General features: G+C 45.4%; 1 protein-coding gene across 1 annotated transcript; it reads left to right on the plus strand.

Annotated features, from left to right (window-relative positions):
• Nucleotides 1–7,522: 7,522 nt before the first annotated feature.
• On the plus strand, nt 7,523–56,062 carry mthfd1 (methylenetetrahydrofolate dehydrogenase, cyclohydrolase and formyltetrahydrofolate synthetase 1). Its single transcript, XM_033027508.1, has 28 exons — nt 7,523–7,729; nt 7,825–7,909; nt 13,008–13,067; nt 13,847–13,900; nt 15,490–15,626; nt 16,432–16,532; nt 17,499–17,635; nt 25,374–25,485; nt 27,135–27,262; nt 28,184–28,281; nt 29,113–29,286; nt 30,842–30,978; nt 32,447–32,493; nt 33,319–33,426; nt 33,523–33,597; nt 34,257–34,359; nt 35,412–35,488; nt 39,128–39,268; nt 40,138–40,206; nt 41,513–41,624; nt 42,095–42,234; nt 44,030–44,071; nt 46,598–46,698; nt 47,641–47,818; nt 49,438–49,545; nt 50,259–50,411; nt 54,672–54,780; nt 55,828–56,062. Exons 1-27 carry the CDS (start codon nt 7,581–7,583, stop codon nt 54,759–54,761), a joined length of 2,916 nt encoding a protein of 971 aa, XP_032883399.1. The 5' UTR covers nt 7,523–7,580; the 3' UTR covers nt 54,762–54,780; nt 55,828–56,062.
• The last annotated feature ends 629 nt before the right edge of the window (nt 56,063–56,691 follow it).

The raw sequence follows: 56,691 nt of genomic DNA on the forward strand, positions 1-56,691 counted from the left end.
CCTTCTCTTCCCCCCTATCTCTCCTCCCCATTCTGGGGGGTGTGTGTGTGGGGGGGGGGGGGTTGTATAGAGTTGTGGACCAGCTGATGAGTGAGTGGAGCTTTCAGAAGGGAGGCAGCAGAAGGAAACTTTCAGAAGGGAGGCAGTAGTGGCAAGGAGCAGGCAATGGCAGTAGGGAAGGGCATAGGAGCATCAAAGAGGAGCAAGTGACAGCGGCAGAGCCACTGGGGGCATGGACATTTACCTGTGATTAGTTTAGTTGAGAGATATTTTATGGAAATAGGCCCTTTGGCCCACTGAGCTTGCAGCAATCAGAATCAGAATCGTTTATTGTCATTTGAACATAAGTTCAAACGAAATTACGTTTCTGCAGTCATAATACAAACAAACAAACAAAAACACTCAATTTACACACAAACATCCATCTTTGTGCACATTTCTCTCCCGCAGCCAAACTGCTGCATCGAGCCGATTGAGGCCCTGAGTTAGAGCCCCCCGGCGGGCGATGGCAAGTCCCGCGGCCGTTTAAGCCGCGCCGGGCAATGTAAGGGCCGTGGCGTGCCGAGAGTTTTGCCGTTGGTGGGAGCTCCGAAAAGCGGTCTCTCACCAGGGACCACGAGATCCGATGTTACAGTCCACAGGGCCTGCAGCTGGAGCCTCCGAAGTCGGGTCGCGCTCCGAAGTCGGCCAGCTCCGCGATGGTGATGTCCGCGACTGGAGCCCCAGGTCGATTCCGGTTGGAGGCCGCCGATGTTAGGCCCAACGACAATGGAGACTCAACAAGGAAAAAGTCGGGTCCCGTACAGGGAAGAGATTAATAAGTTTCCCCCGCCCCCCACATATACACAACTAAAATAATATAAAAACCAAAACCAAGACATCCACTTAACAGACAAAAAGAAAAAAAAAGACAGACGGACTGCAGAGGCCGCAGCTGACAGGCGCCGCCATCTTGCCAAACCTCCACATTAGAGAGAGTTAGGTTTAGCTCTTGGGGCTAAGGAATCAAGGGATATGGGGGGGAAAAGCAGGAGCAGGGCACTGATTCTGATGATCAGCCATGATCACATTGAATGGCGGTACTGGCTCGAAGGACCGAATAGCCTACTCCTGCATCTACTTTCTATGCTTCTATTAACACTATCCTCCACTAGGGCCAATTTTTACACATTTACCAAGCCAATTAACCTACAGACCTGTACGTCTTTGAGCGGGGAGGAAACCAAAGTTCTTGGGGTAAAAACCCATGCAGGTCACGGGGAGACCGTACAAACTCTGTACGGACAGCACCAGTAGCCAGTAACGAACCGGGTCTCTGGTGCTGTAAGGCAGCAATTCTCCCGCTGTGCCACTATGCCGCCCCTGATGGGCACATAAAAGGGAGAAACGCTGGGGGAATGGATGAGAGCGGGACTACACGGGGGTGGAGAGGACGGCCAGTAATGGGGAGTGCATTCCAGGTGAGGGATGTTACGTGATTAGGGAGTGTACGTATGAGGGGGGGGGGGGGTCACCTTTGGGGGAGGGGTGTGAGTAGTGGGTGCACTCATGTGGAAGGATGTGAGGGGATCTTATTTGAAACATATAAGATTATTAAGGGTTTGGACACGCTAGAGGCAGGAAACATGTTCCCCATGATGGAGGAGTCCAGAATCAGGGCCACAGTTTAAGAATAAGGGGTAAGCCATTTAGAACAGAGACGAGGAAAACTTTTCTCTCAGAGAGATGTGAGTCTGTGGAATTCTCTGCCTCAGAGGGAGGTGGAGGCCGGTTCTCTGGATACTTTCAAGAGAGAGCTCGATTGGGATCTAGAAGATAGCAGAGTCAGGGAATATTGGGGAGAAGGCAGGAACGGGTACTGATTGTGGATGATCAGCCATGATCACATTGAATGGCAGGGCCGAATGGCCTACTCCTGCACCTATTGTCTATTGGCAGGATTATGGGGTTATGCCAAAGGGAGGAGTATTCGGGGGTGCTATATGGGGAGGTATTAGGGGGGTGCTCTAGAATAGCTTACTCTAGCTTTTATGTTTTGTTTAGACATACCTCTTAGACACGGGCCCTTCAGCCCACCGGGTCCACAACAAACATACATTACCCATTCTCCTAGTATCTGTGTATCCCACTTTCTCATCCACTCCAAACACACTAGGGGCAATTTACACAGGACGATTAACCTACAAACCTGCACGTCTTTGGGATGTGGGAGGAACTGGAGCACCCGGAGGAAACCCACGCAGGTCACAGGGAGCACATGCAAACTCCACACAGACAGTGTCTGAGATCAGGATTGACCACAAAAATACTATACTGGAAAAGTTTGAGGCAGGGAGATCGAGGGATGCAGAAGGTTTATTTAAGTTATTAATCTGCACAATTGTGGAATTCTCTGCCACAGAAGGCAGTGGAGGCCAATTCACTGGATGTTTTCAAGAGAGTTAGATTTCGCTCTTGGGGTACAGATTTTAGATGATCAGCCATGATCATGTTGAATGGCGGTGCTGGCTCAAAGGGCTGAATGGCCTTCTCCTGCACCAATTCTTCTATGTTTCTACAAGGCTGAAGTCATTTGATACTTTAACATTTTGGGTTTTTTTGTTGTATCTTTGTCATCTTTATCTTTACGATCTTTATTTCATTGGTTTTTTGTTAAGCAGCTTACTTTTGAAGACTATAGTATTTATTTTTACTACTGGTCCTGTAGATTTGGTTTGATTTGGGTAATTATCTGTTTGTGATTTGAGAGAAGGTACAGCTTTCCAGAAAAGGAATTAGGAGAAGTCTTGGCCTTTCTGAAAACATTCTGCACAGAAGTATGCTTTGTAAGAGCAATGTTGCTCAATTAAATTATTAATTTTAATTCTGAGATTTAACTAAAGCTGTTAAGGCAGGTAAATGGAGTTAGATTAAAAAAAAAGCAAGGCCCTGTGTTCTGTGAATGGCACCAAGGGATTGATTCGTTGTCCAGTTTATTTGCTATGTTCGAGGGAGAGTAGTACCTTTGTTATTTAAAAGTACTCTGCCCTGCCCAGTTATGTCCTGAGGATCAGGCAGCTGTATTTTTCAGTACTTGCGTTAACTTAATATCTCCACTCTTGACCCTCTGTTCGGGTTGTTAATGTTCATCAAATGCAATGCTAACAAACTATTATGATACAGAGAGGGGCCATCAAAGATATCGAAGAACATGTAGATCAAAAGAGGGCAGAACCATGACTGTCTGCATTGGTCAATGTCATAAGATCATAAGAGATGGGAGCAGAATTAGGCCATTCGCCCCATCAAGTCTACTCCACTATACAATCATGGCTGATCTATCTCCTCCCTCCTAACCCCATTCTCCTTGCCTTCTCTTAACCTCTGACACCGTGGTAATCAGAATCTATCTATCTCTGCCTTAAATATATCCACTGACTTGGCCTCCACAGCCTTCTGTGGCAAACAATTTACAGATTCACCACCCTCTGATGAAATAAATTCCTCCTCATCTACTTCCTAAAAGAATGTCCTTTAATTCTGAGGGTATGACCTAGACCTTTAGTCCTAGACTCTCCCACTTGTGGAAACATCCTCTCCACATCCGCTCTATCCAAGCCTTTCACGATTCTGTATGTTTCTATTAGGTCCCCCCCTCATTCTTCTAAACTCCAGCGAGTACAGGCCCAGTGCTGTCAAACGCTCATCATATGTTAACCTACTCACACCGGGGATCATTCTTGTAAACCTCCTCTGGATCCTCTCCAGGGCCAGCACATCCTTCCTCAGATATGGGGCCCAAAATTGCTCGCAATATTCCAATGCAGCCTGACCAGCACTTTATAGAGCCGCAGCATTTATCCCTGTTTTTGTGTACAAGCCCTCTTAAAATAAATGCTAGCATTGCATTTGCTTTCTTTACTACCGGTTCGACATGCAGATAACTTTTTGGAAATCTTGCACCTCCACTCCCAAGTCCCTTTGCACTTGCAATTTCTCCGAAGTCATAGTCCTACAGGAAGGTAAAAGGCTCTTCAGCGCAACTTCTCTGTGCTGACCAAGATGCCCCCATCTAAACTAGTCCCGCCTGCCTGCTTGGCTCGTATACTTACCTATTCTTGTACCTGCCCAAGTGTCTTTTAAATGTTATCGAACCTGCCTCAACTACCGTCTCTGGCAGCTCATTCCTTCAATCCATCACCTTTTGAGTGAAAAAGTAACCTCATTAATCTTATTAAATCCTATTAAATCTTTCCCCACACCTTAAATCTTTGTCTTCTGGTCCTGCTGTAAATTTTGATGATCACCAACTTCAGTGTCATCTGCAAACTTATCTTACTAAAATCCATATAGACAACATCCATTGCCCTCCTTTCGATCTCCTTTGTTATCTGTTCAATGCAGCAATGTAGTGAGCCAGGACCTCCTGTCATAATGCTTGTTGAATATCCCTCACCAGCCCTTGCCTTCCCTGTCAGGGTCTTTGACCTGAAATGTTAACTCTGTTTCTCCCATCGGATGCAACTTCACCTGCTGAGAATTTCCAGCATTTCTGTTTTATTTCACATGGCTGCTAATATGTGCATTTAGCACATGATGTTTTACAAGGGACTGTCCAGTGAAGATTGCTGCGTGTGCATTCAACCCCCTGGGTCCGTTCCAGTGAGGGAGGTACAGATGTAAAGCCAGGACTAATACACAGCTAGTTTATACTCCTGGGGTTCCACCCTGCAAGAGAAGAGCCTGACAATAGTGAACTTATTAAGCTCACGGTTCAATAGTGGTTTATGTTTTAGATCAGCTGACTTGTAATCAAATCAGTGCGACTTAAATCTGTCTCAAAAGGCAGGGGGTCATTTCAACATTGCTCTGCTATGGCTGTGTGTTTTCAGATTGTTGGCGGTGGAAAGTCTACAGTGCACATTTTTTAAGGCTTTAAAAAAAATGCTTGTATTGTATTGACTCTGCTCCTAATGTCAATGCAACTTGATCAAAATTAAGATGTGGAATGTGAGGGAAGACTTGATCGAAGTACCAGTATATAAAATTATGAGAGGCATAGGTAGGGTAGTAGCCAGACATTTGTCCTGCCTCGAAATGTCAAAGGCCAGATGGTATAGCTTTAAGGAGAGAGGGGCAAAGCTTCGAAGGAGATGTCCGGGCAAGTTTATTTACACGGTAGGTGGTAGGTGTTTGGTACGTGCTGCCAGGAACGGTGGTGGAGGTAAATACGTTAGTGATGTTTGAGGCTTTTAAACAGACAGGCAGATAGATAGGAAAGGAATGGAGGGATATGGATCATGAGCGCTCTCATTGCTCACAGTTGGACCACTTTTCCGATTAGGTTTTTGTGCCCTGAAGGGACCTGTGTTTATTGCAAACTGTACAGTCATTCTTCAAATGTCAGCCTTTGATTTTCTCCTGTCTTGCATTTCTTGGATTTGTTTGGTGTGTTGCTCAAAGTTCCAGCCAGGTTTTTCATTGCTTGGATTCAACTAAAAATCTGTAATCTTGTTTGTCCTTCCCCAAAGTCCCCTTTAACTGCAAGATTGTTAATCCGTTCTAATTGTTTATAGTGCACTGCAGCCATCAGCTGTGGGTCTGCGAGTAACAATTTTATCTGAATTGGAGGCTGTGGTGGATTTAGTTTAGTTTAGAGACACAGCCTGAAAACAGGCACTATGGCCCATCAGGTCCGGGCCGACCAGCGATCCACCTTTACATTGGTTCCACCCTCACACTAGGGACAATTTACAGATGCCACTTAACCTACAAACCCGCACGACTTTGGAGTGTGGGAAGAAACCGGATTACCCAGAGAAAGCCCACGCAGTCACATGGAGAACATGTAAATTCTGTATAGACAGCACTCATGGTCAGCATTGAACCTGGGTTTGTGGTGCTGTAAGGCAGCAACTCTACTGCTGTACCACCCTAGTTCAAGACATGAACATTAATCCAGATGGAACGCTGAGTGATGCTTCCTAAATGAGGCGTTAAACTAGACCCTGCATGTAGATTCCTTGAAGCAATCTGCAACTTCAGTGCAACAATGTGCCTTTTCTGTGTGAGTTCACTCCCAGATAACCAGCTGCTTGCAAAAAAACAGATATACTAGGTCACATGATCCTTCAAAGGTTTATCAACAAATGTAATTACACAGTTAAGTTTATTTTCAGGTCACGAGCACACTTGGATTCCGTAAATGTTTCATTTTATTACAGCGCCTGTAGTCAGGATGAAACCCGGGTCACTGACACAGTAAAGTGGTAACTTTACCGCTGCGCCACCGTGCTGCCCTTCTAGTTGGATATTTCCATAGCCTTCTATACTGTGACGGCCAGAGGTTATGTGTAAGGAAGCAGACAGATATGTAGAATATCATATTAACATCATGACTGGGGAACATAGCTTTGTGTCCGTCATCCCGGAGGTAGAGGGAGTTCAGCATGAAATACATCTTCTTTTCTTCTGTCGTATGTCTTTTAGACCTGCAGCTCCGTTGAGGCGAGCCAGGCCAACGTGTCATCATCCAGGTCAATCAGACCTCGTTCACCATTTGGTGGCCGGTGTTTGGGGCAACTGGTGACGATGTGCTCCACTGCCTGTGTTGGGTCCCCACACTCGCAGGAGGCGCTGTCCACGAGGCCCCACCTCTTCATCGCTACTCCATAGCGTCCGATGCCTGTCCTCAAGCGGTTGAGGGTTGTCCACTGCTTTCGGGGCAGGTCCTGGCCAGGGACGTCCATGGGTCCATCGATGTACTGGTGTAGCCTAGATGGTTCCGCTGACTAAGACAAAGACAGCCTCTATGCGGCATCCTTCACGAGTAGCTTACAGGCTCATAAGCCCACAAAGCGAAACCAATGTCTTTACCGCGTCTGCAGACCGCTAAAAGTCATGCCTCCCTAGGCCAGGCGGCACCGTTAAATGCCGCCAACTGTCGAGGTTTAGCGCTACTGCAGCTCAATGTTGAAGGCCTTACCATCATGAAATACATAATCAACCTGTTTTTTAAACAACAACTGAATTCTGATCAGGACTATTCACAGAACGTCCAGAGTGATATGTAGAATACTCTTCCTCCCTGCTCCCCTCATGAGGTGAGGGGAATGGCAAGGTGAAGCATCAGTGTACTACACTACGACCATTTCCCCACCATCCCCCACTGTTTTTCCTCTCAATGTAGTATGTTCATTGCCATTCTGTTAAAGTTCAACCATAATTGGAACTGTACTAGAGGAATTTGGACCCAATCATGATTGGCTGGCCTTGACTATATAAAAACTGCATTAAAAGACAAAGTTATTCTCAAAAGCACAGGCTACTTAAATATTCCTTGTATGCTAAGCAGAGGTGTTGATTGTAGCCTGTAGGATTTCTGTGGGAGGCGTTGAGGTGGGGGAGCAAAGAGTGGAGGGAACACATCTGAAAATTGTAACTGAATTCTCAAGCAGCGACCGTGCAAACAAGTAACACTATCACTGTTCCAACAAGCATCACAGGCCAGTACACTCTAAAAAAAGTACACAGTGCAGGCTAAATCCTGGCACTTTTAGCTGTTTCACTGCCAGTGTCGGTCTCCGCTGTTCCCTTCAGTAATGCACGCGGTAACCCACTCTGTCTTCTTCCTCGGCCCCCTCCCACCCCTCGGCGGGGGCTCCAGGCTGGCCGCAATGCTCTTAAATGCACTGGGCTTGAGGGCAGTGACGACAATGGCGAGTGTGGTGTCTGGAGTGAAAACTTCCACGTGAGAATTTGTAGAGTTTTTGCAGCTTTCTGTTTTGGTTTGAATCCTGCCCGGCAGGTTCAGTGACTGTGTGGTCTCCTCTTCCTCCCCCACAGACAAGTCAGAGAACGATTGAAGAATGAAGTAAACCAGATGAAGGAACAAGCCCCAGGGTTTCGGCCCGGACTGGCTATTCTACAGGTGAGCGCTTGACGGCACTGGGTCTTAACTCGCTGCAGTTTTCGAGGAGGGATCTTATTGAAACCAACTGAAAAGTGAAAGGCCTGGATAGAGTGGATGTGGAGAGGGTGTTTCCACTAGTGGGAGAGTTTAGGGCCAGAGGGCACACCCTCAGAATAAAAGAATGTTCCTTTAGAAAGGAGATGAGGAGGAATTTGTAGATTTCTTGCCACAGCCGGTTGTGGAGGCCAAGTCATTGGGTATTTTTTAAAGCGGAGATTGACAGATTATTGATTAATATGGGTGTCAACGGTTACAGGGAGAAGAAAGGAGAATGGGGTTGAGAGGGAAAGATAGATCAGCCATGACTGAAAGACGGAGTAAACTTGATGGGCCGAATGGCCTAATTCTGCTCCCATGACGAATGGGTATCCCTGGGACTTGCTGACTGGCTCAAACATTCCAGATGTGACAAATGTCTGCTCCAACATTCCTGACAAAGTGGTTTCATGTACAAGGAAGAGTACAGTAATCCAAGGCTCGAAATTAACGGTTGCCCGGGTGCCAATTGCGACTTAAAGTCCCACTGTGCAACCTAAAAGCTGTGCCATTTTGCTTGGCTTGCCAAGCACCCGGGACACCAATCTTTCAACTCTGAGCGGGGCTCCCCTCTCTATCTCTCTCTCTTTCTGTCACTCTCCGTCTCCGCCCGCCATCCGTGTCCGGGCCGCCGGTTCTCCGCTCTCCGCCCACTCCTCATCCGCCAGCACAGCCGGCCGCCCTGCACATGCGCACTGCCATGGCCTGCACATCCTCCCCCAACACATGCGCACATCCACGACCAGCATATCATTGGCCGTGGTTGTGCGCATGTCCCGCCCTGCACATGCGCACTGCCTCGGCAATGGGTCGGCGCCGGGCACTTTCTACCTCCCTTTGTATTGGGAGCGATCTGGCCGCCATTGCTGTTCGGTCGCTGCCTCGCTGCAACTGCTGAAAACCAACGCAGAATCACTCCCTGGAGCTGGAGTAACTCTTGCTTCTTGGTTTCCTGGTCCTCCAAAAATATTCCAAATGGACTGGTGGACCCTCCACCACCAATCTCCAAACTCTGAAAAATAACAGCCTATTGCACTTTATCTGTTTTTATTGTGTATATATATATGGTCTATGGTATATAGACACACTGAACTTTTATCTCCTGTTCTGTATTATGTTTACATATTCTGTTGTGCTGCAGCAAGCAAGAATTTCATTGTCCTATCTGGAACACAGGACAATAAAACTCTCTTGACTTGGACTTAAGCAAAAAAGGGTTCTTGGGGAAAAAAGAGCTATCTTAAATTTAGTTGCGTCTGGTTGGGTAACTATGGTAGGGTGAGGACTATTCCATGCTTTAATTGTGCGGGGAACTCCATGGAGCATCCAGCATCTCTGGATAGAAGAAATTGGGTGACGTTTCAGGTAGAGACCCTTCTTTAGATTTCCTCTGGTTTTAGTGTTTTTAGTTTAATTTAAAGATGCAGCATGGAAACAGGCCCTTCGGCCCACCGGGTCCACGCCGACCACTGATCACCCGTACACTAGTTCTATCTCACACATTAGCGACGTAAGTCAAGAGTGTTTTATTCTCTCACGTCCCAGTTAGAACAATGAAATCCTTACTGACATCTTACTGAAATCTGAATGACAAATAAAGGATCTAATCTAATCTAATCTAAAACTTGTAGCAGCACAACAGAATAGGTAAACATAGTACTCTGTAAACAATATTATAAATGAGAAAACAAAACAGTGTATATGTATATATCAATATATAACTGTATAAATAAATATATATGTGTGTGTGTGTGTGTAATATATATATATATATATACACACACACACACACACACACACACAATTTCCTTCCTGGGATTAATAAACTTCTATCGTGTGTGTGTAGGAAGGAACTGCAGATACTGGTTTAAACTGAAGATAGACACAAAAAGCTGGAGTAACTCAACAGGTCAGACAGAATCTCTGGATAAAAGGAAAATATTACGTTTTGGGTTGGGTCTGAAAAAGGCTCCTGCACACCTTTGGAATGTAGAAGGAAACAAGAGCACCCGGAGAAAACCCATGTGATCAAAGGGAAAAGGAGCAAACTCCATACAGACAGCACCTATATTCAGGATCAATTCCAGGTCTCTGGCACTTTTAGACAGCAACTTTATGGCCAATGTACTGCCCCATAGTCTTGAACTGAATTAAAACATACAGTAGCTGTAAAGGAGGACATTGCGCCCCTTAGAGATTTAAGACTGAAAATGGATAGTTTCTTTTTTTTAGTAACCAAAGTTATCAATGTATAATTTTTTGTGTTGGAAAACAAAATATAGTGGCACAGCTGGTAGACTTGCTGCCTCATACGCCAGAGACCCGTGTTCGATCTTGTCCTCGGGCACTGTCTGTGTAGAATTTGCACATTCTCCCTGCAAGCGTGTGGGTTTCCTCCCACATCCCAAAGACACATTGCCTTGTAGGTTAACTTGTCTCTGTAAAATTGCCCCTAATGTATAGGGAGTGGGTGAGGAAAGTATGATAACAGAACTTGTGTGAATGGGTAGACAAAAATGCTGGAGAAACTCAGCGGGTGAGGCAGCATCTATGGAGCGAAGGAAATAGGCGATGTTCGGGTCGAGACCCTTCTTCAGACTGATGTGAGGGTGGGGGGGGGGCGGGAAAAAGAAAGGAAGAGGCGGAGACAGTAGGCTGTGAGAGAGCTGGGAATGGAAGGAGGGAGAAAGCAAGGACTACCTGAAATTAGAGAAGTCAATGTTCATACCGCTGGGGTGTAAACTGCCCAAGCGAAATATGAGGTGCTGTTCCCCAATTTGTGAGGTTGCCCGGCTGACAACAGAGAAAAAAAGTTAAGTGAGAGCCCAGTAACCAAGCTCTGGGATGCTCTGAAATTCAAGACAGCAACTACATCCGTTGTGAGTAAAACATTAAATTTTCATCCAATGATTCGTTGAAAGTAGTCAAAGTAGATTAGTGCTTATGAGACAAGAGTAGTATTGTATACATTGGGTATGCAAGCAAAGAATTTTGCTGTGCCTAGTTACATGTGACTACAGTATTCCTATTCCTATGTGTAGTTTTAGTTTAGTTTATTATTGTCATGTGTACAGAGGCACAGTGAAAAGCTTTGTCTGTGAACTATCCAGTCTAGAAGACTATACATGAATACAATCAAGCTGTGCACAGTGCAAAGATAAAGGATAAAGGATAAAACATTCGGTGCAAGATATAACATTGCAGTCCATGTCAAGAAAGTTCAAAGGCCTTCAAAGGTGGTTGGCAGGACAGGACTGCACTGTAGCTGATGAGGGGTGTCTGATAACAGTTGGGAAGAACCGATAAAACGAGATGTTGAGCTGGGGTGGTGCAGAGAACGGGTGTTAGCTGACCTCTCAGATCATGTACCCTTCTTCAGACTGATGTGAGGGTGGGGCGGGAAGAAGAAAGGAAGAGGCGGAGACAGTGGGATGTGGGAGAGCTGGGAATGGGAGGGGAAAGAGGGAGAAAGCAGGAGAAAGTCAATGTTCATACTGCTGGGGTGTAAACTACCCAAGCAAAATATGAGGTGCTGCTCCTCCAATTTATGGTGGGCCTCACTCTGATCATGGAGGAGGCCCAGGACAGAAAGGTCGGATTCGGAATGGGAGGGGGAGTTGAAGTGCTGAGCCACCGGGAGATCAGGTTGGTTATTACCAACCGAGCGGAGGTGTTGGGCGAAGCGATGGCCAAACCTACGCTTGGTCTCACCGATGTAGAGCAGCTGACACCTAGAGCAGCGGATGCAATAGATGAGGTTGGAGGAGGTGCAGGTGAACCTCTGTCGCACCTGGAAAGACTGCTTGGGTCCTTGGGTGGAGTTAAGGGGGGAGGTAAAGCGACAAGTGTAACATTTCCTGTGGTTGCGAGGGAAAGTGCCAGGAGAGTGGGTGGTTTGGGTGGGAAGGGACGAATTGACCGGGGAATTGCGGAGGGAGCGGTCTGCGGAAAGCCAAAAGGGGAGGAGATGGGAAGATGTGGCCAGTGGTGGGGTCCCGTTGGAGGTGGCAAAAGTGTCAGAGGATTATCTGTTGTATGTGACGGCTGGTTGGGTGGAAGGTGAGGACAAGGGGGACTCTGCCCTTGTTACGAGTGGGGAGATGGGGAGTGAGAGCAGAGTTACGGGGTATATAAGAGACCCTGGTGAGAGCCTCATCTATAGTAGAAGAGGGGAACCCCCTTTTCCTAAAGAATGAGGACATCTCCGATGCCCTGGTCTGGAACACCTCATCCTGGGTGCAGATGCGGCGTAGACGGAGGAATTGGGAGTAGGGAATGGAGTCCTTACAGGAAGCAGGGTAGGAAGAAGTGTAGCCCAGATAGCCATGGGAGTCAGTGGGTTTATAGCAGATGTCGGTCAGTAGTCTGTCACCTGCAATGGAGATAGTGAGGTCTAGAAACAGTAGGGAGATGTCGGAAATGGTCCAGGTGTATTTGATGGTGTATTTGAGTGCCGGATGGAAGTTAATGGTGAAATGGATGAAGTCAGTGAGTTGTGGAGGGATCTTACAGAAACATATTAAAATTCTTAAGGGATTCGACAGGCTAGATGCAGGTAAAATGTTTCCTATGTTGGGGGAGTCCAGACCCAGGGGTCACAGTTTAAGAATAAGGGGTACACCATTTAGGACTGAGATGAGGAAACACTTTTTAACCCAGAGTTGTGAATCCGTGGAATCCTCTGCCACAGAAGGCAGTGGAGGCCAATTCACTGTATGTTTTCAAGAGAGCGTTAGATATAGCTCTTAAGGCTAACAGAATCAAGGGATATGGGGGAAAAGCAGGAACACGGTACTGATTTTGGATAATCAGCCATGATCATATTGCTGGCCAAATGGCCTACTCCTGCGTCTATTTTCTATGTTTCTATTAACTGTACACTTTACATTTGTATGGGGGTGAAACTGCCTTAACAAGCACTTCTACTGGTGCATCATAGTTCTGTCCCTCTGTTCTATCATTGATGCACTCTTGTGCTCATTCTTCTCCTCTCACTCCCCCTCTTTAATTCCTACTCTAGGTTGGAGACCGGGATGATTCTAACCTGTACATCAGCATGAAACTGAAGGCAGCTGCTGAGGTAGGAAACATTTTAAATGTTTTGACTGATACACAAACCCAGTTAATTATAAATACAGTCAACAAGTCTGTCTGGTGTTTCTTCCCCCCCTCCCCCCCCTTCTCATGAACCTCCTGCATGTCGAAGTGTGTTTTACTGTGTTCAGTTTTCAGCCATAGGAAAGATAGGACTAAGTTGAATGAGCGCAGAAAAGATTTACGAGGATATTGCCAGGACTTCAGGGTCTGAGCTACAGGGAGGGGTTGGGTGGGCTAGGACTTTATTCCTTGGAGAGCGAGTACATGTAAAGTGATCTTATAGAGGTGTATAAAATCACGAGGAGAATAGACAGGGTGAATGCACATGAAGCATCCTTTATCCAGTAGAGGAATCAAGAAACTGGTTCAAGGGGAAAGATTTAATGGGAACCTGAGGGGCAACTTTTTTACACAGAGGGTGGTGGGTGTATGGAACAAGCTGCCAGAAGAGGTAATTGAGGCAAGCACTATAACAACATTTAAAAGACATTTGGACAGGTACATGGATAGGAAAGATTTTGAGGGATATTGGCCAAAGATGAGAAAATGGGACTAACTTGGATGGGCATCTTGGCCAAGGGCCTATTTCCATGCTGGGTGGATGCTGGTTATCTGAGAGAGCTTGAGTGCAAATCTGGACTCTGATTCTGCATGGCGCAGTGTGCCAGGATGATAAGGACATTGTTCAAGTTGCCTTGCAGTGAATCACAGGTAGGTCAATTGTTATTGTTGTTTATTGCTGATGTGTATCTCTCCCTGCAGATTGGAATGAATGCCAACCACATGAGGCTGCCAAAAACCATCACTGAAGATGAGGCAAGTATAATTCCTGCTTCCCCCCCACCAATCATTTGTACAATGAAATCTTTCTTCCCTCCCGCAAGGAAGCTGTCTGCGTTTCCACAAACAAGGTTCACTGCCCTCTCTCCACAGTACAATTAACCAAGTATATAATTTGATTTCGGATCCCAGAGGGGTTTAATCTGGGAATCCCCATTCTGTTCCCCTCTCAGCCCTAGTCCCTGGCACCCCTTCCTAATTGTGAATACATGACACTCCACTGCACCCTAGATGGGTAAGTTAATGTTGTACAAATTGAGTCTCCTGTTTTGTGGCCTTGTGCCAAGCTGCAAGGTTATTCAGTATAAACGCAACCCCAAGATCACATGAATATTCACATTCTTTCTTCCTTGGCTCAGAGGGTAATCAGATAAGTGTTCTACTCTGCCATTTGGCAGCTCTGTCTGTTTCCGCCCTGTGTTTTAGTTTGGCTCTGAATATTTACATCTCTCCCGTCCAATCACCAGAACTGAATTCCCTAACTCTTGCTTATCTTTAACAACATAAAAACGTGCTTGTCATATTTATTCAGCATGGAAACAGGCCCATTTGCCTGAGTATGGCAAATATATCCCTCTAAACCTTTTCTATCTATGTACCTGTCCGAGTGTCTTGTTGCTATAGAACCTATCTCAACTATCTCCTCTGGCAGCTCGTTCCATATACTCACCATCCTCTGTGTGGAAAAAGTTGCCCCTCAAATCTGTATTAAATCTTTCCCCACTCATCTTCAAGTTCAAGTTCAAGTGAGTTTATTGTCATGTGTCCCTGTATAGGACAATGAAATTCTTGCTTTGCTTAAGCACACAGAAAATAGTAGGCATTTACTACAAAACAGATAAATGTGCCCACATACCATGATATAAATATATACACACATGAATAAATAAACTGATAGTGCAATAACAGAAAGTGGTTGGTAATAATCAGAGTTTTGACCGAGCCAGGTTTAATAGCCTGATGGCTGAGGGGAAGTAACTATTCCTGAACCTGGTTGTTGCAGTCTTCAGGCTCCTGTACCTTCTACCTGAAGGTAGCAGGGAGATGAGTGTGTGGCCAGGATGGTGTGGGTCTTTGATGATACTGCCAGCCTTTTTGAGGCAGCGACTAAGATACTAAGTATCTTAAATGTATGACTACTAGTTTCTGATTTCCAGCATCTGCAGTTTAATTGATTTCCACAGCAAAATGACCTGGCCCAGCAGGTCAACATCATGGGGCATGGAAACAGGCCCTTCAGCCCAACTGTTCCTTGCCTACCAAGATGCCCCATCTGAGCTAGTCCCACTTGCCTGTGTTTGCCCATATCCTTTTACACCTTGCCTTTCCACAGACCCAAGTTCATGACTTCTGGGAGCAGAACTAGGCCATTCGGCCCATCAAACCTACTCCGCCATTCAATCGTGGCTGATCTATCTTTCCCTCGCAACACCATTCTCCTGCCTTCTCCCCACAACCCTTGGCAACCTTACTAACCTGTCCCAGTGTATTTTAAATGCTGTTGTAGTACCAAATGATCTATTTACTACATGTGATCATCTTGCTGTTCCTGATGTATTTTGCAGGTGCTGAGTAACATCACACGCATCAACGAGGACCCTAGTGTACATGGACTCATCGTGCAGCTCCCCCTGGATTCCATCAACCCAATCGATGTTGAGAAAGTAACAAACGCAGTTTCTCCTGAGAAGGATGTTGACGGGTAGGAATCGGGTGCTCCTTCGGTCCATCTTGCCCATGCCGACCACCATGTCCCCATTTACACTACTCTGCCTGCGTTTGGCCAATATCCCTCCAAAGCTGTCCTGTCCATGTACTGTCTAACCGTTTCTAAAACGTTGGGATAGTCCCTGCCTCAAGTACCTTCTCTGGCATCTCGTTCCATACACCCACCGAAAAGTTGCCCCTCAGATTCCTTTTAAATCTTTCCCCTTCACCTTAAACCTATGTCCTCAGGACCTCGATTCCAAATGATGTAGGAAGAACTCCAGATCATGCGCTTCTTAGTGGAGGCCAAGGAGCAGTGTCATTGAGTCATGCAGCACAGAATAAGGCCATTTGGTCCATATCCCTCTAAACCTTTCCTGTCCATGTACTTGTGCAGATGTCTCATGGATGAGCATACCCCTCCCGAATTACCACCAGGGACATTGTAGAGACCAATTGTTGCACCATCAGCGATCAGTGCTTTGAATGTTAACGGGCAATAAAGCCAGGATATTCCTTAGGGTTTAGGTTTAATGTTGTGTGTAACAAAGTGCAGTGGAAAACTTTGTTTTGCATTCTATCTAAATAGATCAGATAATGCTATATATAAATACAATCAAGAACACAGAACAAAGTTCTATGGAACTGAAGCTAAAAACGGAATAGAGTGCAGAATATAGTTCTCTGTATGTTTAGGTTTATTATTGTCACATGTACTTTTGGAAGGATATGTTTCATGTGGCTCCTGGGTTGATGTGTTTTCAATTTTTTTTGAAATGCACCTTTTGACAATCTCCCAGATTAACCAGCATCAACGCAGGGAAACTGGCTCGAGGAGATGTGAATGACTGCTTCATCCCGTGTACTCCCAAAGGCTGCATGGAGCTGATCAAACAGACTGGTAGGAACAGATTCTGCTATAAGAACTTGGGAAATGGAAGCAGTATTAAGCCATTTAGCAACTCCGCCATCTAGTCAGAGCATCAATGAAGCCTGTCATTGAGTTTATTTTAGGTCAGGATAGATGAATTTTTGAACATTAAAGTACATAGAATCACAACAGCACAAGAATATGTCCTTCGTCCCACAATGTCTGTGCCGAACATGATGCCAGGTCCATCTCTATAGAACATACAGTACAGCATGGGAAGCGGAAGGTATATGATCATATTGAATAGCGGTACAGGCTTGAAGGGCCGAATGGCCTACCACTGCACCTATTTTCTATGTTTCTATGATCAGCAGATAGGTGGAGTTGTTCCACAAGATCAGTTGGCAATGTTACTAGAGGAGAAAAAGAAAACAGGAAAACTGCAAATAAAAATGTTGGAAGCTCTCACCAGTGTGGGAAACCTGTGGGAAGAAGCAGAGTTAACTATTTTGGTCGGTAGAATTGCGCAGCTGGTAGAGCTGCTGCCTCTGGTTTCCTTCCATGTCCCAGAGACGTGAAGGTTTGTAGGTTAGTTGGTTTCTGCAAATTACCCTCTAATGTGTAGGGAGTGGATGAGAAAGTGGCATAGCATAGAACTAGTGAATGGGTGTGGACTCAGTGGGCCGAAGGGCCTGTTTCTGTGCTGTATCTCTAAATTAAACAGGTCAATTACCTTTCATCAGAAATAGAAAAGGAGAAAGCAAGTTAGTTTTAAATTTCAGAGAGAAAGGGATGGATGGATAGAACAAAGGAAATATCTTGAATAAGGTGAGACCAGGGTTTTCCAGGTGATCCCAATATTTATGAAGCTTTTGATGAATAGATTAACTGGGGGGAGAGGGGGAACTCTTCTGCTTTGACTCTGAATAGAGGCAATTTAACACTGCTGTCGTTGCTTTGGCACTGAATGCTCTCCGCTGTAATGGGTTGTTACAGGTGTGAAGGTGGCTGGCTCCAAGGCAGTTGTGATAGGACGGAGCAAGATTGTTGGTGCCCCCATGCGTGACCTGCTAGTGTACAACAACGCCACCGTGACTACCTGCCACTCCAAGACAGCGGACCTCCAGGGTGAGGTAAGGTTGTACCCAGAACCATTTAAATAGTGTTAAATAATAGTCTGTTCGAACTTCTACCTTCCGGCAGATGTTACAAGGCCTTCTACGCCCGCACCTCCAGACTTAGAAACAGCTTCATCCCCAGAGCTATCGCTGCTCTGAACCGGCCCTGCTGAGTGCCCTCACCCCCATGAACTGTCTCCCTCGGATGGTCACGTCGCACATCGACCCGGCACAGACCTATTTGCGCTTTATACTGTTTTTTTTTTTTTATTTTTTTTTTTTTTATTAGAAGTACGGTAAATTACAATAACACACAACACATATATCTTAATACATTTTTTGTACCGCTTCATTTTTTTTTTTTTTTTAAAGCTTTAAGAAAAAGATAGAAGTAAGGAGAGTAAAGAAGGTGCGCAAGAGTTGTGAAGTGCAGAAGAGTGTTGGGAAAAGAAAGCCCCTTAGAAAAGAAGTTAGAGAAGGAAGTAAAGTAAGAAAGTAGACCCTAGAAAAGAAAGAAAAAGAAAGTAAGGACAATCGCTCTATTATAACATTAAACTCCGCAGAAAGACTACCAACCAAGTCTGTTTTTGTTGTTTTATCTCCCAATGCCAGGTCCTGATACCATTTATTTATTTATTTATTTTTTAAAAATTACTATTGCACCTCATGCTTGTAATAGGTCCATAAACGTAGACCACGTCTTTTGGAATTGGTTTGCTTTATCTGCTAAGAGGAATCTCATCTCTTCCAGATGTAATGTTTCAAACATATTTGATATCCACATTTTTATTGTTGGTGTGGGCGCATTTTTCCAGAATTTAAGTATGAGCTTTTTTCCCATTATTAGCCCGTAATTGAGTAAATTCTTCTGATACACGTTTAATTCAGGGATATCTTCCGATATCCCAAAAATGATCCATTCTGGTTTTGGTACCAGTTTTATTTTAATTAATTTTGAAAAAATATCAAATATTCCATGCCAGAATTTTTGGATTTTTGTACAAAAAATAAAAGAATGCGCTATGGTAGCTTCTTGACACAGACATTTATCACAGATTGGTGAAACATTGGGAAAGATTTTATTTAATTTAGTTTTTGAATAGTATAGTCTATGTAATGTTTTGAATTGGATAAGCGTATGTCGTACATTGATCGAGCATTTATGCACCTGTAGTAAATGTTTATCCCAGCTCTCTTTTGAAATTTTTATAGCTAATTCTTGTTCCCAGTCTCTTCTAATTCCATCTGTTGTGGGTATTTCTATGTTTAAAATGATATTATATAAGTACGATATTAAGTTAGCTGATTCCGCCTTTGTCTTCATTGCTTCATCCAGTAAGTCGGAAGGCATATTATGATAGTCTTTTGTGTATTTTTTCAAATAATCACAAATTTGAAGATATTTAAAATATTGGTTATTTTTCAAATTATATTTCAGTTGTAGTTGTTGAAATGATAGTAATTTTCCCACTTCATACAGATCTTCGAGCGTTTTGATTCCCATTCTTTCCCAATGTATAAATGATTTGTCTATGATTGATGGTTTAAACGATGGGTTATTGGCTATTGGTATTGAGAGAGATAGGTTTCTTAATTTTAGATTCTGTTTTATTTGTTTCCATGTTCTAATTGTGCTATGTATAATTGGGTTTTTATTATAATTTTTATTATTCAGATTTATTGGTGAGAGGATAATCGCTCCTATATTACTCGGGGAGCAATCCCCTTTTTCCATTACAATCCAGTCCGCCTGCTGGGCAGAATTGTCCAGCAGGTGAATCATATTTTTAATATTTACTGCCCAATTATAATACATAAAGTTAGGGAGCGCTAGACCCCCCCACTCTTTTCGTTTATTAAGGTGTGTTCTTTGTATTCTATGGGGTTTATAATCCCATATGAAATTTGTAATGTCTGAGTCCAATTTTTTGAAAAACTTTTTTGGGAGATATATAGGTATTGATTGAAATAGGTATAGAATTTGTGGTAAGAAAATCATTTTTATAGCATTTATTCTGCCTATTAAGGACATCGGAAGTGTTTTCCAGAATTTAATCAAATTATTTAATTTCTTAAGTAGGGGATTATAATTGGCTTTAAACATATCCTGGTAATTTCTAGTAATTTCAATTCCCAAATATTTGAATTTTTCTGTAGCTATTTTAAAGGGGAATTTCCTGAGATGTGTTGAGTCTTTTGGTTTTATCGACATAATTTCACTTTTGTTCCAATTTATTCTATATCCTGAAAAGGATCCAAAGTCCTCAATTAAATTTAATATATTCGGTATACTAATTTGTGGTTTTGTGATGTACAGTAGTACATCATCGGCATATAGGGATATTTTGTTATTTGAATATTTTGTATTATAACCGTGAATATCCAGGTGTGTTCTTATTTTTTCAGCAAGGGGTTCAATTACCAAAGCAAATAACAGCGGAGATAATGAACAACCTTGTCTATTGCCCCTTGATAGTTCAAATTTCGAGGATAATATATTATTAGTTAGTATTCTAGCCGTGGGTTTGTTATATAATAGTTTTATCCATGCAATGAAGTTCTCTCCCAATTGGAATTTTTGCAATACTTTAATCATATAATCCCATTCTACTTGATCAAACGCTTTTTCTGCATCCAGTGAGATGATAGCTAACTCTTGGTCGTGAGATTTATGTGAGTGCATTATGTTAAGCAAACGTCTCAAGTTATTGAATGAATGTCTCTTAGGTATAAATCCTGTTTGATCCTCATTTATTAATCTACTAACATACCTGCTTAGTCTACTGGCTAGTGTTTTCGCTATTATTTTTTGATCCGTATTTAACAAAGCAATAGCTCTATATGAACCTGGTTCTTCTATATTTTTATCTTTTTTAAGTATTAATATGATCGTTGATTCTGCTAGTGTTTCAGGTAAGCTTTGCTCCTCAAAAGCATATGTATACATTTTCTGTAATCGTGGAGTAACTATGTCATAAAAAGATTTATAAAATTCATTACTGAATCCATCTGGTCCTGGTGTTTTTCCATTCTTTAGTGTTTTTATTGTGTCTTCTATCTCCTTAGAAGTAATTTGTGCTCCCAGTTCCTCTTGTTCCCTCAGTTCTAATTGTGGTAGGTTACAGTTATCTAGAAATTCTGAAATTTTATTATTGTCTATTAACGTTTTAGATGTGTATAGATTCTGGTAAAATTGAGCAAATCTTTTATTGATATCCTTGGGTAATGTTAATAATTCCCCTCTATCTGATTTAATCTTTAATATTGCATTCTCTTTTTCCCGTTTTTTCAGTTGGCGTGCTAAAAGTTTGTGGGGTTTATCCCCGAATTCGAAGTGTTCTTGTTTTGTAATTTGAAATAATGTTATAACTTTCTCTGACAGTAATTTATTTAGCTTGAATTTCAATAATAGGATTTTATTATGTTTATCCATAGTTGGATCTTTAGCATTATCTGTATCTAATTGTTTTATTTGTTCTTCTAAATGTCTTTGTTCATTCTTATTCTTTTTATTTTGATAAGCTTGAAATGAAATAATGACTCCTCTAATAAATGCTTTGAAGGATTCCCATAATAGCGTGGGGGATATATCTGGTGTATCATTTATCTCAAAAAATAGGTCCATCTGTTTTTTTAGATATATACTCCCTTGTGGGTCTTTTAAAATTTGCGAGTTAAACCTCCAGAACGATTTATTCATAGACATTCCTTCTAGTTTTAAAACAAAAGTTAGCGGGGAGTGGTCTGAGATCGCATTAGTGTGGTATTTAGGGTTCATAGTGTGCGGAATTAATTTTGTATCCACAAGAAAATAGTCTATCCGTGAGTATGTTTTATGCACCGTTGAATAAAACGAATAATCCCTTCCCGTCGGGTTTGCAATCCTCCACACATCTACTATATTTGTGTTTTCCATATATGTATGTAAAAGTTCACTGGTTTTAGATTTCCTATTACCTTTTTGTTTTTGCATCGATTTATCTAGATAAGGGTCTAAAACACAGTTAAAGTCTCCTCCAATTATGACATTTTGATAAGTACATTCTGCAATTATATTCAGAATTTTATTAAAAAATTGAGGATTATCAAAATTGGGCGCATATATGTTTACCAACGTAATTGGCGTATTATTGATCTCTCCTGCTACTATAAGGTATCTCCCTTCCTTATCTGAAATAATATTCTTTGATTTAAATGGAATTCCTTTACGAATAATGATAGCGGTACCTCTAGATTTGGAAGTAAATGAAGAGTGAAATGTTTGGCCTATCCAGTTCGCCCTCAGTCTCGTCTGATCTTGATGTTTAAGATGCGTTTCCTGTAGAAACGAAATATCCGTGTTGTATGATTTCAACTGAGCTAGTATCTTGCCCCTTTTAATAGGTTCATTAATACCCCTTATATTCCAACTGCATAGTGTGATTCCTCCCATTTTCTTTTGATTGTCGTCATACATTTCTACCTATTTTGATGACCTTATTTATTATGGTGCATTCATACCTCAGGACTCTGGTTATTTTGGGAGCATTTATAATATAGACTTCCTTGGTAGTTCCCCTCTGCGATTGTCCTTGAAAAGAAAACACATAGATGTGACATATTGTGATAATAAAAAAAAAAAGTATATCAAATAAATTTACGGTGTCTGAGTTTCGGACACCGTAGTGAGTGACCCACTCGTCTGTGGGGTACGACATCTATATCGCTTCCGGTGTAGATGTTAAAAAATTAGCCCCGCTGCCTTTATTACCCAAACCCTAGAGGGTCGGTACCGTTTCCAAATAAGTTCTATTTCACCCAGTTGTAGTATATATATATATATGTTTCATTCCAACTTATCAAATCTAATCATGTATTAAGTTACATATATTCCTCACTCTTTATCTCTTAACTATTTGTAAATGGTTTTAGTATTGTTAAAAGTGATTTGTTCGTTGAAAGGGTTAACCGAAGTCAGGCTCCTGGAACTGTGCCAGGTGCCCGAGTCTCCTCCCCTCCCCATTCGAGCTGCGGAACATATGTGATTACGGTTGTCTGCGTTATAAAGCAGGCAACACATTTTTATCAGTTTCAGTTGCTATTTCTATATTAGAATTTTTAGTTATTAATTATTAATTATTAATTTTTATCAGTTTCAGTTGCTATTTCTATATTAGTATTGTTAGTTATTAATTATTAATTCTCAATATTTTGTAAAACTATATAAGCCATGTGATGTTTTTCGCTCTCAGCTCAGCAGATTCACTCCCATGTTATCAGTCTTTCCTCGTTTGAGCACAGAATGTCCTTGAGTTAGATTCCGCAATGTTCAAGGCAAGATAATAATGTCTAGACACGTCTCTTGGAAAATCTGTTGCGTGTAGTAATTTTTAAAGATTGGTGTTGTTCGCTTATTTCACTTTTCTTGTGATATTCTTGTTGGGGGGATAAGCAAATTAATTTGTTCATGACGTCTTGGTGATCAATCTTCAGTTGTTGCTGCCTTGGCCACGATTTCTTGAGCGTATTTAAGAGATTCCACCGAGTTAATAAATGTTTTTGAGATTCCCCTGAAAGTAATACGCATTCTGGCCGGATAATATACTCCACATCTGACACCCTTGACCTCGTAAAGAGCTTCTCTGGTCTGTGAGAACTTTCTTCTCTTCAGAACAATCTCGTGAGGGTAGTCCCGTAGGAGTTTAATAGAATCATTTCCGTACATCATGTTCTCTCCGTATTTGATCTTTTTCATCAGCGCTTCCATTGTTGGGATATCCCGAAGTTTGATTATGATCTGTCTTGGGTAAGCATGTTCTCCTTGAGATTTTGGTTTAACTCTGGGTAGTCGATGTGCTTCTTCAATTACAGGTGCCTCAGATAGATTGAGCACGTGTTTAATTAGGTTGGCAGTGTACCCCCGAGCATTGTCCCCCTCAGCTCCCTCTTTTACTCCACGTATTCGTATATTTTGACGTCTTGAGCGAGCTTCTAGGTCAACATATTTATCAGAAACCTTTGTAAGTTGGCTCTTGAGGCTGTCTATTTCTGACTTCATCGTCTGCATCTCTCCAGCCATCTCTTCCACAACAGCTTTTATATCTTTCACTGCAGTTACATTTGCAGAAACAGTTTCATGCACAGCCTCAAACATCTTTGTGGACTCTTCTGCCACCTTATTAATTTTCTCCGTTAATTCTTCTTGCACATCATCAACTTTTTTTTGCAGAGCCCCAATGCACTCAAGTATTTTTTCATTACCGGCATTAATAAATGCATGCATGTTTTCCATCAAATTTAAGTTTCCAGCTTTCAACTCATTTTTCAAATCTCTTACCGAGTTCTTTAACTCCTCCATTTCGGTTTTCTCTTTTGTGGTCATCTCAGTCTTAGATCGTGTAGCCATTCCAGAGTCCACTCCAGAGGTCAGTTTTGCAGTTTCTTGATGTTCCTGAGTCTTCAGCAGGTGTTTTGTAGCTTTCCTCTGTGGGCTCTGACCTGGAGACGTTTTTTTCATTTAAAATGCCTTTCCCTCCGTTAAATTCACGGCGCTTACTGATGACGTCATCAGCACCGCGACATGAGACTCCGGTAAATTTTTAAAAACGGTCCCGACCTCCTGACCCGATTTTAACGCGAAAAATCGCGATTTTTTCAGCGGAGCTAGAAAGTTTGCGACTGCTAACAAAGCATGTCGCCACCGGAAGTCGCTTTATACTGTTTTACTGTTCTTTTTTTTATAAATCATGTTTCTCTGGGTATCTAAATTTTAGTTGCTTAAGTTATGACATTGGATGGAAGCTGCATACCAAATCTCGTTGCACCTACGTGCAATGACAATAAAATATATTATTATTATTATTATTATTATGAAAACATAGTCTTTGGCTGAATAGGAGAGCGTGGTTGTGCAAAGTGCCAGTGGAAACAAGCGGAGGTGTGCTGGGGACGAGCACAATAACTGGGCTATTCTGATGACGGGTCCTGACCTGAAATGTCACCTATCCATGTCCTCCAGAGATGTTTCCTCACCCTTACAGCATCTCTTGGGAAGTGATTTGTGTTGTTTATCTCCGAAAGTCAAGAGAAGTTCAGCTGGTATAGCAGCTACCTCACAGCGCCTGAGACCCGGGTTGGATCCTGACCTCAGGTGATATCTTTGAGGAGTTTGCATATTCTCCCCGTGAATGTGTGAGATTCCTCCGGGTGCTCCAGTTTCCTCCCGCATCCCAAAGACGTGCAGGTTTATAGGTTAATTGGCCCCCTGTAAATTGCCCCTAGTGTATAGGTAGTGCGAACGGGTGATCGATGGTCTGCATGGACTAGGTCGGCCGGAGGGTCTGTTCCCATGCTGTATCCCTAAACTAATCTAAAGAAGGGTCCGAATAGTCCCGAAAAGTCATCTCTCCTTTTCCTCCAGAGATGCTGCCTGACCTGCTGAGTTACCCCAGCACTTTGTGTCTATTTTTAATACCTTCACCAGGTGGCAGCAGTGTGCCAGTTTCTGTCGATCTCCAAGTAGAACACAAAGTGGTGGGGAACTCAGCGAGTTTCTGGCTCGGTGGGCTGAAGAGCCTGTTTCCATGCTGTGTCATTGTAGTGCATCAGTTCCAGAGTCAAAGTCCTCAATTTTCCTGCATTTCTGCAGGAACTGAAGAAAGATGAAGGTCTGGTATACAAGATGGCACCTGGCCGTCAGGTTGCCCAGAGGGTAGAGCCTGGCCTTTGTGTGTTACCTTGTGCGGGTATAACCCCTGCTGCGGTTGATTTTTAGGTTGGCCGAGCGGACATCCTGGTGGTGGGAGCTGGCAGAGCTGAAATGGTGAAAGGCGATTGGATCAAACCTGGAGCGGTGGTCATTGACTGCGGAATAAACCATGTACCCGGTGAGCAAAACCCACAAGTGAACGATCAACACCAAAGATGCGAACAAGCCCCTGACGGCTCAACTGTGCACCATCCTCATTGAGAATCAAAGTGTGGAAACGGCCCAACTTGCCCACATTGACCAACATGCCCCATCTGCACTTGTCTCACCTGCCTGTGTTTGTCCCATATCCCCCTAAACCTGTCCTATCCATGTACCTGTCCAAATGTTTTCTAAAAGTTGTGATAGTACCTGCCTCAACTACCTCCTCTGGCAGCTGGTTCCATATACCTAAAACCCTTTGTGTAAAAAGGAAAGTTGCCCCTCAAATCTTTTTAAAATCTTTCCCCCCGCACCTTAAACCTATCTCCTGTGGTTCTTGATTTCCCCAATCTGCGTAAAAGAATCTGTACGTCCACTCGATCCCATGGTCTTATACACCTCTAAAAGATCACCCTCATCTCTGCGCTTCAAGGAATACGGTTGTGGCCTGCTCAACCTCTCCCTGTAGCTCAGGCCCTCGAGTCCTGGCAATATCCTCATAAATCTTCTCTGGACCCTTTCCAGCTTAACATATTTCCTATTAAGTGGTGACCACAACTGATTCTCTACAACTAATGCAGGCGGAGAGATTCCTTAAAATCCAAAAGGTCACCTGTCCTGTTTTCTCGTAGAAACAAGGAGCTGCAGATGCTGGTTTACACAAAGTGCAGAAGTAATTCAGCAGGTCAGGCAATATCTCACGTCCTGAGATGCTGCCTGACCCGCCGAGTTACTCCAGCACTTAGAGCCCTGTCCTGTTGTTCCTTGGGTGATTCAGGTTCAAATTTTAGACGCCTAGGGAGATGCAGCATGAAAACAGGCCATTCGGCCCACTGTATCGGCGCCGACCAACAACCACTGATCTGACATTGATCACATTTTTTTATTGTCTCCACATTGTTATCATATCCCCTTGGATTCTACCATTCGCCTACATAAAAAGGAGAATTTACAGCAGCCATGTAACGTACAGAGCTGCGTGACTTGGGGATGTGGGAGGACACCGTAGCACACAGGCGGTCAAGGAGAGTGTGCAGACTACACACAGACCGCACCTGAGATCAGCATTAAACCCAGGCCTCTGGCGCTGTGAGTCAGCAGCTCTACAGCTCGGTGCATTGAATAGAAAGAGTCACAAAGCCAAAGGTCTTGAACTAGGCTGCATTTGGAGTGTTGCCTGCATCTTTGGTTGCCTCATTGTACCCCAATAAAACATCAGCTGTCATATTTAACTGTCCAACCATCTGATGATTCCATCCTATATCTCAGTCAGAGTACCGAATAATTTAACGCCTCGATAGTGTGCATGTGGAAAAAATGATTCCACTAGTGGGAGAGTCTAGGACCAGAGAGCACAGCCTACCTTTAGAATGGAGATTAGGAGGCAGTGGAGGCCAAGGCATTGGGTATATTTAAAGGGGAGATTGATAGATTCTTGATTAGTAAGAGCGTCAAATGTTAAGGGTAGAAGGCAGGAGAATGGGATTGGAAGGGAAAGGCAGATCAGCCATGATCGAATGGCGCAGCAGACTCAATGGGCTGAATGGCCTAATTGTGCTCCTAGATCTTTATGAATGAATGCCTTGATTACTAATATCCATCACTCTGCATGCTGTTGTGTTTCAGACAGCACAAAGCCAAGTGGAAAGCGAGTGGTTGGGGATGTGGCTTACAATGAGGCCAAGAGGGTGGCTTCCTTCATTACCCCTGTGCCTGGCGGTGTGGGGCCCATGACCGTCTGCATGCTCATGGAGGTGAGTTCTTGCTCTGCTGTCACTCTGCGTGTTCACTCCTGGCCTCTGGAGACTGAATGTGTCCCAGCTTGGGCTTAGGTATATTATTGTAACCTGTACCGAGGTACAGTGAAAAGCTTTGTTCTGCATGCTATCCAATCAGATCAGATAATACCATACACAAATACAATTGAGCCAAACTCAAGTACAACAGGTAGAGCAAAGGGGAAGTTACAGAGTGCAGAATATAGTTCTCAGCATTTGTCACAGCAAAGTCTTAATTTTTCCTGCACTTCTACAGGAACTGAAGAAAGACGAAGGCCTAATATACAAGATGGTGCCCACATCAGGCAACTCGTTGCATGCTGGTTCCACAATCTGAATCTGAATATGCTATCATCCATTACAATCACCCCGCTCTTTTAAATCTTTTTCTCAACAGCAACATTTCTTATGCTAACTATGCTCTTCTTAATCTATATCCTTTATCCAGTATCTGCACACTGTGGGCTCTTTGATTGTAATCATGTGTGGTTAGGAATAAGGAGTAAGCCATTTAGAACGGAGACGAGGAAACACTTTTTCTCACAGAGAGTGGTGAGTCTGTAGAATTCTCTGCCTCAGAGGGCGGTGGAGGCAGGTTCTCTGGACGCTTTCAAAAGAGAGCTAGATAGGGCTCTTAAAAATAGCGGAGTCAGGGGATATGGGGAGAAGGCAGGAACGGGGTACTGATTGGGGATGATCAGCCATGATCACATTGAATGGCGGTGCTGGCTCGAAGGGCCAAATGGCCTACTCCTGCACCTATTGTCTGTTGTCTTTCCGCTGATTGGATAGCACACAGCAAAAGCTTTTCACTGTCCCTACACGTGGCAATAATAACCAAACTAACGGCTTTATCAGATAGAAACGTCACTCTCGGTCTTTCATTCTCTCTGGCAGAACACGGTGGAGAGTGCCAAGCGTTACTTGGAGAAATGCAAGCCTGGCAAGTGGGCCATTCAGTACACGAAGCTTCAACGTGTGGAGCCTATGCCCAGGTATACCAGCGAGCCCTCCGCAGCCTGCCAGACGGTAACGTCAGAGATAATAGTGTTGCTATTCATTGAAAGATATAGTATGGAAACAGACCCTTTGGCCCACCGAGTCCACGCCAACCGTCGATCACTAGTCCTATGTTATCCCTCTTTCTCATCCACTCCCTACGCACTAGGGGCAATTTACGGAGGTCAATTAACTTACAAACCCACATGTGGGAGGAAACCGGAGCACCCGGAGGAAACCCACATGGTCTCAGGGAGAATGTGCAAACTCCACGCAGACAGTACCCGAGGTCAGGATCGAACCCGTGTCTCTGGCACTGTGAGGCAGCAACTCTACCAGCAGTGCCACTGTGCTGCCAGTTAAAAGTGGAAGCAGTGAATTCCATACATTAGAGCATACAGTCCGAGTCATTAGTCTCATCTGCTCTCCTGTGCTACGGACAGCATCAAAGTAGATCTCCTCTTCCCACTAGTTAATATGTTGTGCTGATGTCTCCTGAAGGAACCTAGAATAGTACAGCACCGGAAAAGGCCCTTCAGCCCACAATGCCTATGCCGTACAAACAAAGATCTGCAGATGCTGGAGTAATTCAAGCGGGTCAGGCAGCTACTCTGGAGAACATGGATAGGTGACATTTTGGGTCGGGTTCCTTCTTTAGATGACATTTCGGGTCAGATGATGACCTAACATGTCCCCTACCCATTTCCTCCAGAGGTGCTGCCTGACATGCCGAGTTACTCCAACACTTTGTGTTTTAGTATTAACTTGAACTTGGTTCTGTTTGAATTTCATCCAGTTTTCAAAAAATAATGTTTGCTTCCCGCCAGTGACATTGCCATTTCACGGTCTTGTGCGGCAAAGCACATCAGCCGCATGGCTAAGGAAGTGGGCTTGTTGTCTGATGAAGTGGAGCTCTACGGAAAGTCAAAGGCAAAGGTGCTCCTGACCACACTCAATCGCCTCATGGACCAGCCGGATGGGAAATATGTCGTTGTCACAGGGTAAGGGTGATCTTCCTTGGAATCTTCCGACTCAGTCCTTTATTGGATGGATGTTGGGTGGATACACAGATGAAGGATATAAAATCATGAGGGGAATAGATAGGGTGAATGCACAGAGTCTTCTATCCAGGGTCGGAGAAGAGGCAGAGAGCATAGATTCAAGATTCAAGATTGGGACGGCAGATGGCACAATGGGCTAAGTGTTCGGCTGGCGACCGGAAGGTAGCCGGTTCGAATCCCGCTTGGAGTGCATACTGTCGTTGTGTCCTTGGGCAAGACACTTCACCCACCTTTGCCTGTGTGTGAATGTGTGTGAGTGATTGGTGGTGGTTGGAGGGGCCGTAGGCGCAGAATGGCAGCCACGCTTCCGTCAGTCTGCCCCAGGGCAGCTGTGGCTACAGAAGTAGCTTACCACCACCGAGTGTGACTGAGGAGTGAATGAATAATGCGATGTAAAGCGCCTTGAGTATTAGAAAGGCGCTATATAAATCCCATCCATTATTATTATTATTAAGATTCAAGATTCATGAGAGTTTATTGTCATATGTCCCTGATAGGACAATGACATTCTTGCCTTGCTTCAGAACAACAGAACATAGTAGGCATTGACTACAGATCAGATCACTGTGTCCATATACCATTATATAAATATATACACACATGAATAAATAAACTGATAAAGTGCAAATAACAGATAATGGGCTATTAATGTTCAGAGTTTTGTCCGAGCCAAGTTTAATAAGACTGGTCATTGCAGTCTTCAGGCTCCTGTAGGTTTCATAGATAGGTTTCAGGTGAGAGGGATCAGATTTAATAGGAACCTGAGGAGCAACTTTTTCACACAGAGAGTAGTGGGTGTATGGAATGAGCTGCAAAGGAAGTATTTGAGGCAGGTACTATATCAGCTTTGATAGGGCATTTGGACAGGTAAAAAGGTAGGAAAGATTTGGGGGGGATATGGGCCAAACATGGCCAGGTGGGACTAGTGTAGCTTGGGCATCTTTGTCAATATAGAGGCTACTGCTTGGAAACAGGCTCTTTGGGCCAATTTGCCAATACTATAATAATAATAATAATACATTTTATTTATGGGCGCCTTTCAAGAGTCTCAAGGACACCTTACAAAAATTGAGCATGTAGAGGAAAAACATGTAAGGGGAATGAAATAAATAGTAGAGACATGACTAGTACACAAAGTAAAGACAGAATTCAATACAAAACACAGTATGAGGCAATTAATGCACAGATGAAAAGGGACGGGGACGTGGGGCTAAGGATAGGAAGAGGTGAAGAGATGGGTCTTGAGGCGGGACTGGAAGATGGTGAGGGACACGGAATACTGACCAAGATGCTCCATTTATACTAGTGCCACCTGCTTACATTTGACCCATATCCCTCTAAACCTATCCAAATGCCTTTTAAGTGTTGTTATTGTACCTGCCTCAACCATTTTCTCTGGCGGCTGGTTCATACACCCTCCGCGTGGAAATGTTGGGCCAATGGTCTTGTCTTCTTGCTGTATGACTCTTATTAACTGCCCTGGTTTCTCCTGCAGCATCACCCCGACTCCCCTGGGCGAAGGCAAAAGCACAACGACCATCGGCCTGGCTCAGGCCATCGGTGCCCACCTGGACATCAACGTGTTTGCCTGCGTCCGGCAGCCTTCCCAGGGCCCCACCTTTGGGATCAAAGGTAATCATCTCACCTCCAGTCTCGTTACGACGTGCTTTTATACCTAGAACAGTACAGCACGGGAACTGGCCCTTCGGCCCACAACATCCGTGAGAAATGTGTTGCCAAAATATACTATCCCCTTCTATCTGCATGTGCTCCATATCTCTCCATTCCCGGCATTTCTATGTGTCTATCCAAAATAATCTTAAACACCACTATCGTATCTGCCTCCACCCTTGGCTTCAACTGGCATCCATCACCCTCCGTGTAAAAACAAAACTAAAACTTGCTCGGCACATAGATCGCTTTTAAATATTTCTCCTCTCATTTTAAAGCTATGTCCTCTAGTCTTTGGCTTTTCAGCATTGGGAAGTTGGGCTGAAGGGCCTGTTTCCAAGCAGTTGACTATACTGACCAAGATGCCCAATCTACACTAGACTTTCTAACAGTCCATCCTGTCTATGCCTCTCTTAATTTTATATATTTCTATCAGTTCTCCTCTCAACCTCGGATGCTCCAGAAATAAAAATGTCCCTGTAGCTAATGCCCTCTAATCCAGGCAGCATTTTGGTAAACCTCTTTTGCACTTTCTCCAAAGCCTCCACATCCTTCCTATTTAAGGCAAGTGAGTTGATCATCAGCTAAGTGGTTCCTATTTTGAGCTCAATTGATTAAATCCATGTTGTGTAACTACTTTAGACTTTTGAGATACAGCGTGGGAACAGGACGGATGGGTGACGTTTCGGGTCGGGACCCTTCGCCAGACTCTGAAGAAGAGTCCTGACCCGAAATGCCAGCTGTCCATGTTCTGCAGAGATGCCACCTGATCTGCTGAGATGACCTGCTGAGATACTCCCACACTTTTGTCTTTTTTCCCCTGATCATGAGGTTGCACATGTGCTGGCCCAAATTGAGCCGAAGAGCCTGTTTCCACATTGTATAGCTCTGAGTCTACAAGTTAACCAAAGGAGATTCTGCGCAGAATGGCTCCCCACAAACCACAACTCTTTGTTAATCTCTTTTAAAAGACTCCCACTTGTCAGTTTTTTGTTTTTCCCGCAAGCATCTGCTACAAAGGGAGGGCAGTGATGCAGACATAGAGTTGCTGCCTCACAGCGCCAGAGAACCGGGTTCGATCCTGACCACGGGTGCTGTCTGTACGGAGTTTGTACGTTCTCCCTGTTACCGCGTGGGTTTTCTTCAATTTTCCCCCCACATTCCAAAGACGTGGAGGTTTGTAGGTTAATTAGCTTCTGTAAATTGTCCCGAGTGTGTAGGATGGAACTAGTGTACGCGGTGATCGCTGGTCAGCGTGGACTCATTGCGCCGAAGGGCCTGTTTCCACACTCTATTTCTAAACTAAACTAACAATGTACTTCACTAGGTCTTCTCTTGTCCCATTGAAATCAGCTTCCCCCAGTTTAGGATATTAACTTGTTCCATGCTGCCTCTACACGATTGGCCGATCTCTGGACTTGTGTTACAGGTGGTGCCGCGGGTGGAGGATATTCCCAAGTTATCCCAATGGAAGAGGTAACATGTCATGGCGACCGGTGCTGTTTCAGATATTTTATTCATTTATCTTTAATAAAATTTAGGTTTATTATTGTCACGTGTACCAACGAACTGTGAAAAGCTTTGTTTTGCATGCCATTTAGTCGTCAGATAATATTACATAAATACAATCAAGCCGAACTCCAGTACAATAGGTAGAGCAAAGGGGAAGATACAGAGTGCAGAATCTAATTCACAGCATTGTAGCGCATCAGTTCCACAGACAAAGTCCAATGTCTGCAATGGGGAAGAAGTGAATCTGGCTGTAAGAAAGGTCTCGACTGAAACATCACTTCTCCAGGAATGCTGCCTGACACGCTGAGTTACCCCAGAAATGTGTCCTTTTTTGTAAACCAGCATTTGCAGTTCCTTGTTTCTACATTGGGGCGGCACAGTGGCTCAGCAGGAGGGTTGCTGCATTACAGCGCTAGAGACCCAGGTTCGAACCTCACTATGAGTGCTTTCTGTATGGGGTTTGTACGTTCTCTCTGTGATCGCGTGGTTTTTCTCTGGGTGCTCCAGTTTCCTCCCACACTCCGCAGATGTGCAGGTTTGTAGGTTAACTGTCTTCTTTAAATTGTCCCTCATGTGTACGATAGAACTAGTGTACAGGTGATCGATGGTCGGCACAGACTAGGTGGGCTGAAGGGCCTGCTTACACACTATCTCTAAAACTAAAATGTGCAGTTCCTTGTTTCTACATCTGGAGTAGCACAGTGGGTTGAGGTGATGGGAGGGGGACAGACCTTGCCTCCTGCGTGATGTTTTGTGGTGAAACTTTCTCCCGTTGCTTCTGTCCTGCAGTTCAACCTTCACCTGACAGGAGACATCCATGCCATCACTGCCGCCAATAACCTGGTTGCTGCTGCCATCGACGCCCGCATGTTCCATGAGGCGACACAGTCTGACAAGGTATGGTCACCCTTTCAATCTGTCCTCCAGCTCCCTGTTTGAAAATGATGAGTTTGGCAATCAATTCCTCCACTCTCTCCCCCTCTTTCATTGCAGGCTCTGTACAATCGGTTGGTGCCTTCCAATAAAGGAGCCAAAGCATTCAGCAACATTCAACTGAGGAGATTACAGGTACGAATCTTTACATGAAACAGGCGAAGCCCATTTTAACAAATTGGGGCCGCACATTAACGCAGCTGGTAGAGGTGGTGTCTCAGCACCAGAGACCCCTGTTCGGTCCTGTCCTCAAGTGTTGTCGCTATGGAGCTATCGCTTTCTTCCTGTGATCGCATGGGTTTTCTCCGGGTGCTCCCGTTTCCTCCCACGTCCAAAAGATGTGTGGGTTTGTAGGTTAATTGTAAATTCTAGGAGTAGAATTGGGCCATTTGGCCCATCAACTCCACTCTGCCATTCAATCATGGCTGATCTATCTTTCCCTCTCAAACATACTCTCCTGCTTTCCCATAAACCCTGTGTAGGAAGCGGATGCGAAAGTGAGATAACATAGAACTAGTGTGAAAAGGTGAATCGATGATCTGTTTTGGTGGGTTAAAGGACCGGTTCCCAAACTGTATCTTGCAGTCGATTCAATTAAGGGTCCTGACCCGATGCGGCTTGACCTGCTGAGTTCCTCCAGCACTGTGTTTTGTTCAGTGGATGCTCGATTTTGAGGCAACATTGAGGATGATTGGTCCAGCATTGCCTCGAGGAGATGCGCTTTGTCATCTCTGTCGTCTCCAACTCTGCTGGAATCTGGTGAATTCTTAATCTGCAATCGTTCTTTTTCCCAGAAACTTGGAATTAACAAAACCGATCCCAGCGCTCTGACGGATGAAGAGATGAGCAGCTTTGTGAGGCTGGACTTTGAACCGGACTCCATCACCTGGCAGAGAGGTAAAAAAGCCTTCTGTGTTGCTGTGCTCTCTGGGATATGGCCCATGATGCGGGGAATGTGATGGTTTACACAGCTGGCTGTGAACATAGAGCAGAAGAGACCAGAAACCTGCCACATCCATGCCGAACATGACGCTAAGTTAAACGCCAAAGGGTGGCACAGTGGTAGAGATGCTGCATCAAATCACCAGGTTCGATCCTGACAGCAACAAAAACAAAAAACATTCTCCCTGTGACTGTGGGTTTTCTCTGGGTGCTCCTCCCACATTACAAAAACATGCAGATTTGTAGGTTAATTGACTTGGGTAAATTGTCCCTCATGTGTAGGATAGAACCAGTGTGCAATTGATCACTGGTTGAGGAGAAATTAGTGAGCTGAAGGGCCTGTTTCCACGCTGTATCTCTAAACCAAACCAATCCCCTCTGCCTGTATCGTATGTGATCCACATTCCTCCATTCCCTGTATGTCCACGTTCCTGACTAAAAGCCTCATAAACGCCACTTTTGTTTCTGCTTCTGGCACCAACCCTGCTGGCTCGTTCCACGCACGCGCCATTCCTTAAAAAACAATCTTGCCCTGCGTATCTCCTTTAAACTTTCACCCTCTGACATTAAATCTATGACATTTCTCCCTGGAGCAAAAGGTGGTTCTGACTGTCTACCCTTATCTATGCCTCTCAAACTCTGTTCCAGAGATGTAGTGGTGTGCCGAATATAATGTTATAGCTTTACGGTGAAAATAATGTTACTGTTTTCTCATAAACAGTCACGAGAAAATAGAGTTACAGTTACAGTTGTCACATCGTCGTTACAATCTCTAATTGTCAGGCCAAGTGTGTCTGATCTGCACGCTTTCCAGTGTGGCCTGAACTCTGAGCTCAGCCAAACTTCTGCTATATTTCTTTCCCCTCTGGCCATCAGCTGATGGTTCATTGAAACGAGCTGTTGAAATTCTCAGTAGGCCAGGCAGCGTATGTGGAGAATGACACATCTGTGGCGCTGGTACAGACATTGGCTCGTGTCTCATGCCATGCATGTTTTCTGTCTTAAAGTAATAGATACCAATGACAGGTTTCTCAGGAAGATAACGATTGGCCAGTCCAGCACTGAGAAAGGATTCGCCAGAACTGTAAGGCTTTTATTTTCAGCACCTCCCCCCTCCCCTCCCCCCCCACCTCGTCCCTCCCACCTCCCCCCTCCCCTCCCCCCCCCCCCCCCCCACCTCGTCCCTCCCATTCAAATGACGGACTGAAGAAAGATTGGTCTTGGTTCAATCACAATAGACAATAGGTGAAGGAGTAGGCCATTCGGCCCTTCGAGCCAGCACCGCCATTCAATGTGATCATGGCTGATCATCCACAATCAGTACCCCGTTCCTGCTTTTTCCACATATCCCCTGACTCCGCTATCTTTAAGAGCCCTATCCAGCTCTCTCTTGAAAGCATCCAGAGAACCTGCCTCCACCGCCCTCTGAGGCAGAGAATTCCACAGACTCACAGCTCTCTGGGAGAAAAGGTGTTTCCTCGTCTCCGTTCTAAATGGCTTGCCCCTTATTCTTAAACTGTGGCCCCTGGTTCTGGACTCCCCCAACATCGGGAACATGTTTCCTGCCTCCAGCGTGTCCAAACCCTTAACAATCTTAAATGTTTCAATAATTCTAAACTCATCCTTCTAAACTCCAGAGTGTACAAGCCCAGCTGCTTCATTCTCTCAGCATATGACAGTTCCGCCATCCCGGGAATTAACCTTGTAATCCTATGCTGCACTCCCTCAATAGCAAGAATGTCCTTCCTCAAATTAGGGGACCAAAACTGCACACAATACTCCAGGTATGGTCTCACTAGGGCTCTGTACAACTGCAGAAGGACCTCTTTGCTCCTATACTCAACTCATCTTGTTATAAAGGCCAACATGCCATTCGCTTTCTTCACTGCCTGCTGTACCTGCATGCTTACTTTCATAGACTGATGAACAAGGACCCCCAGATCCCGTTGTACTTCCCCTTTTCCCAACTTGACGCCATTTAGATAGTAACCTGCCTTCCTGTTTTTGCTACCAAAGTGGATAACCTCTCATACCTAGGTGTAGTGACGTTCCTTATTTGCTCGCAGTTCAGTGAAAATCTTGCCATACATCAGCACAATCGTACTTGAGTGCATGAGTGTACGAATAATAAATGACACTGAGATCACAAGAGTTTTGTGATCTTTTCTATAATTAAAATACAAAGATGTTAAAAATATAGAGTGTTAACTTGACAAGAACCAGACCCACCCCCGGTCACTCCCTCTTCTCCCCTTTCCCATCGGGCAAGAAGTGCAGAATTTTAAAAACTCATGCCTCCAGATTCAAGAACATTTTCGTCCCAGCTGTTATCAGGCAACTGAACCGTCTTATCAACAACTAGAGAGCGGGCTTGACCTCTATCCCATTAGAGGCCCTCAGACTATCTTTAATCGGACTTTACTGGATGTTATCTTCCACTAAACGTTGTCATTTTTATCCTGTCTCTGACATGGACCTGATTGAGGGAGTGCAGCGTAGGTTCACGAGATTAATTACCGGGATGGTGGGACTCATATGTTGAAAGAATGGAGCGGCTGGGCTTGTATACACTGGAATTTAGGATGATTTGGGATATTGAAACAGAAAAGATTATTAAGGGATTGGACACGCTGGAGGCCGGAAACGTGTTCCTGATGTTGGGGGAATCCAGAACCAGGGGCCACAGTTTATGAATTAGGGGTAGGCCATTTAGGCCAAGGAAAATCTTTTTCACCCAGAGAGTTGTGAATCTGTGGAATTCTCTGCCAAGTGGAGGCCAATTCTTTGGGTGCTTTCAAGAGAGAGTTATAGACCTCTTAAAGATAGCGGAGTCAAGGGAAATGGGGAGAAGGCAGGAACGGGGATACTGATTGGGGATGATCAGTCATGATCACAGTGAATGGCGGTGCTGGCTCGAATGGCCTACTCCTGCACCTATTGCCTATTGTAAACATGGGTAATCTTTTCGCTGACTGGATAGCACGCTACAAACTGGATAGACTCGGTTTGTACTCGCTAGAATTTAGAAGATTGAGCCTGCACCGCCATTCAATATGATCATGGCTGATCATCCAACTCAGTATCCTGTACCTGCCTTCTCTCCATACCCCCTGATCCCTTTAGCCACAAGGGCCACATCTAACTCCCTCTTAAATATAGCCAATGAACTGGCCTCAACTACCTTCTGTGGCAGAGAGTTCCAGAGATTCACCACTCTCTGTGTGAAAAATGTTTTCCTCATCTCGGTCCTAAAAGATTTCCCCCTTATCCTTAAACTGTGACCCCTTGTTCTGGACTTCCCCAACATCGGGATCAATCTTCTTGCATCTAGCCTGTCCAACCCCTTAAGAATTTTGTACGTTTCTATAAGATCCCCCGTCAATCTTCTAAATTCTAGCGAGTACAAGCCGAGTCTATCCAGTCTTTCTTCATATGAAAGTCCTGACATCCCAGGAATCAGTCTGGTGAACCTTCTCTGTACTCCCTCTATGGCAAGAATGTCTTTCCTCAGATTAGGAGACCAAAACTGTACGCAATACTCCAGGTGTGGTCTCACAAAGACCCTGTACAACTGCAGTAGAACCTCCCTGCTCCTATACTCAAATCCTTTTGCTATGAATGCTAACATACCATTCGCTTTCTTCACTGCCTGCTGCACCTGCATGCCTACTTTTAATGACTGATGTACCATGACACCCAGGTCTCGTTGCATCTCCCCTTTTCCTAATCGGCCACCATTCAGATAATAGTCTACTTTCCTGTTTTTGCCACCAAAGTGGATAACCTCACATTTATCCACATTATACTGCATCTGCCATGCATTTGCCCACTCACCCAGCTTATCCAAGTCACCTTGCAGCCTCCAAGCATCCTTCTCACAGCTAACACTGCCCCCCAGCTTCGTGTCATCCGCAAACTTGGAGTCTACCTTCAATTTAAACCAGCATCTGTGGTTCGTTCCTACACATAATAAAGTGCAGAATTGATTTACTGAATCAGCAATAATATTCACAACAGAGCCCAGTTGATCTTCGAATATTAAAGGGATTAATATGGGATTGATGAAAGAATATGGCGCTGAAATCGTAGATCAGTCATATATCAAGTTTGAAGGACAGTGCAGACTGAAGGGGCCGAATGTCTCGCCCCCCCCCCCATTCAATGGAAAAGCACTTTGTAATACACTTGGGAGATCTACCCAAGCAACTCATCCCCTCGCCCCTCTGGCTTCACAATTTGCAGCTCCTTAGTCCTGCTAACTCACACCATCTGTTTTAATCTCTGCCCTTTGCCCCAACCATCTGCCTATCTACCCCCCACCCCACCAATACCTGGCATGCTTTGTCCAAGTGCTTCTTTCTCATAGCTTTCGTTCTTTCTCCTCCACCCCCCAGTTTGAAGAAGGGCCTCGCCCCAAAATGTCACCCATCGTCCAGAGATGCTGCCTGACCCACTGATTTACTCCAGCACCTTGTGATCTTTTGTGTAATCCAGCATCTGCAACTCCTTATTTCCACCCTCCATTTGTTCCTATGAGGGAAAATGACACCTTCTGTGACCTGTGCTGCTGCCTGCCCTGGGTTGGTTTGATGGGACGGTGGTGAGGGGGCTTTTCGTGTGGTTGAGGAACGGGGGATGGTTTGAATTAGGTGGCCTGTGACACGCCAGGAGGATGTGGGAACGAGAACTTGGAACATGCTTGACACGTACCTTCACTTCTCAGACTCAGTTCGACATCACAGTGGCCAGCGAGATCATGGCGGTGCTAGCACTGACCGATGGGCTGAAGGACATGAGGGACCGGCTGAGCAAAATGGTGGTGGCTTTCAGTAAACAGGGAACACCGATCACCACAGATGATTTGGTAAGGCTGGAACTCGATCAAACTACTCAAAGGCTTGGGTGCACAATGAGATGCTTTGAAAGGATAGCGTTAAAGAAAACTTTAAAATCCACTACAAGGGTTGGGTGAGGCAACCAAGGCGATACTTTATACATGAGCATCAAGGACAATGGCCGTTGAGAACAGTCAAACCAGATTGTTCCCCGAACAAACATTCATATGGTCTTTTATACCGTTTCTTCACTTTATACAAAATTCATTGTCACTGCTCTTTTATATCACAGTAACTAGTATTCTTGAAGCGACATTGATCCAATGTTAGTTGCATCTCAGAGAACAGTTATCTTAACTCCAGTCTCAGTTAAATACTTGGTTGCATTTACATTTTCAGTAAATCTGATGTTATTTAGTTGCTCACAGCTCTCTCTGAAACATAATCCTGGTTCACTACTGATTTCCTCACTACCCCCAGCGGCACCCTAGGTTCCAGAGCCTTTCTGCTTTCTGGATTATCCGTTTTGCCGAACCAATATCCGAGAGGAGTCCAACGGCGCCAGAACGTTCCGCAAAGTCGGCCTTGGAAGTCATCTATGGGAACGGAACTGCTGGCTCTGGCAGGGCTGGAGTGCCAGAGCCCCAGCCGCAGGGGGCAAATTCGACCCGCCGATCGATGCGGTTGAGACCAGCCGCCTCACCCAGCCTAGGCTCCACATTTGGTGGGAGGTGGGGGGGGGAGGGATTTCAAGTTCGCTCACGTCATTTTGTCTGGATTAAAGGTGGTGCCAGACCACCAGTTGCTGGAAAATCGATGGTGGAGTTGTACGTAAATGTGACGGAAAGTTTACCCGCGTTCGACAAGCTAAAGGTGGTGATGTACTGTTTCCCTGCAGGGCATCAGTGGAGCGCTGGCTGTGCTGATGAAGGATGCCATTAAACCCAACCTCATGCAGACACTGGAGGTTTGTCATACTTCCCTCACGACCATTAACATGTTTACGTCTTGTTAACTCTGTTTCATCTTCGCAGCCCAAGGAGGACACATTGTTTATTACAATTCTTGGAATACTGTGATGTCCTGTGCTTTGAGGCCTGCTCTTAGTAGATGGAAACTTTGGAAAGGATGGAGGGAGAAAAGCACAAGTTGCCTTTGATCAACATGGACTAATCATTGAGAGTCGCTGGGGGCAGCAGATGCTAGTTTACAAAAAACACAGTGCTAGAGTCAGACAGCATCCCCGGAGATCAGAGTGTTTTATTGTCATATGTCCTAGATAGGACAATGAAATTCTTGCTTGCAGTAGCACAACAGAATATGTAAACATAGCACATAACGGAAGGAAAAAAAAAGTTCAATGTGTATATATACACATTCACACATACTCAATAAATAAACAAATATAGTGCAATCATAATAATAGTCTGTTGTAGTTCAGAGCTTATTTGTTGTCGTGTTTAATAGCCTGATGGCTGTGGGGAAGAAGCTGTACGGAACCTGGTCATTCCAGTATTCAGGCTCCTGTACCTTCTTCCCGATGGCAGTGATGAAATGAGTGTGTAGCCAGGATGGTGTGGGTCTTTGATGATGTTGGCTGCCTTTTTGAGGCAGCGACTGCGATAGATTCCTTCGATGGTGGGGAGCCGGTGATGGACTGGGCAGTGGTCACAACTTTTTGCAGTCTTTTCCGCTCCTGGACGTTCAAGTTGCCGAACCAGGCCACGATGCAGCCAGTCAGTATGCTCTCTACCGTGCATAGTAGATAAGATAGGTCATTCGGCTCTTTGAGTCAGCACTGCCATTCAATATGATCATGGCTGATTATCCAAAATCAGTACCCCGTTCCTGCTTTTTCCCCATATCCCTTGATTCCCTTAGCCCCAAGAGCTAAACTAACTCTTGAAAACATCCAGTGAATTGGCCTCCACTGCCTTCTGTGGCAGAGAATTCCACAGATTCACAACTCTCTGGGTGAACATGTTTTTCCCCATCTCAGTCCTAAATTATTTAGCCCCTTATTCTGTCCAAGCCAATTTGTTAAATGATGAATAAATACTCGGTCGAACCCCTTTGGAAACAGTATCCATGAATTAATTTTGCGTCAGTCTGGTTCAAAATACAGAATGTGTGTCAGAGCAGAGCTCCCTCAATGCGCTCACAGCCTGACTCCTGTTGCACTGTGTGTGAGTTACTGAGGTTCTCCCACACCCCTGTGTGTGTAATAGATTTTGAATATCGTGGAAGTTGACGGATTCTTGTATTGTTTGCAGGGGACTCCGGTCTTTGTCCACGCTGGACCTTTCGCCAATATTGCCCACGGAAACTCCTCGGTCCTGGCTGACAAAATAGCTCTCAAGCTGGTTGGGGCTAATGGGTTTGTGGGTGAGTGATGGAATCTCATTGCATGACAGCCTGAGAATGTGAAAGGAGCTGGAGAAACGCAAGTGTTTAGTTTAGTTTATTGTCTCGTGAACAGAGGTACAGGGAAAAGCTCTTGTTGCATGCTATCCAGACAGCGGAAATACTACACATAATTGCAATCGATCCGTCCACAGAGTACAGATACATGATAAAGGGAATAATATTTTGTGTAACGTAAAGTCTGACTAAAGATAGTCCGAGGGTCTCCAATGAGGTAGATGATAGCTCAGGATCACTCTCTAGTTGGTGAGAGGATGGTTCACTTGCCTGATAACAGCTGGGAAGAAGCTGTCCCTGAGTCTGGAGGTGTGTGTTTTGGGCTGACGGGTATGTGTCTCTGTGGTGCATGACTAAATATCGCTCCCGACCTGTTCCAGTGTGACTTTGTGCCCGGCGAGATGTTGTTAACGCTCTGACTTGTTTAAACGCAGTGACAGAGGCAGGGTTCGGAGCCGATATTGGGATGGAGAAGTTCTTTGACATTAAGTGCCGCTACTCGGGTCTGCGTCCCCACGTGGTTGTGCTGGTCGCCACGGTGCGGGCTCTGAAGATGCACGGCGGCGGACCCACGGTGAGTACAGCCACCACTCAATTGTGAAGGGTCCCGACCCGAAATGTCACCCATTCCTGCTCTCCAGAGATGCTGCCTGTCCTGCTGAGTTACCCCAGCACTTTGTATCTATCACCAGTGAATTGATACAGTTTATAGCAAGACCCTGAACAGCATTGATGTACCGAGGCATCTCGGGGTCCAGGTCCATAGTTCCCTAACAGTGGCAACACGTAGAGAGAGTGGTAAGGAAGGAATGTGGTATGCTTGCCTACATCAGTCAGGGCATCGCGTATAAGAGTCAGGAAGTCACGGTGAAGCTCCAATACTTTGGTCAGTCTGCATTTGAAGTATTGCGTGCAGTTCTGGTCGCCCCGTTACGGGGAAGGGTGCAGAGGGGGTTTACCAGAATGCTACTTGGATTAGATGGTATGGTTGGACAGACTTGGATTGTTTTCTCTATGATTTAGGGAAAGCCTGATAGAAGTATATAAAATGATGAGAGGCGTAGATAGGGTAGGCAGAACCATTTTTCTGCAGCATGGAAAATTTAAATACTAGAGGGTGTAGCTTAAGGATGTGGTGGGGGGGGGGGGGGGCAAAGTTGGCCAGTATTATTTTTACATAGAGGGTGGTGGGTGCCTGGAATGTGCTGTCGTTGAGGTGGTGGTAGAGGCAGATATGATTGTGGAGTTTAAGATTTTAAATAGGCACATGGATTGGATATAGACAGATATGGACATCATAATAACGGCAGTTATTATTGCCAATGCCCGAATGTCCATTGACAGAGGCAGCAGACTGGAGACAAGAGAGACAACAAACATTTATTTGTCACATGTACCAATTGGTACAGTGAAATGTGTGGAGTCACATATGAGCCAGACTGCTGGGACAGCTGACATACCAGGGCCATTCCTGAACCATGTGGGTTTTATAGCAATGTGGTTATTTCATGTTACTGACACTGGCGATCCCCATTCACCTGCCCACCTGGTTTTCATCTCCCATCGTTCAACTTCCCCATCCATCACCTCTCCCACCTGCCAGTATCCCCCCCCCCCCCCGGTCTGGTTCCACTTATCACCTCCCCATCCCTTGTCCATACTGTTATACACGGGCGATCTTTCTTCTCTCCTCTTCAGTATTGCAGGATCTCAACCCAAAACATTCACTCGATCGGCGCAGTTGGGCAGCTGGTAGAGGCATTGCCTCTCAGCGGCTGAGACATGGGATCATTCCTGACCTCGGTGCTGTCTGTGTGGAGTTTGAACATTTTTCCCTGTGGGTTTCTCCCGGGTGCTCCGGTTTCCTCCCACATCCCAAGGACGTGTGGGTTGGTAGATTAATTGGCCCTCTGTAAATTGCCCCGTGTGCGCAAGGAGTGGATGCGAAAGTGGGTTAGCGTAGAACCGCTGTGAGCGGGTGATCGCTGGTCGGGGTAGACTTGGTGGGCCGAAGAACCTGTTCTGTGCTGAATCTTTCACTTCAATCGTTCAACTCATTTCCCTCTGCAGGGGGGAATTCCACAGGTTCACTGCCCTCTGAGTGAAGAAATGGCACCAGGGATCAATCCTATATCTCTCACCCTACATTCTGCATCATTGACCATTGCCCACATCCTGGGGAAACATTCTCCCCTCATCCAGCCTGTCCCATTATATAGTGACAAATGAAGGAGGCGGTGTGACTGGGGCATGAATGCTAGCACCATCTGAATGGGCTGAATGGCCTGCTTCTGTGCTGTAAACATACTATCAGCCGGTTATTCTTACTTTCACGATTATGTTTTAATACCTGTAATTTTGTTTTGTAGGTGACAGCAGGTGTACCATTGCAGAAGGAGTACACTGAGGAGGTAAATTTGGCACAGTTGTTGTCCTCTGTGGTGGGTTTGTATCGTAAAGGTGAATGGATTGGTTTTTGGACCAGTCTGGATAGGGATAGTGTCAAATGGAAGGATTTTGGACATTTGAATGAATCGTATCTGCATCAGCAGAAATTTGCTCAATTAAATGCAGATCCACCATCGATTTTCCAGCACCACCTTTAATCCAGACAAAATTACAAGAGAGCGCACTTGAAATTTCCCTGGAAGTGCCCCCGAAATTGTGGCGCCTAGACCTCGTCAAGACTTCTGTGGCCGATCGGCGGTTCGACTTTGCCTCCTGTGGCCGGGGCTCTAGAACTCCAGCCCGGCCAGAGCCGGCAGATCTGTTCCCATAGCCGATCTTTAGCTCTCGGCAGACTGTTCCAGTACCATCGGACTCCTCTCTGTGGCCGTGACCTCTGGTCCGGCAAAACGGGGTTAATCCGGCAAGGTTCTGGAACCAAGGTTGCCAGAAAATTGTGGTGGACCTGTATCAAGCCAGCATGAAAATAGTAAGACTGCCAGCCAAACTTGTATCTCAAGTATCTAAAGAATGTTGATGGATCTACTCAGCATCATTGTTTCGTGGGTGATATGGCTGTACATTCCAAAGGTGAGCTGCTGTGTTAACTAGTGAGTTATCCCTTCATCCACAGAAGCAATCAAGGGGGAGATAATTCTTGATTAGTACGCGTGCCGGGGGTTATGGGGAGAAGGCATGAGAATAGGGTTGAGATGGAAAGGCAGATCAGCCATGATCAAATGGCAGAACAGACTCAATGGGCCGAATGGCCTAATTCTGCCTCTGCCTTATGATCTTAATGGGCTCATGAATGCTTTAAGAATAAGCCATTTAGAACGGAGACGAGGAAACACTTTTTCTCACAGTGGTGAGTCTGTGGAATTCCCTACCTCAGGTGGAGGCCGGCTCTCTGGATGCTTTCAAGAGTGAGCTAGATAGGGCTCTTAAAAATAGCGGAGTCAGGGGATATGGGGAGAAGGCAGGAACGGGGTACTGATTGGGGTTGATCAGCCATGATCACATTGAATGTCGGTGCTGGCTCAAAGGGCCAAATGGCCTACTCCTGCACCTATTGCCTATTGAATGGAAACACTCCAGCTAATGGCATGGGGTAGATGGGAGTTGGCCTCCTCTATGGGACTAATTAAGTAAATGTGGCATGACTTAAATCAAAGTTACCACTAAGCTGGGGGGCAGTGTTAGCTGTGAGGAGGATGCTAGGAGACTGCAAGGTGACTTTGATAGGCTGGGTGAGTGGGCAAATGTTTGGCAGATGCAGTATAATGTGGATAAATGTGAGGTTATCCATTTTGGTGGCAAAAACAGGAAAGCAGACTATTATCTAAATGGTGGCCGACTAGGAAAAGGGGAGATGCAGCGAGACCTGGGTGTCATGGTACACCAGTCATTGAAAGTAGGCATGCAGGTGCAGCAGGCAGTGAAGAAAGCGAATGGTATGTTAGCTTTCATAGCAAAAGGATTTGAGTATAGGAGCAGGGAGGTTCTACTGCAGTTGTACAGGGTCTTGGTGAGACCACACCTGGAGTATTGCGTACAGTTTTGGTCTCCAAATCTGAGGAAGGACATTATTGCCTTAGAGGGAGTGCAGAGAAGGTTCACCAAACTGATTCCTGGGATGTCAGGACTGTCTTATGAAGAAAGACTGGATAGACTTGGTTTATACTCTCTAGAATTTAGGAGATTGAGAGGGGATCTTATAGAAACTTATAAAATTCTTAAGGGGTTGGACAGGCTAGATGCAGGAAGATTGCTCCCGATGTTGGGGAAGTCCAGGACAAGGGGTCACAGCTTAAGGATAAGGGGGAAATCCTTTAAAACCGAGATGAGAAGAACTTTTTTCACACAGAGAGTGGTGAATCTCTGGAACTCTCTGCCATAGAGGGTAGTCGAGGCCAGTTCATTGGCTATATTTAAGAGGGAGTTAGATGTGGCCCTTGTGGCTAAGGGGATCAGAGGGTATGGAGAGAAGGCAGGTACGGGATACTGAGTTGGATGATCAGCCATGATCATATTGAATGGCGGTGCAGGCTCGAAGGGCCGAATGGCCTACTCCTGCACCTAATTTCTATGTTTCTAAAACCTGTAGTTATATATCAATGGAGTAGACAGTCTGGACCTTTTTATTTCCCCAGGATGGAAAATTCCAATATAAGAGGCCACAGCTCTGCAGTGAGAGGAGCAAAGTTTAAAGGAGATGTGTGGGGGAGGGGTTTTAATATTGTGAGTGGTGGGTGTGTGGAGGCAGATACCATAGTGGTGTTGAAGAGACTTTGGATAGACGCATGTATATGGATCACGTGCAGCTGGATATGATTGGTCTTGCCATCATGTTCAGCACAGACATTGTGGGCTGAAGGGCCTGTTTCTGTGCTGTAAAGTTCTATGGACTCGATGGGCTGAATAGCACCTCTCCATGGGAATAACTAAGTAAATGTGGTTGACTTAACTCGTAGTTCTCCTCCTTGGTACAGAACCTGGACTTGGTGGCGAAGGGCTGCAGTAATCTCCGGAAACAAATCGAGAACGCAAACACATTTGGGGTGGCGGTGGTGGTGGCAGTCAATGCCTTCAAGTAAGGTTTCAAATAAAAGAACACAACTGCTGGAGCAACTCAGCGGGTCAGGCAGTATCTCTGGAGAACATGGACAAGTGACATTTTGGGCTGGACCTTATTTCAGACTCTGAAGAAGAGTCAAGAGTGTTTTATTGTGATTTGTTCCAGATGAACAATGACATTACATGCAGCAGCACCACAGAATATGTGAACATGGTGCTCTGTAAACAATATGCACAAGTATGTGTATCTATATAATATTAAAACTCTGTGGCTGGCTGGCTGGCAGTGTATGTTTCTGCCTGACTTGTGGCTGCCAGCATTTGATTCGTTGCTACGCCAACGTCAGACCCAGAAACAACAAGTTTTTTTCCATTTCGGTAGAGATTTCACTTTTCATTCCAAGTATTCACTCATTAAATTTCGTCGTGTTTATGTACACATTTTTAATAAAATCCTTCTCCCCCCCACTCACTCATGTTGTCACCTCCTGCTGGCCAGCGACCATAACGGCTGCTGGCGCCCGCATCTTGCCTCAAAGACGCCATTTAAAAAAAGCCGCACTGCTGATTCCTGAGCCACTTGAGTTGGAGGACCAAGTCTCCCGTGGGGGCTACGGGTAGGGAACGGCTGCGTTGGGGGAGCAGACCCAACGGGTCTGCACTTGGTCTAGTATATATATATATATGTGTGTGTGTGTGTGTATACTCATGCATATGTACATCTGTACATACATATGTACACACATATATATGTATGCATTTATGTACATATGTACACATAAAAACCACAATAATAGTGCACCAGAGATATCATCTGTCCATTCTCTGCACAGATTATGCCTGACCTACTGAGTTCCTCCAGCACTTTGTATTTTGTTAATGATTCCAGCACCTGCAATTTCTTGTCTTGCATTGGGTGGTGCCCCTGTCAGCCCGTGTTCCCTTGTGTTTGCTGCAGGTCAGACACTGAGGCTGAGCTGGAGTTGGTGTGCAGTACAGCCAAGGAGGTGGGTGCGTTTGATGCTGTGAAGTGCACTCACTGGGCTGAAGGAGGCATGGGAGCTGTGGAGCTGGCTAAAGCAGTACAGAGAGCTTCAGAAATACAGAGTGACTTCAAATTCCTTTATGATTTAGAGGTAAGAATTAACTAATTAAAAACTGACTGGATAGAGTAGATGTAGGGAGGATTATTGGGATCAGTCTTGGGGCCCCATATCTGAGGAGGGATGTGCTGGCGTTGGAGAGGGTCCAGAGGAGGTTTACAAGAATGATCCCAGGGATGAGTGGATTAACATAAAATAAGCGTTTGGCAGCACTGGGCCTGTACTCGCTAGAGTTTAGATTAGAAGGGACCTCATTGAAACTTACCCAACAGTGAAAGGCCTGGATAGAGTGGATGTGGAGAGGATGTTTCCACTAGTGGGAGAGTCTAGGACCAGAGGGCACAGCCTCAGAATAAAATAACGTTACTGTAGAAAGGAGATGAGGAAGAATTTCTTAAAACAGGGAGATGAATTTGTGGAATTCATTGCCACAGATGGCTGTGGAGGCCAAGACGGTGTGTATTTTTAAAACTGAGATTGATAAGAACCTTGTAAGTGTCAAAAATTATGGGGAGAAGGCAGGAGAATGGGGTTGAAGGAAAAATAGATCAGCCATGATTGAATGGCGGAGCAGATAATGTTTTATGGCACATCCTATGAACATTTCATACATGAACATTGTTTGAACACCTCAGTGGTTCTAAATTATCACATGTACCAAGGTACATTGAAATGCCTTTGCGTACGGTTCGGTAAAATTATTTCCATGCACAAGTATAATCTCAGAATGTATAGGACCAACCCACTGAGTCTATATGCAAGAGTCGCCAGGTTTTGACACCATTTCCCAGTCCCAGCAGCAGCCATAAAGGCCCGTTGTGGCTCTATCCGAATCGTCCCACGAACCGTCGTCCTTCTCCTCGCCCGACAGCCTTCAGCCTTCGTGCCCAGTGGGTGCTTCCCGCAGCGACCTTGAGGCAAGACCCAGTGGTTCTTACCGGCCCACAATGTTCCATCAGCTGCCGTTGCCCTACTCCCTCCTCTCCTGTGGTCTGGAGCGAGAAGGGGCCGGGCTCGGCAGCTTCCATCTACAGGCGGGTTTCTGGCCCTATAGCGGGCCGGGCTGGGCCTGCAGCCGGCGTTTGACTATAGCGCTGCCACTGCAGATATATGTGTGGCTGCAAGGAACTGCAGATGCTGGTTTACAAAAAAGGCACAAGTAACTCGGCAGGTCAGGCAGCATCTCTGGAGAACGAGGATAGATGACGTTTCTTGTCGCGGCTGATGCACTTTGTTAATGTTGGGAAGATATGTTGGGATGTGGAGGCCGGTTCTCTGGATGGTTTCAAGAGAGAGCTAGATAGGGCTCTTGAAGATAGCGGAGTCAGGGGATATGGGGAGAAGGCAGGAACAGGTACTGATTGTGGATGATCAGCCATGATCACATTGAATGGCGGTGCTGGCTCGAAGGGCCGAATGGCCTACTCCTGCACCTATTGCCTATTGAAAGTCACAGTGCACTTTTTCCAATTATAAAGTGCCAGAGAACTGAAGTTATGAGGAAAGGTAAATGGAATTTACAGCACTGATGGGGGAGAGTTGACTCAAAATAAACACTTGTGGAACCATTGTGCTCAATATATCACAGTATTTGTTTTGTCAGTCTGTCATGTTCCAAACTGCATTTCAGTGTGGTTTCTGTTTCTTTCAAGCTCCCTATTGTGGAGAAAATCCGTACGATCGCCCAGAGGATCTATGGTGCTGCGGATGTGGAACTCAGCCCAGAGGCACAGCATAAAGTGCAGGTTTACACCGAGCAGGTAGGGGCTGGCTCCTGGTCATGCAGTGCGGAAACACATCAGCCACCTGTCACACTAGTTCTGTGTTGCCCCACTTTCTCATACACTACCTGCATACCAGGGGGCTTAATAATTAGAGGCCAATTAACCTCCAAACCTGCACATCCTAGGGATGTGGGAGGAAACCAGAGCACCCTGCGGAAAAGGGAACATGCAAACTCAACACAGACAGCACCAAGGTCAGGAATGAAGCCGGGTCTCTGGTGCTGTGAGGCAGCAGCTTTACCAGTGCCGCCCCTCGTGTGACAATAGTAAACTTAAACTATACATAAATACAATCGGCAAACTTTCAGAGGGAAAGATTTAATAGGAACCTGAGGGGTAGCTTTTTCACACAAAGGGTGGTGGGTCTTTGGAACGAGCTGCCAGAGGAGGTAGTTGAGGCTGGGACTATCCCAACGTTTACAAAACATTTAGACAGGTACATGGATCAGGCCGTTTTAGAGGAATGTGAGCAAAACACAGGCAGGTGGGACCAATGTAGATGGGACATGTCGGTCGGTGTGAGCACGTTGGGCCGAGGGACCTGTTTCCACACTGTATGACTAAGTACAATAGGTAGAGCAAAGGGGAATATACAGAACATAGTTCTCTGCATTGTAGCGCACCAGATCCATGTGAGTAACATGAGAGGATTTCTCCCTCATCTGAGTCTCTCTCTTGTATTTGAGCAGGGATTTGCAGGACTTCCCATCTGCATGGCCAAGACTCACCTGTCGTTATCTCATGAGCCGGAGAAGAAGGGGGCACCGACTGGGTTTGTTCTGCCAATCCGGGACATCCGAGCCAGCGTTGGCGCAGGGTTCCTGTACCCGCTGGTGGGCACGGTGAGTACCGACTGGGCAGGTCTGAGTCACGAGGCCGGGTCCCAAGAGGTTTTGTATAGCCACCTGGATATGTTGTTGCTCATCTGTTTTCAGTTTCGCATTGATTTGCCCTTCATTTTTCTACATCCCCTCTAGACCCACTTCACTAAACCGACTTTAGAGATACTTCGGCCCACGGAGTCCGCGCCGACCAACGATCCCCGTACACGCGCACTATCCCGTACACGCGCACTATCCCGTACACGCGCACTATCCTACACACTAGGGGCAATTTACAACTTTAACCAAAGCCAATTAACCTACAAACCTACACCTCTTTGGGATGTGGGAGAAAACCGGAGCATCCGGAGAAACCCCACGTGGTCACGAGGAGAATGTATAAACTCAGTACAGACAGCACCTGTGGTCAGGATCGAACCTGGATCTCTGGCGCTGTGAGGCAGCAACTCTACTCGATGCACTGTGTTTTATTAAGATTCCAGAACAGCATCATCCCAGCTGTTATCAGGCAACTGAACTGTCCACTCACCAACTAGAGAGCGATCCTGGCCTCCCATCTACCCTATTCGATACCTTTGAACTGTCTTTAATTGAACTTCTCTGGACTTTATCTTGCACTAAAGGTTATTCCCTTTATCCTGTATCTGCACACTGTGGCCGGCTTGATTGTAATTCATATATAGTCATTCCGCTGACTGGTTAGCATGCAACAAAATGCTTTTCACAGTACATTGGTACACGTGACAATAGACTAAACTAAGAGCGCGTTCTGTGGGAGTGCTACTCTACCAGCGCCTGGCGAGAGTGGGTGGTGATCAAACATTGACACAAGCTCTGTTGTCCAATCTGTCTTGATTATCACACTGCAAAATTTGCACCTCCCCACCGCCACAATGTCTGAAGAAGGGGGGGGGGGGGGGGGGGGGGGGGGGGGGTACCACCCGAAACGTCACCTACTCATGATCTCCAGAGATGCTGCCTGACCCGCTGAGTTACTCCAGCATTCTGAAACGTCACCTATCCATGTTCTCCACAGATGCTGCCTGACCCGCTGAGTTACTCCAGCACTCTGTGAAACGTCACCTATCCATGATCTCCAGAGATGCTGCCTGACCCGCTGAGTTACTCCAGCACTCTGTGAAACGTCACCTATCCATGTTCTCCACAGATGCTGCCTGACCCGCTGAGCAATTTGTGTCTTTCAATATTCATACCATTGGGTTGTTAATGGCTCAACCCACTGCTTCTTCTTTCGTGTGGCGTGCACAGCCTAAAGTTGTTGGACAACTTGTTCTATTTGATCTTCCGTTTGTGCACGTCGAGTTGATTGCATTAGTCGAAACAGGGCGGACCACGTGAAGGTTGCAATCTTCCACCCCTTCAACCCACTGATGGCGTGATGGTTCCCCTGAGAGGAGCGGGGGGGGGGGGGAGCCAAATATTAAAGGGTTGAGACATGAGGTTTAATTGACAGTATAATTAACTGCACTAAGTTATGGGAATGGCATCTCCTGTTACATTGCAACAGGTGAGCGAGCGGTGGCTTGAGCAGGGAGGGTGAAGAGCATTGCTAGCTCACCTTGCCTGGGGTGCTCTACTGCTGATTGTTGGAGTGGTGGAGACACAGCTGTCTGGACCCTGGCTCCATCCACGTGGATCATTTATCCTCTTGCCATTGAAGAGCAGGGCAGTGTGAAGAGGCTTGACGCAAAATGCTGTCTGTTCTTCAACAATCCCTATTCATCCTGTAATCCTTCACCAGCAACATGTATCAGCTACAGACAGCGCTCATTGAGTCTAGCTGGCTTTGAGTGATGGCTTCATTTGGTGTCTCTGCATTTCATCCAGTTACATAACCATGGTCCTCCTGATTAAATATTACTGGTTGTATGCCGTTGTCACCTTCCCCTCAGCTAACAATGAACCAGTCTACATTTCCTTATCATCATCTGCTTTGATCTGTCATTTTCACACCTCACCCTTCTAAATCTCTAGTCTTCCTCTCTCCTGACTCTCAGTCTGAAGAAGGGTCTTGACCCGAAACGTCACCTATTCTTTCTATCCAGAGATGCTGCCTGGGAAAATGGACAAGGGAGAACCAGTGGATGTAGTCTGCCTGGACTACAGAAAGCATTTGATAAGGTCCCACATACGAGATTAGTGGGAAAAATTAGAGCACATGATATTGGGGGTAGAGTGCTGACATGGATAGAAAATTGGTTGGCAGACAGGCAACAAAGAGTAGGCATTAACGGGTCCCTTTCAGAATGGCAGGCAGTGACTAGTTAGGTACCGCATGGAACGGTGCTGGGACCGCAGCTATTTACAATATACATTAATGGTTTAGATGAAGGGATTAAAAGTAACATTAGCAAATTTGCAGATGACACAAAGCTGGGTGGCAGTGTGAACTGTGAGGAGGATGCTATGAGGATGCAGGGTGCCTTGGACAGGTTGGGGGAGTGGGCTTATGCATGGCAGATGCAGTTTAATGTGGATAAATGTGAGGTTATCCACTGGTGGCAAAAACAGGAAGGCAGATTATTATCTGAATGGTGTCAAGTTGGGAAAAGGGGAAGTACAACGGGACCTGGGGGGCCTTGTTCATCAGTCACTGAAAGTAAACGTGCAGGTAAAGCAGGCAGTGAAGAAAGCAAATGGCATGTTGGATGGAGCTCCTAAAGATAGGGGATATGGGGAGAAGGCAGGAACGGGGTACTGATTGTGGATGATCAGCCATGATCACATTGAATGGCGGTGCTGGCTCGGTAATGGCCTACTCCTGCACCTATTCTCTATTGTCTGTCCCGCTGAGTTACTCCAGCATTGTGTGTCTAACCATGGTTGGAAGTTTAGTTTAGTTTCGACAAGGTAGGCTGCTCTAAAAGGTTAGATCGCATTGGATCCAAAGAGAGATAGCTGAATGGATTGAAAATTGGCTTCAGGGAAGAAGCAGAGGGAAATGGTAGAAGGTTGCTACTCGGACTAGAGGCCTGTGATTAGTTATGTGCCTCAGGGTTCAGTGTTGGGCCCCTTTACTGTTTGTCATCAACATCAATGATTTGGATGAGAACATACAGGGCAACATTAGCAAGTTTGCTGATGATACAAAAGTGAGTGGTTTTGCAGATAGTGAAGATGGTTGTGAACGATTGCAGCAGGATCTGGATCGATTGGCCAGGTGGGCTGAGGAATGGTTGATGGAATTTAATACAGAGAAGTGTGAGGTGTTGCATTTTGGGACGTCGAACAAGGGCAGGGCCTACACAGTAAATGGCAGGCCTCTGGGTAGTGTTGTGGAGCAGAGGGATCTAGGAGTACAGGTGCATGGTTCCTTGAAGGTCGAATCGCAGGTAGATAAGGTGGTCATAAAGGCTTTTGGCCCATTGGCCTCCATCAGTCAGAGTATTGGGTATAGAAGTTGGGAGGTCATGTTGCAGTTGTATAAGACGTTGGTGAGATCGCATTTAGAATATTGTGTTCAGTTCTGGTTCAGAAACGATTTACGAGGATGTTGCCAGGACTAGAGGGTGTGAGCTACAGGGAGGTTGAGTAGGCTGGGACTCTATTCCTTGGAGTGCAGGTGGATGAGGGGTGATCTTATAGAGGTGTGTACAAAATCATGAGAGGAATAGATCGGGTAGATGCGGAGTCTGGTGCCCAGAGTAGGGGAATCAAGGACCAGAGAACATAGGTTCAAGGTGAAGGGGAAAAGATGTAATAGGAATCTGAGTAACTTTTTCGCAAAGGTTGGTGAGTGTATGGATGGAACAAGCTGCCAGAGGAGGTAGTTGAGGCTGGTACTATTGCAACATTTAAGAAACAGTTAGACAGGTACATGGATAGGACAGTCTGAAGAAGGGTCTCGACCCGAAACATCACCCATCCCTTTGCCCCACCCAGTCCACGCCAACCAATGATCACCCCGTACGTGAGTTCTATCCTATACACTAGGGCCAATTAACCTACACCCGGGGAAAACCCTCATGGTCACAGGGAGGACGTGCAAACTCCATACAGACAGCACCCGTTGTCTGCGCTGTAAGGCAGCAACTCTACCCCTGTGCCACTGTTGTGAAGGCACCAGTGAGATGATAATCAGAATGAAGCACGGTCACAAGGTTAATGGAGATGTGTGCGACAAGTTTTATTGAATTGAACAAGAACAAGACCGGCCTGTCATTGTGTCCTTTTCAGTCTTGTCAGATCAGATACTAACCCAGCCTCTCTCTGTCTGTGTTTGTGCGCGTGTTTTTACAGATGAGCACGATGCCAGGACTGCCAACCAGACCCTGCTTTTATGATATTGATTTAGACCCCGAGACTGAAGAGGTAAACGGCCTCTTCTAACCACACACCATGACGAAAGGTAAGCAAACCCCCCTCACAGGTCTATTAGAACATTGAGGAATACAGCACAGCATCAAGGCCCTTCAGCTTCTGGTCTTTGACATTTCTTTGGGAGGGGAAGGTTCTGACCCGAAACGTCACCTATTCTTTTTCTCCAGAGATGCAGCCTGACCTGCTGAGATACTCCAGCATTTGGTGTCTATCTAAGTTCTATCTACCCTATCTATGCCTCTCATGACTTGCTGCAGTTGTAACACCTGTCCCTACACTTCCTTCCTTGCCTCCATCCAGGGACCAGGTGAGACAGAAGTGTTTCCTCTATCGTCATCTACTGCATCTGGTGTTGCTGACGTGGCCTCCTGTGCATCAGCGAGCCTAAGCAAAGACTCGGCGACCGTTCCACCAAAGACTTGCGCTCAGACGGCCAAGGCCTGCTGTATCTCCCACTTGCCATTCCCGTTCCCACACTAACCTTTCTGTCCTGGGCCGCCTCCATTACCAGAGTTAGGCCACATGCAAACTGGAGAAACAGCACCTTATATACCGCTTGGGTAGCTTACAACCTAAAGGCATGATCATTGAATTCTCTAATTTTAGATACTAAACCCTGCCGTGCCTTTTCCCCCACTTCCCTGAGCCCCACCTGGTCTTGCACCTATTTCGCCCGTCCTAATGATCATACACTTATTATCTTCATCTCTAGTCTTTATGCAACCATCTGCCTATCAACCCCCCCCCACCTGTACCCACCTATCACTTGCCAGGGTTTGTCCTGCCCCTTTTCTCCCTCTCACTCCGGCCACAATCTGTCTGAAGGGTCCTGACCTGAAATGTCACCTATCCATGTTCTCCAGAGATGCTGCCTTTCCCAATGAGTTACTCCACAGTCTTTGCGTGTGTGTGTGTATAAGTAAAAAAAAAGAAATCACCTTAAACTTAGTTCTCTTGTGCTCCTTTTCCCTATTCTGGGCAAGTGCGTTTGCCCTTGTGATTTTTTACACTGTCCTGCACGTTGTCTTTTTCAGTGCCTTGTGTCTACTACTTGCATTTTCTGTCTGTCTTGCAGTGTCCAGAAGATTGGAGAGACTGGCAGCAGTCCGGATGACAATGGGGATACATTTCACGGCCTGTGACGGTGCTAAGATTACAAATGGTGCATGATACCAGGAATTGCTTTCCATCCCAACAATCACCGCCCTGACAGAACTGCTGATTCACAAGCTGACAATCTGTGTATTTTGTGTGGAAATGCTCGGCTGAATGTTCTAGTTTTCTAACAGAATAAAAGCTCGATTTCCTAGCTCTCGCCAGTGTTTGTTGCACCCCTTCTACTGCTGTGCTTGTGCCTCGGGGCTGAGCAGCACGCCCCCTGTTCTGGGTACAATCTAGGGAGTACAAAGGAGGAGGGGGAAAAGGAAGGGAAGGCACTCAAGTTTCAGGGAAATAATGAAGGATATGGATAAAGTGACTGCTCAGTCTTTTTCCCCAGTGGTAGAGTATTCTAAAACTAGAGGGCACAGGCTTAAGGTGAGACTTAAGGGAGAGATTTAAGAGGGACCCTGGGCGCAACTTTTTCCACCCAGAAAAAGACACAAAGTGCTGGCGTAACTAGGATCTTCTGAAACCCACGACGGAAAGCAAAGAACAAACAACACTTAGCTGAGCCAGACACCTTGTCACATTTATTCCAGAAGCCCCCTTTACCTACATTCTCACCCATCATAACCCGTGTGCAGATCAGGCAATTAGTGCGTCTGACCATGGAGTTGTTATTGACCTTCTGGTGAGGCTGCTGGCGGTGACAGGCTTTATGCAAAACCAACGTGGGCGTGAAGGCGCCACATAGCTGTGTGACATGAGCAGAATTAGGCCATTCAGCCCATTAAGTCGATTTTGCCATTCAATCATGGCTGATCTATCTTTCCCCCTC

The sequence above is a fragment of the Amblyraja radiata genome, chromosome 9 (assembly GCF_010909765.2).
Source record: "Amblyraja radiata isolate CabotCenter1 chromosome 9, sAmbRad1.1.pri, whole genome shotgun sequence".
Taxonomy (NCBI): domain Eukaryota; kingdom Metazoa; phylum Chordata; class Chondrichthyes; order Rajiformes; family Rajidae; genus Amblyraja; species Amblyraja radiata.

Bases quoted from the DNA above. Each gene is read 5' to 3' on its own strand.
- mthfd1 (XM_033027508.1), top strand. From the start codon at position 7,581: ATGCACGCGGTAACCCACTCTGTCTTCTTCCTCGGCCCCCTCCCACCC. The intron at 29,287-30,841 runs GTAAGGGTGATC...TTTCTCCTGCAG, and splicing joins AAATATGTCGTTGTCACAGG to CATCACCCCGACTCCCCTGG. The intron at 30,979-32,446 runs GTAATCATCTCA...CTTGTGTTACAG, and splicing joins CCCCACCTTTGGGATCAAAG to GTGGTGCCGCGGGTGGAGGA.